The sequence below is a fragment of the Danio rerio genome, chromosome 14 (assembly GCF_049306965.1).
Source record: "Danio rerio strain Tuebingen ecotype United States chromosome 14, GRCz12tu, whole genome shotgun sequence".
In the NCBI taxonomy this organism is placed as follows: Eukaryota; Metazoa; Chordata; class Actinopteri; order Cypriniformes; family Danionidae; genus Danio; species Danio rerio.
The window spans coordinates 45,047,646-45,119,734 of NC_133189.1; positions in this window are offsets into that span (position 1 = coordinate 45,047,646).

Sequence of the window (72,089 nt, forward strand, 5' to 3'; positions counted from 1 at the left end):
AATACCAAATAGCGTCGTCCACAGATGTGAATTGAAAAGCAGGGGTGTCACGTCTTTTTAAAGCGGGCTTATTTAAATGCGCTCTAAATGAGACTTGCTCCATGGTGAAACATCTATGAAGCGACACGGGGAGGCCTGTCAGAGCCAGTCACGGCTCAGATGTTGCTACCGCTGGGCTTTTAGGGCTTTGCTTATTAATTCTGCCTCATATCACCACAGCCCCTGTTTTCGTCCGGCTAATCTTGACTTCATAACTGGTACATATGGCACGAGTACAGTTCATTACTGTTCGGCTCCGGCTCCTTGGCCAAGTGGTAATTTAATTCCGGTGAGGCGTCAGGTGAAGGGAGACTGCCTGAAGAAAGCTGCTCTCTCTCTCCTGTGAATGCACACAACGAGACACACAGGTGTGTGCTGCGGTTCAGATGAGAGGAAGCATGTGCTTCATCTCATCAGAATGTGAACGTGCTTCCTGGAAGCTGCCAGAGTTTGTTCTGTGCTGAGGAGGTGAGGTGAAAAATGTTTAAACAGAAATATAGCAGCTAAATCTAAAAATAGAGTTTAGGAACCATGAGGAGTGAGAACTATTGCACTTTAGGAGGATATGTATATGTACTGTATATGTATATGTATATGTATATGTATATGTATATGTATATGTATATGTATATGTACAGTATATGTATGCAGCATGTATAAATATTACATGTATAATTGAAGTGATAATTATTAGCCCCTCTTTAATTATTATTATTATTATTATTATTATTATTATTATTATTATTATTATTATTATTTCCCAAATGATGTTTAACAGAGCAAGGAAATTTTCACAGTATGTCTGCTAATATTTTTTTTTTGAGAAAGTATTATTTGTTTTATTATGGCTAGAAAAAAAGTTTTACATTTTTTAACATGATCTCTAGGCTTTTAAAAGCCATTAAAAAAAAAAAAAATATATATATATATATATATATATATATATATATATATATATATATATATATATATATATATATATATATATATATATATATATATATATATATATATGTTTTATTTCAGCTAGAATAAAAGCAGCTTTTAATTTTTTTTTAAACATTTTGAGATCAAAATTATTAGCCCCTTTAAACATTTTTTTTTACAATTAAACAATATCGTTATACAATAAATTGCCTTATTAGAAATGAGTTATTTGATTAGAAATGTGTTGAAAAAAATCTTCGCTCTGTTAAACAGTAATTGGGGGAAAAATAAAGGGTGCTAATAATTCAGACTTCGCCTGTGTATATATATCTATATAGATAGATGATAGATAGATAGATAGATAGATAGATAGATAGATAGATAGATAGATAGATAGATAGATAGATAGATAGATAGATAGATAGATAGATAGATAGATAGATAGATAGATAGATAGATAGATAGATAGATAGATAGATAAAGAAACTGTTATGGTTAAACTTTGCAACGACTCCACAAATCTCATGTATTCTCAATTATTGATTGACCATAATTCCAATTTAGCATTGCATATCCTGACTAATGCGGACACACACATTGTGATAATGATGCTGAAACAATATATTGTGCAGCCCTAGTATGAAGTAGTTTGTAAAATATTATTCAATGCAGTAGAATATGAACAATGTTGACCAGAGCTGTCGAGCTCCCAAACTGATAAAAAAATTAAAATAAATAAATAAAAAACTGTGACAAACAGACAGACAAAGCCATTATTCACGCACTCCCTTTGCGATAGCTCTCAAATCTCATTTGTGTGATTTGAATATGTGCATATTCAAATTTGGCACATCACATCAGTTACAAGACACATGAGAACCAATGGTGTTTTGTATCACTGACGTCAAACCTGACATTACAAAAGCTAATGTGTTGAATTCGCTTGAATGAGATTTGATAGCCATGTCAGTTCTGTCAGAGTGAATATAACTTGTGCTTGGTCATGTTTCTCACTTAGTGCTGTTGCATGGCTTAATTTGTGTGGCACAAGCTACTTTTAATGATGCTTTTTGGATATTTTTGGAGCTTGGCAGTTTTTGACAGCTATGCAGCTCAGCATAAACATTCTGATAATCTTTTTTTGTGTCATACAGAAGGAACTCATGCAAGTTTGGACCTTTAGGGTGAGTAGGTGAGAGCATAATCCTCAATTTCTGGTGAGCAATCCATTTATATACATGCAATTTTGCTAGATGGAGAGGGAGGGAGATGGAAAGAGAGATTTTGGTTTTGTTGACAAGTACTTGTCATGATATCTTGACACCCGTGGATGTCTCGCGGGAGAGTGACAGTTGTTGTGACTAGCATACCACAACCGTAACAGGTGTGACAACATAAATCTGTGACTCCATGCAAGAAATTTTTTTTCTCCTTGCAGTGTATCATGTCTGATTCTGTGCATCATATTTTTTTTTAAACAAAACAAAACAAAATAAAAGTCATGTTAATGGTATCTTTACTCCCAAAACTACTAGGTTTAGCTGGGAAGGTCATGTTTTGACATTCATCCTTTATTCACTAATGTATTGGATTATACAGGGCGACACTGTGGCTCAGTAATGTCACCTCACAGTCCCAGTTGGCATTTCTTTGTGGAGTTTGCATGTTCTTCCCATGTTTGCATGGGTTTCTTCTGGGTTCTCCGGTTTCCCCCACAGTCCTAAGACATGCGGTGCAGGTGAACTGGGTAAGCTAAATTGGCCATAGTGTATGAGTGTAAATGACTGTGTATGGATGTTTCCCAGTAGAAGAATGCAGCAGAAGGGCATCCGCTGTGTAAAGTTGGTGGATGATTCCACTGTGGTGACTACTGATGAATAAAGGGACTAAGCCAAAGGAAAATGAATGAATCATACTGTCGTACAGTAAAGTCAAAATGATTAGCCCTCCTGTGAAATCTTTATTCTTTTTAAAATATTTCATCACTGCTGTTTAATAGAAATGAAGAGTTTTTCAACACATTTTTCAACATGGGCATCACGGTGACGTAGTGGGTAGCACAATCGCCTCACAACAAGAAGGTCGCTGGTAAAAGCCCCGGCTGGTTCAGTTGCCATTTCTGTGTTGAGGTTGCATGTTCTCCCCGTGTCGCGTAGATTTTCTCCAGGTGCTTCGGTTTCCCTCACAAGTCCAAAGACATGTGGTATGTGATTTAGGTAAGCTAAATTGTCTGTAATGTATATGTTTGAATGAGAGTATAAGGATATTTCCCAGTGATGGGTTGCAGCTGGAAGGGCATCATCTGCATAAAACATATGCTGGATATGTTGGTGGTTCATTCTGCTGTGGCGACCTCTGATTAATAAAGGGACTAAGCCGAAAAAATTAATGAGTGAATTTTTACAACATAATTTAATAATCATACAAATAACTTTTTTTGTCTTTGCCCGTATGACAGCACATAATATTTAATTTGTCATTTAGCAAGATACTAGTATTTAGCTTAAATTGCAATTAAAAGGCATAACTAGGTTAATTACACTGTAAAAAAATATCCATGGAAAAAATATGGAACAGTTTAACTTATTTTGTGATTCATGTTTTTTTTTTCTTTTTCTTTTAATGCTTATAATTTATGCAAGGTAAAATGCTTTACCTTGATCTTTCTTCTGACAACTTTTAACCTTAAAAAGTTGGAAAAAGTGACTTGCATGAACATTTTTAATATAGTTTAAAGTGATTTATTGTCTGAGTCGATGTTGTATATTATGCTGCAAAAACCTTGTAATAAGCTGCCAGTACATTTTCTGCCAATTATTTTACAAATTCATTTAATTAATTATGTCTTTAACATTATATTATTTCAAACTACTAAAATGACATTAAAAGTGAATTTAGTAAATGTTAAATTTTTTTAAAAAGTTACATTTTCAACATCTCACAATGCAATTCACAACAGAAAACACAAAATATGGATACAGATATTGTTTTACAGTGTAGGTTAACTAGGCAAGTCATATAATATAATATAATATAATATAATATAATATAATATAATATAATATAATATAATATAATATATAACAAATAATACAGTTAAATTCAGAATTATCACCCCCCTTTGTTTTTGATTTTCTATTTTAAATATTTCCCAAATGATGTGTAACAGAGCAAGGACATTTTCACAGTATGTCTGATAGTATTTATTCTACTGGAGAAAGTCTTATATGTTTTATTTTGGTTAGAATAAAATCAGTTTTGAATTTTTTAAACAGCATTTTAAGGACAAAATTATTAGCCCCTTTAAGCTATATATATTTTGCCTATTTACCTAACCTGCCTAGTTAACCTAACTAACATAGTTAAGCCTTTAAATGTTACTTTAAGCTTTATAGAAGTGTCTTGAAAAATATCTAGTAAAATATTATTTACTGTCATCATGGCAAAGAATAAAAATAAAATCAGTTATAAGAAATGATTTATTAAAACTATTATGTTTAGAAATGTGTTGAAAAGGTCTTCTATCTGTTAAACAGAAATTGAGGAAAAAATAAACAAGGGGGCTAATAATTCGGGGGGGGGGGGGGGGGGGGCTTTTAATTCTGACTTCAACTGTATATATACTCTTTTAAGGTGCAAAAATCATACTTTAGCATGTTTGTTTTTACTGTTGGATCTCAATGATTGTCATAGTTTACAGTTTCTATCCAGTTTTTTTCATAGGATGATTTTTGTTGAATTTTATTGAATTCCTTATCCTATGTAGAATTCAAACACTATGGTAACCCGAGACTGTCAAGCTTCCAAACTGGGGAATGATTGGGAGGCCATGATGGTTAAGGGCTGAGAGGGAATTTGGCCAGGACACTGAGGTTACACCCCTACTCTTTACGAGAAGTGCCATGAGATTTCATTCTCTCATTCTTTATTTAATAAGTTATGTAATCAGCTTATCTTAGTATGATTACAAATCAGCTATTACTTTTAGGACATTTTGTCTGCATGCATGTCAACTTTCATTTCTGTGCACATTGTTTAATGCTCTGTCAAAAGATCACTGTTATAAATAATTTAGTTTCAGGCAGAGAGGTGCAGTCAAACTTCATAGTGAATGTCATGTATGCATTTTTTTATTCCCTGCCACCCTGCTGTAGAAAAAAAAGCTTTTTTTGTACAAGCATGTATTTCACAGTGAAAGCCCTTGTGCTCTCAGAGACCTGTTGATGAAGGGGTGGTTCTGATTCATAGCCGAACAGACATGCCTCCAACACATGATCGCTTTCTGCCTGGAACTTTATAATTATTTACAAAAGCAGCTGCCAGTCGCCCATGTGTGAAAGAGCATGAATGGGGAATAGAGGGGGATTTACTCTCTTGGATTAAAGCGTGCTTGCTGTCAACAGCATTCAAGCAGCAGGACGGAGCAACAAATACCATGCTGTGTGCACTGAATCTGAAACAAATATGGGCGCTTTTTTGTGGCTCATGAATATATTTTAAACCTAGACATCTATATCATGAGAAAGCTTTTATTGTCTGCTATTCTATCACCAAGCGCATGGTGTTCAGTCTCACAAAGGACGTGATGAAATCAGTTGATCTATTAACAAGGACGTTTTTGAAGTCACCAGTTAAATGGATAGTTTGCTCAAATATTTACTTACTATTTATTCACCCTCAAATGGTCCCAAACAGTGTTGGGGGTTAAAGTTAGGGATTCATTTTTATTTTTAATGTAATTTAAAGGTCCTGTGAAGTGCTTTGAAAAATGCATTTTTATTTAGGGCTGTATCGTTTTGTTTGATCCCCGCTCTGCCATTGACAGTGCTTGAGCTCCAGCGCATCAAAGGAGGTGGGGCATGTCCGATACTAGAGAGCACTTGATTGGTTATGATTTGATGTGATGTGAATAAAACTGCTGATCCATTTAGGCGGAAGTGACAAACTACAAGCTTTACATGTTTATATCTGTTTTATATCTTCTAAATGCAAATTTTTTCACTGTTTTGGAGCACACTAGCTTAAAAACAAGCAATACTGATACTAACATTTAAAAATCTTAAATTCATGGGACCTTTAATTACAGTCATTTCTTTTTCTTCTTCTTCATGTTGTGTTATGCGGGTGGCATCCAACTTTAAGTAAGGTGCATTACCGCCACAATTACAGTTACTTATATTGTAATTGATTTAGGTTCTGTGAATTCTTCAGTTCTGAATAAATCAATTCAGAGAAACATTAATCGTAGTAATTGTAGTTTTTGTTATACAAATATATTTGGAAGATTATGGGCTCTATCTGTGTTTTTTTTTTTTTTTTGGTTTTGTTTTTTTCGATCCAGGCCAAAGTCTAAAGCTCATGGTGCAAAAGCATTAAGGGTCGTGTCCCAATTCACTTTTGCTATTTTAAGCACAGAAAAATGTAGTTTGCGCTCCGGCGCATGGTCTAACAGGGTTGTGCTTATTCTCTAAATGAGTTATGGGTGTGTTTTGAGCATAATGTGCATTAAACCAATGTTATCTCAGATTCACTTTAAGAGTCAGTTGTGACGCGCAAGGCACATTTGCTATTTACATGGCAGACTTTATAAGTGGAAAAACGGAATGCTTCACTAACGAGAAAACAGTTAAACAGACCATCTGGAGTGAGGATAAAAAACGAGCCTCCTCCATTCGGCCTCTTTACTTTCTCTTTACTCTATTACTTTCGTGGAAATGATGTTGTACTCACTCCACTGAAGACATCCATTAGCTTACTAATTTATCTTGTTTGTTAAGTGCAAAGATTTGTTTCAAAACTATTTCAAACAAATAAATGAACAATATTAATGAAGAGTGGTCAAAAAGTTAAATTCAAGCACACATCTTATTCTTATGCCCCATATGGTGACATATACATCTCCAAAACCCAACAGGTGGACAAGTCTAAACTTGTTTTTATTAAAAATATATATAAATATGCATATAATAAATAATACTGCTAATAATAATAGCATTATACAAATGAAAATTGCCATGAAGAAACTGAAAAAAAGCCATCCGAGATGAAGCATGGAGGCAGTGGTTTTTATATTAATGTCAAAAATATTTTTTTTTGTAAAATTTTAATCCTTTTATTTTTTTTTTCATATGTTAAGATATTTGTGTATTGCTGTACATCCTGTGTGTATTAAGCAATGTGTAAGCTTTTATTTCAGTTCCCCAAAATAGCAATATGCCAATAATGCTAATGCTAATGCTTTGCTTCTTAGACTTTACAGACCTGAAACTTGCCTATAGCACTTATTCATTGTTACTCTTATAGTTGTGTAAATTGCTTCCCTGTCCTCATTTGTAAGTCGCTTTGGATAAAAGCGTCTACTAAATGACTAAATGTAAATGTCTGCTAAATAACTAAATGCAATAATGTACGTTAACATGCCTTCTTTTTAGGTAGGAACACCCAGCAGTCCAACAAAATGGCGCAAATGGATTTGCTATTTAAACAACGTGGCGCAAAACGTAATTCCACTCCGCCTATGATAGAGCCCTAATTCTATTTGTCAACTAAAGAACGTTAAATTTATCAAGACAACTGAACATGCCTTATAAACAATGAATTGTGTAAGAAATGCATGTTCACACATGGAATATATTAAACATAGCGTGATTACTTTAAAACATTTATTGTTTTGATAGATATGATGTTCAACTTTTCTTAACTATTGCAAGTTTTATCAAAGCTGAATGGCACATGATGACTCACATTTAAAGAACTAAACAATATGAATTTCTATTGTCTGTATATTGAGATTTACATGTAGTTTATCTACTCAAGTGAACTTCTTATTGAGTAATCTAGTTATTTTACAGAGTAAAGTAATTTAAATACAATTTTTATTAATTAATCCATTTTCTTTATTAATCAGAAGGTTGCCACAGTGGAATGAGCCGCCAATTTATTGAGCATATGTTTTACACAGTGGATGTCCTTTCAGCTGCAACCCAGTATTAAGAAACATACATACACACTCATTCACACACATAAATATACATTAGTTTATTCAATTCACCTATAGCGCATGTTTTTGGACTGTGGGGGGAACCCACATGAACACGGGGGAACATGCAAACTCCACACAGAAATGCCAACTGAGCCGGCCAGGACTCAAACCAGCGACCTTCTTGCTGTGAGGCAACAGTGCTAACACTTCTGCTGAACACAAAACATGATATTTTGAAAGAAGTTGAATCCTATTAACCATTGACTTCAATAATAGGAAAAACAGACACTGCGAAAGACATTTTTTAAAGTATCTCCTTTTGTGTTTACTGAAGAAAGAATTTAATAAAGTTTTTGAACCACATGAGGATGAGTAAATCATTTTCATTTCACTAATAATTTCATTTTGGGTGGAACTAAATACAAATCAAGTGCTCATTGATTTTGAATTGAACCACCAGGGGGCAGTAAACATGGAACACTTCCCCAGGGTAATCAACACAAGCAAAACCCCCCTCTACATGTTACCATACAAACCGAGCCAGTACTGTAATTAGCAATCACTGCCTCGGATTCCTACCAGCACAACTGCATTTTGCAAACTCAGGTCAGAGCAGATGGGAGGAAAACAACCAGTGAAAGATAAGCGAGACCTCATATTAAAATTCCATATACACTTATTCCTGCCCACACTCATCCGCATGCACACAAGCCGCCTTCCTAGAAATGTGAAACTTGTGAAAATTTTTCTGTCTGTCTCTCTCTCTTTCTGACATCAATATTTACTCTATTAAATAATGTTTAGAGCTCTGAGGAGCCGGTGATGGAGGGATGGCACTGACTGGTACGAGACTCCTGACAGATGCAGGTGATGTGAATTGAGCGCCTTCACTCCCACTGACACGGCTTCCTGTTTTGGAAAGCTGCGCCGTGGGACTTGTAGAGACTCCATTCAGACAGCAGGTGTTTAGCCAGAGAGATGGATCACTTTGATGACACCTCGGGATTGTGTTAAGCTTTGTTGTTGCTGTTCACATAAATTAGGCCAGCCGGTCCTCGCTCCCTGCATTCGCTAATGGATGCTGATTAGTGTGTAGACACAAACGCTCAGAGAAGGGGATTTGGCTTGTCAGATGCTGACTGGCCAATGACCTTCACCTCAGGGTCGAGTAGCAGGTGAGGGAGACCAAGGGATGCTTTATTTGCCTGAAATCTTATTTGATTTACTGCATTGGGGAACAGTGCTCTTGTTTGGAACAGAATAGCATGTGTACAGTGGTACAGTACACTACCTGACAAAAGTCTTGTCGCATATTCAAGCTTTAGGACTTGCAGACTTCTACTCGATCAATTGGTATCAGAAGTGACTTATATGATAGGCGAAAGCCTTTAGATTATGTTTACTTTACCAAAATAAAATATAATCATTCCTTGATTTTTAATTATTTGCAGAATTAACATTGTGTATGACTCCCATGAGCTTGGACAATGCATCCATACATCTCTGCATTGACTTATTAAAAAAGTCATTTGAAATGGTAAAGAAAGTCATCTGAAATGGCAAAGGATTCATTATGACACTTTGGATTCATCTTCAATGCCTCCTTCTTTATCTTACCCTAGACATGCTCAATAATGTTCATGTCTAGTGACTGGGCTGGCCAATCCTGAAGCACCTTGACCTTCTTTGCTTTCAGGAACTTTGATGTGGAGGCTGAAATATGAGGAGCGCTATCCTGCTAAAGAATTTGCCCTCTCCTGTGGTTTGTAATGTAATGGGCAGCACAAATGTCTTCATACCTCAGGCTGTTGATGTCGCCATCCACTCTGCAGATCTCTTGCACGTCCCTATATAGAATTTACCCTTTAATCATGATTTTTCCTTCACCAAACTTGACTGATTTCGGTGAGAATCTTGGGTCCATGCAGGTTCAGTTTATTTCACGTCACTGCATGATTCAGTTTCATCAAATGCTCTCTAGATTTTATGATGCACTGTCCCATTCAAGATGCTTCGCATATGCTTTTCAGTTGATGTGCTTAAGTTCAATCACTCTCATTGGCTGAGCTTTGATAAAAACTAAATGCAATTGGCTGTTTTAAAAAGGGGAGGGGCTACTGTAAGTTCCACCCCTCTTCATGTGTCAGAGTATGCAAAACCATTGAATACAAATGCATTTCAAAGCACTTGATGGGACCTTTAAACGGTCTTTAATGAAAAGTTATTGTAAAAATTTTTTTTCTCATTAATTCAAGGATTAATTTTCTCCTAAATAAACCCTTTTTGTGAAACGAAAATGTTCTTTGAAAAAAGTGCTTGAATTTTTTTTTGAGCTTAAAGATTTAGAGTTTGATAGGGGGTTTGAAAACAAAACTTGCTGCAGTAGAAGAAGCTGCGTCAATCTTTTTTTCATCTAATAAATGACTTGCACTTCAGAAGGCAATCCTGACTTGTAGTGAACACGCGATGGCGTTTAAAGGGATCAGATGCAGAGCACAGACGCTCTTGATTCTGTAGGTCATTAATAATATAATAACACTAATACTTAAACAGTAAGGCATTTTTGAATGACCAAAACAACAGTTTAGATGGTTTACAGTGTGCTCAGCCTGCTGGTTTGTCCATTCACACACGTTTTTATTATCACATGATCTCTGATAACAAAATCAAATGACCTTTTTTAATGCGCATACTAAATTTGTGCGGTTAAATTGTTTCCATCGTAGTTTATGCGCATCTTTTTTTATCAACAAAAAGTTTATCCTACTCAGTTATGCACATATGTTTTTTATGCACATTTTAAAAATTTTAATTTTAAAAACCGTTTTTTTAATACATATAAAATAGATGGATGGAAACTAGATGGATGGATAGCTAGTGATAATTATTATCGATTTAATCCTACTGTTCTTACAATAACAAACACATTATCAATACATATTATTTTTATCGGATTACAGTTCATAATATACAGTAAATCCTGCATAGGATTAGGCATCAACTGATTATCAAATTTTTTCAAGAATGCAGAGCTTATAATTAGTCTATAAAGATGCACTTTGGTGTGTGTATGTGTGTATGTGTGCTATGCCGTATCTACCTGTAGGTTCCATTTCTTCTTCAATAAGCTTGTGACCTTGCCCGCCATGAGAACTTTACCTTTCCACTCTGTAGAAGATTAAAGAACAGTGTGTGTGTGTGTGTGTGTGTGTGTGTGTGTGTTTGTGTGTGTGTGTGTGTGTTGGTGAGATATTTGGCAACAATTTGGGCTCCATCACTCCTTCATTGAACATGTGACCTTGCTCACCATGAGAATTTTACCTTTCTGCTCCATAGAAGTGTCAAGAATAATGTGTGTGTGTGTGTATGCATGTGTAAGAGAGAGAGAAAGAGAGAGAGTATGAGTATAAAGTGTGTGGGATACATGACCACAAATTCACCACATGGTGTTATTTTCAACATTTGTTGTTAGTGGGAAGTGTAAAATTAGCACATTACTCTCACCTTCTCACCTCATAACGATTAGACATACAGTAGCACTCCATAGAATGGCTCATTTACATTAAGACATTAAAGTGTGCTTTTATTTTAAGATCACATGGTTGCTTTTAACAGAAAATAACCCAACATGCAAATATTGTATAGGCCTTCTTCTTACATACTGTGAGCACATAACATTAGTCAGTGCACCTGGATTAATGCATATGCAACATATACAGTACATGACTAAGCATGTATATGCTGACAAAATAAATATACTTATCTATTTGATGGAAGAAAAAAAGTGGCTTTCTTGAAGTGTGAATTGTGGTGGAAGTAATGGTGTGAAACTAGACAGTAAGTGACTGATGGTGTCAGAAAATCTCTCCTGATTTAAAGCAGTGTTGAAATTGAACTACTTCACCTATTATCTCTCTTTGTATTCAAGGTGTGATAGATTTTAGTCTGTGTTGTCAAGGTTTTTACCGCTAACTTTCATAGCACTTGAACATCTGAACCTTTCATTGTAACATCTGACGTTCATCCAACTCAAAGGCATCTTCCAAACTCAGTGTTTTGCTACCTTGATGAGACTTTTTTATGGCAGTAAATCTCCTTCAGTCCTTTGTTTGCTCACTTTAATGTCCTGCATTTGCATAAAAGCTGAAGTTTTATTTTAGGTAGCCAATAGTAAACAGACCTGCTTTCACTGTACCTGATCTGAGTGAACCCCTTGTTGTGCCACAAGCAACATAAAGGCGTAATGACTGCATATGTAGTGTGTTCATCTCGTTTTACTTGACATGTCTCGGGCCAAAAATCCAGTGACTAGCATGAAGGGTCACAAACTAGTCAACTAACTGATTAGTTGACTTTACGCCCAATTCACACAACGCTACAGTGTCAGTGCTTGACAGAGGGTGTATCTGAAGTTGGGGCTAACGCGATCATGTAGCGGTATGTACCGGACCGAATCAGCATATGAATTTCATCACATTTGCTTAAACTAAGCATTCTAAAGCGTATTTTACAAGCAAGGATTCTGACACAGCAACGTGAAGCAAATGCTTTACAAAAGTTGCATGTAAAGGGGAAACACATCAAACTTAATGACACATTTGAGGTCTCATGGAATCAACTTAAAGGCAAAGAAATGCACTGTCTCTGAAAGCTTGCGACATCATCTGGCACTTTCAATTAGAACTTACATGGACACCAATGCTCCAATTTTAATATGATTGAGAAAATACTATGATTAGGAGTCTAGACAACCATGTAAATAGTGATTTTTGATAACCTTAAAGGACCACAGACAACTGCGTCACGAAATGTGTTTTTTTTTTTTCTTTCCATTCAACGTGCGATATCAAATTCCATTAAAAGAGCACTCTTCCACCAGTCCTTACTTAAAGCTTGCATCAAATACCTCAGTTTGTCATGGGGGCATGAATGAAATGTTTCTGAATGAATGTGAAACTGCACTCAGTCTAAAAATTAAAATAAAATTCCTGAAATTACATGAAACTCTGGAGGAAACATGAATAGCGTGGTGACGCTAATGAATCTATGTACTATAACATGTAAGACGGGATCATGAAAGGAACATTCCAAAAGCAACTCATGTAAACGCCTTGATAATATTACTGTCTTATTCAGATCGAGGCAAATCATTAGATTACTGATAACCATGTAAACAGTCACAAGCACTAACCCTAGAAAAAAGGAGTTCAGTATTTTGATGACAGCCTTCCCACAAGTTAGTAAGCTAATGTAATTTCATAGTGCAAATCTTAAATTCATGCTAGCCAACAAATGATCGAAGGTTATATATAATATTATTCAAATATATAAAATATAAATTGATTTTTACTTTACACTTTTAAAGATTTTGTCAAATAAAAGATTTTTCTAGAGTCATGCACCATAATTTTGTGAGTATTGGTTCAGGCACCGTTTTGGCACTGGTATTGTTTTAAAAGTATTGATTTGGCACCGGTATCGAAATAACCCCAAACGATACCCAACCCTATTGGTATTGTTGCAGTTTTTTTCCAACATGTTATAAGCTGTCAAACAGCACGTGTATTTATTTCCTGCAAATTGTGCCATGTTGCAAAACATTTGCATCTTGTGTTTTATTGATGACGTCACAAGCAACTAGTCGACTCGACTTTGATAACATAAAAGTCGACTTCTAAAAATCTAAAGTCTTTCAAACCCCTACTAGCATGTAATTCACACATGATGAAAAACGTCAAAGGAGGAATTTATTTTCTTCCGCTTGGCAGAGGATCCATTTCCTCCGGTTGCCATGCGAAGTGGAAGAAGCCAATACGGAGATTTCAGCCAGCCGGTTACACCGTACTCATTACCAGCAGAGCATAACTGTCTATGTTTATAAGGCTGCGGAAGGAACGGAGAGAGGGAGAGACAGGTGAGGGAGCTGGAGAGTTTTTTGAGACGGGACGGAGGCAGACCGCCTCTCCAGAGTGTTGCGGCACGGCTGATCTCTCCTCAGTATGTTTGCTCTTATTCGCTGCGACAGCTGTGGGCAGCACATTGCCTCTGCTCACCTGTGCTTTTCGCCAAGCCCACCAGACTGGGACATTCATCAAACCAAACAGCCCGCGTTTAATTGGTCCACATCCCCACCTGCTGTCACTCACCTTGGCGGCACACGGGCGAGGGATACAGACGTGACGGTGCGAGCACAAACCCTCTGCACCCACAAAGCAGGCAGCGGCAGGGTCATCTGAATTGCAGATGGGAAGCTGAAGCTCTGCTTTTCTCATGCTTTGGTTGGGAGGGGTGTGCGCGGGGATGGTAATGATGTGCCCTATCAGTTTACCTGCAGTCACCCTCGGCATCCCGGTATGCCCTGGGGCTGAAAGCATGAGAGCGAACTGAGCCTCCTTCGTCTTCAGCTAGCGAGACTTCTTTAGTATGCGACTCTTCTGCTACTTACAAAAAAGTTTTCTGGAACCAGCTTAATAACATCGCTGACTGAGTCCCTGGCATAATTCCCTCAGTCTTATTTGAACGCCGCATGCCACTTCAGATATGAATTCCATATGCCCCATAAGAGCAGAATGGCACCAAGAAGCACCTAATGAGCCTTTTATATTTTACTGTTAAACCTTCCATAAAACATCCGGTGTCTTTGAGACAATTCTGTGGTTTTAACTTGGATGGATTTGAAGCAAGACCGTCTGATTTTAAATAAATAAATTCTCAAGCTCCTTCGGTCAAGTGTACTGTAGATGAGGCCGGAGCTTTATCTTTGGCGGTCTGGAGAGCTGGTTTAAGTGTAGCACATTTACATTTTTTCTCTTTGTTCATCTGATTCTCTCTGTCAAGCTATGCAAATATAGTGGCCCAGGTCCATTACTGCTTGGCGTGATGGAGACTAGTTTGCTTTTTTAAATGAATGAGGGGGCAGATAGCAGCCATAGACTTTGCATTACTGATTTTTTTGACCTGATATGTAGTTAACCTTATGAAATGTGTGTTTTGAGGGAATACTGTTTGAAGCATCTATAAAACAATACATGAATGAACTTTAAAGGGCACCTATTTGACCTCTTTTTCAAGATTTAAGATAAGTCTTTTGTGTCTACGGAATGTGGCTGTAAAGTTTCAGCTCAAAACACCGACCCTACTCCTCCCCTTCTCCGATAGGGCAGCACGGTGGCCCAGTGAGTATTACTGTTGCTTCACAGCAAGAAAGGCGCCGGTTCGACCCTCTCCGGGCTGGTCGGTGTGTCTGTGCGGAGTTTGCATGTCCTCCCCGTGTTTTGCATGGGTTTTCTCCGGGTCTTCCGGTTTCCTCCCACCATTTAAAGACATGCACCTTAGGTAAATTGACTACTTCAAAATAGCATCCTAAGGCAGCTCTTAGTCAGATATATATCAGCAGTTCACAGTAGGGGAGTTCTCGAGAACCACCTGAGCTCAAACTCTCCTCTCGCCCTCCAAACAGGAAGGAGCCCCGGCCTCAAGGATATTCTGGGCTCAGGGCTCTCTCCCAGGACAGCATGCCAAACTCGCTTTATTATCAATCATTAGCTAGAAATGTCTGTTTGAGTGTGCCTCAATCTCCGCCCCGGCTGCATAGGATAAACAGCTCAGTGATAGGCATGAAGGAACTAGATCTCACGTAATGTTTGTGAGAAATACTACGGTAAGTACTTTCCCAATGATTATTTGATGTATTTGTTGTGGAGGTAATTCAAACCTTTTGATGAGTCACACACAATGTTGTTACAAAGCACGCATGTTTAATATTGCACTGTTTTTGCATGCCAAATGTGACAGGATACACGTTAATATCCACTGCTGTTTGGATATCCGTTATGTTAATGTTCAAAATAAACTTGATTTAACGTCCATATACCGGGAATGAAGCGTCTTCTTTTATAATTTTGCTTATATGTAGCTATGAAAAAGAATTACTGCCATTTACTATCTTTAACTTACTTTATTACAAACATTCACTGTTTTAAAAACCTCTTGAACTTGAAAAGCTCGTTCTTGATCCCGTTTGATGATGATCACAGAGAGCTGAACAGATCTTTTAATCCCGGTAGTTTTGTGCTCGTCCTGTCTTGTTGATATGATTATACGCATTACTACGGAGACATGTTAATTTGTGACTGTCAATCAATTTGGGTGGGCGGGGAAACCGCACTACTTTGCCACGTTGTGGTCGGCCTCAAAATGGAAGGGATTTGGATTCTATTTTACGTCAGGAAATTAAAAAAAAAGATACTTGTCTTTATATCAACTCAATATGACTGCGAACACACTATACCTACACACATTCCTGTCCAAACAGCTTCCAAAAGATGATTTTCATCACAGGTGCCCTTTAATAGTGGAAAGTTAGGTTTTTAGCTTTAAAATCATTTTGTGTGTTCACTTAGAAAAGAATATCTGCTGTGCAACCCAATCATACATCACTTTTTATGCCCAACCATGTAGAATCTGTCTGTATCTGCAGTTTTCATGGACGGAGAGAAACATGGAGTGGATAAAAATAGAAGTAGTCAAACTGCATTCTCTTTTCTCTATGTTTTGCTAAATAATTGTTAAAATTAGAAGCAGGTTGTGATTACACTGCAAAAAAACAAACAAAAAAAACTGTTATTTAACCACATATTTATACATTTGAATAGCATTATGGAAGCTTGATCTCTTCTTTGATGAAAATGTAACTCTACAACATCAAAAGTTGTCAGAGCAAGTTCCCGTACTGAATTTCTAAAGCATGAATAACCAGAAAAAAAAGAAACATGAATCACAAGCAATTGGCAACTGTTATTAGATATTTGTTTACAGTGCTTTTTTTTTTTTTACATAGAGCTTTTCATTACGCATATTATATCAAATCAGCTTCTCAGAATAAGCATGACTCATTAACTCTTGATCAATGTCTTTATGTCCTTCTCATATTTTTAAAAACAGAAATGTAGAGATGTATTTTAACGTAAGTGAACGTTAGCATCAGCAGTAGATCATGGGTTACATGACCATGGAGGAAGTTCTTTGAAAAAGCCACCTTAAGCTAAGTTCTTGAACTTAACAAAGTTCAGAGCAGCAATAAATGTAAAAATGATGGCCTATTGGATTTTACCCAGTAGTCTCCATGATGGGGCTTACGCCATAAACGTACTGAAGCAATCCTTAAGGGGAAGAGAATATAGCTTTGTAGAGGATGCTCCTCTAAGCACCACAGTGTCTTTTTTCGCATAATGGCTGATGTGTAAGTCCAGTAAGTTACCTTCTCTGTGTGAGACCCCCATTGACAGAGGTGTAGCTCCCTGCATTCGGGAAGCTCATTAAAGCGCTGCCCAATTAAAAAAGCTGTAATTGATCGCCTGTTTGCTAAATGCCTGCTCTGCTCTCACAGAGGTGTGCTGGGGGTCAATTTCAGATGCTCCGAAGCCATGAGATGGTTTGTGTCCCCACGGCCAGGCATTGGCCTTCCTCCACCTCCTTAAAAGACCCTTAATATCTCCTTTATAAAGAGATGAGCCAGTCCACTTAACAACTCCTGCCTTCCTCCTTCACATGATATCACAGACTAATTCAGTGAAGGACCTGCTGCATGGGTTGTGCTGAGGGAGCTTTAGCTGAATGCAAATAAATCTTTCATGGAACCTCTTGTGCCTTTTGATTAATAGCAGAGATACAGCAGATATTTGGGGCCTAGTGTTTGTCAAGTATAATGCAAATCTGGGCCTCTAGGTGACAGGAAATGTATTCCGTGATTTAACTCAGTCAGTAGAGCTTAAATGGTAGATCAAAGTCTGTATATGCATGCGTTGCCGGAGTTTTTAGATGTTGGTTTTTTTTAAATTTCTGTGATGTGACAGTAATTTTCCCCATATATTAGTATATTCAAATATACAATGAGAATTGTGGTTCACAAACAATGACTTGAATGCATCTCTTCTATAATGCATGTTGAAAACTGCTCCAAAATTGAAGCATTTTTTTTTTTTTACAAATATCATGAAAACCCTATGGAAACTTAGTTTGGTCACAAAATTAATAAATAAAAAAGGCGTTTATAAAATAAATACTATTTATTATAATTATAAGAAGAATTATAAGCTTAAACGGTCAGTTATAAAATTAAAAAGTCTGTAATTAAGGGCCACAAAACCCCCATGTCTCAGCACGGTGTTTCCACACCTCTAGTTTGAAAAAGGTCAGGAAGGTGGTTGAGTCCAGCTTTGTTTAGGTGGGAGTGGCAAGTGGCAAAAGAGTAAAGGGTTTGCATGAAAAAGGGGAGTTTCATTACATGCATGTACTGATTTTCACAGCGGCAACACAATTACAGATGCAGGGGAAATAGACAGTGACTACGTTTACATGACATCGGTATTCAAATAGTTTGCCTTAATCTGAATAAGAAAATAACATGATTAAGGTGTTTACAGTTTTCCTTTCCCGTTTCCCGTTTTCAATGTTATAGCGCATAATTCGATCAACGTCATTGCGTCACCACGCTATCCACGTCCCCCTGAGTTTTATGTAATTTCGGGTGTCTCACTTTCAATTTGTCAACTTCAACTGCTGTTTGGCACTTTTACTTTCATTTAGGAACATTTCATGCATGCCCCCCATGACAAACGAGATATTGGATGTGAGGAACTGCTGGAAGAGTGTTGTTTTACTGAAATTAGATACAGCATGCTGAATGTGAGAAAGAATACCTCCACATTTCTCAGTAGAAGTAGAGACAGTAGGTGCAGAGAATAGTGTCAAACAGCCATGTGTGTATAGACTATCCTGTCACAAAATGTGGCGAAAATCATACGCAGTAAAAATCTTACATGATGGTAATAGTTTGATTAAGGTGTTTACATGTTTACACTTAGAGAGCAGCATTTACAGCGGATCTTTCAGTCCATAATATTGTAGTGTATTCATTCATTCATTTTATTTTCGGCTTAGTCATTTTATTAATCTGGGATTGCCACAGCAGAATGAACCGCCAACTTATCCAAAATATGTTTTACGCAGCAGATGCCCATCCAGCTGCAACCCATCTCTGGGAAACATACACACTCAATAACGCAAAAACAACCATGTTCCACTTTTGAGTGAAATATATGTGTTCAAATAGTGTTTTTAGCAACATGGGACAAATACATAACTGTCAACATCTCAAAAAGTGTGTTTTGGTGTTTTTTGACCATTTAAATTGTATACTCACATTCATGTTATTCAAAGCATGTATGAAGTTCTTTTTTTTGCTTCATACAAAAAAGTCATTTGAAAAATGTTGCTCAAGTCACCTTTATTCTATAACACTTTTTAAAATGTAGATTGTGCCAAAGCAGCTTAACAAAGATTAAGCAAAAACAGCCATTACAATATTTCAGATTGTTGTGGAACAATCCAGCAAATTAGGGAGACAGGAGAGTAGTGGTGCCATAGGATGCCACAATGGGCCATAGGCACCCTGAATGGTCTGCACTGTCATTCCTACACCATCATTTAAAACTCAAGATGAAATCAAAATGCCCTCTTAGTTTTTTTTTTTTTTTGTATATGTGCTGTATACAGTAGTGCTGATTATAATTGATGAATCTGTGCACTTCTTTGTTTTGTTACTTTTCTTCACTTTCTGATCTGACTTTATCAATCAATCTTCGACATTTTTTATTTTTCATTTTTTTAGCTAATTTCAGAATCGTTTCTAGTGGATGTACATCACAATATTAAAAAAGTCAAAGGCTTCCAATTCATGGTGGCTTTAAAGTATGCATGGTTTGTGAATACTATACTGACGCTTCCATTGCCCTTGTGCATCGATAAACCTAGAACACCCAACATCCTGTCACTGGTTTGTGGCTTGTTTTTTTTGTCTGACCTCTGTTGATAAATTCTCACCACTGTTGACTGGGAACAGCCACAAGTCTTGTTGCTTCAGACATACTCTTACCCAGTCGCCTTGCCATAACAATATGACCCTTAAAGGGACAGTTCGCTCAAAAATGAAAATTGACTCACTATTTACCCATCCTCGAGTAGTTTCCAAATATTTAAAAGTTTCTAACTTCCATTGAACACAAATGTAGATATTTTGAGGAAAGCTGAGTACTTGTAATCATTGACTTCCATAGTAGGAAAAACAAATACTATGGAAGTCAGTGGTTACAGGTTTCCAGCTTTTTCAAAATGTCTTATTTTCTCTACAGCAGAAGAAAGAATTGCAAACAGGTTTGGGACAAGTCAACGGTGAATAAATAATGACACAATTTTCAGTTTTGAAAGTGGTGAAGTACTTCTTTAAAGCAATATTTCTGCCCATTTTACATGTATCCGCCATGTTGATTACAACACCCGCTTACAAACTGTCCTGCAGAGCATTTTACATCCAGTAGAAAGCGATATGAAGTAGCAGAATGACTGTAACCTATCTAGGTTACCAACAATATAGTATGTAATTGGCAATGTAAACGCTCAGACAATGCAAGAAAGGATGACAGAATCACAAATGATCTAAGTCTGTTAAAAGTATGGTAGAGGTAAAGTAATTATCTGGCAATATCTGTGAATAGCTTGGGTATATTTATATAAGACACAACAGGCCTATATGTAAACTCCAATGCCATGACAAGATGCAGATTTTTTTTTTCTTATTGTTGCTATTATTCTATTCACTTTAAATTCAGGTTCACAACACGAAACTGTCATGCACAAAGTGAGCATAATGACGATATTCTCAATATAAAGTGCAATTAGAGGACTAACCTCTCAACCTCAGTCATTTTGGGCCATATAAATGAACATATATGCTAACTATTGTCTAACTGCTTAAGAAAACAGATCAAACAGAGATCTATATGCCTTTAAAAAGATTATATTAATCCACTGACCGAGAAAAACTTAAGTTCTGCTGCTTTGGCTTATCATTGTCTTTACATTTCAATATATAAACCAAATCAACATTCTTGGGATGACCAATTTAACAGGAATATCTCTGGAGAGCAAAAGCACTGAAAGAGGAGGAAACACAAGCCACAAATTGTGGGTCTGCATTATCTGATGGAGTGAGAGCAGCAAGTTTTGCATGCTGGCAGTGTATATTTAAGAGCTCGCGAGCAGTTTTGTCCACGAACAGAGGAAACGTCGCATGAGCAAAAACATTGGCTTGCTCGTATTACATGAATGCGCTCGACTTACGTAATACTGCGCTTATGACATTTGTCAGTGAAATAACGGCATATGCACGTACGTCCAACTCACGAATGTACTTCTTCTGCTATTTTCATCTATTTGCTGCTTTTCCGCTGCTACCAACAAGGTTGAGCCACTAGCCTGGGACCTCGCCTGGGAGGCTGACATCATTCCGCGTTCAAAGTAAAAAGTTCCAATAGCCAGAGGGAGATTAACAACAACACACATGTGTTCACCAACCACAAACAGAAAATAGAACTTTTTATTTATTAAAGGGCCAGGCCACCCTCCACTTTCAGGTCAGGTCTACCTCAGAATTTTTTCAAAAGAAGCATGATAATGGAGGTGGAGCTCCGCGAGCAAAGGGCAGGAGTGGGTGTGGCCAGCAGAGCAGGGGAGAAGGAGGGGAGCGAACAACTGCTGTCAGTTAGCTCACAAAACAAGACACAAACTGTGAGGAGATGCATGATTTTATAGTTTACAAAGTTAAAATGCGAAGAAAAAAACAGTAATTTAATGCCCTGCTACATTTGTTATTCGTAAATTTATACACACAACCACTATTTATACAGTTGTAAAGATGTTTGTGTACATATAAAAACTAAATGAGGGGCCCTATTATACACCCGGCGCAGTGTGGTGCAAGGCGTGGCGCAGTAGTCTTTTGGTAGTTTCAGCTTGGTGCAAGAGTGGTTTTGAGGTGTTGCGCAAATTTTAATATTAAGGATATATATAGGATATAATAAGAATAGATATAGAATATAAATATAAAGGATTAAAATAATACAAAACATATTATTTTCTAGCCTACATAAATATGAAAAACCACTGCTTTTATGTCTTCTTCATCTCGGGAGGCTTTTTCAGTTCATTCATAACAATTTGCTTTTGTATAATGTTATTATCATTAGCAGTATTATTTAATATATCCATATTTATATTCGTTTTATTAAAAACAAGCTTTGATTTGCCCACCTGTCAGGTTTTAGACCATATGGGGCACAGCATGTGTTTTAGGATATAACTCAGGTTTTTGAGCACATTTTGTTATTATTATTCATTTATTTGTTTTCTGGAAATTAGAACTGAATTTAGAAATAGTTTTGAAACAAATATTTGTGCTTAACAAACAAAATTAATTATTTATAGGCTAATTGATGTCTGTGCGTAAAGGTTTCCCTATCCAAGAGCGAAAGTGAAAGTGATCTATTATCTCTCATTCTCATGCAGTAGATGCTCTGTTTAACAGTTTTCTGTTAAAAAAAACTGTAACTTTTAACTGTTTGCTTGTGAAATGCTAATTTTTTTCCACTTAGACTTACTTTCCGTCCTGTAAATAGCGAATGCGCTCTTGGCGCGACGCAGCTGACTCTTAAAGGGAATGGGAGATGAGACTCTAATTGGTTTATTCTCAAAACACACCTATAACTCATTAAAAAAATAAACTCAACCCTTTTAGAACATGTGCTGCGGCGCAAGGCAGATTTCCCGTCCCTAAATTAACAAAAACGCGTCCTGACACGCCCTGAAAGCGTTTGCGCCCTGCGTTTTGCGCTCTGCGCATGGACCGTCAAAATAGAGCCCGAGGACTTTGCCCTCAATCCCCGGGTCTGAATGCAGACTCAGTGCTGCAGGTCTCTTGCTCTGTCTATTTTAACCATTAGCCCTGCTGGTAATCTAGAGGATTTAGGCAAATACAGCAGCACGGCGATGTGTCTAAATGTAAACGAACTCCTGATAAAAGACAACGTCCGACATTCTCTAATTCTCATACTGCTCTCCTGACAAAAATGCTTGCTGCACACAAACAGCTTTGCTGTATCAGCCCTGACAGTATCGCAGGGAAAAACATGCAACAAACCCTGTGGATCATCGAAACAAACACATACGACCCTTCATGAATGACTAAATACTGTGTTCTGTGGGTCCGTGGACTCGGTTTCACCCAGTCATCCGGGTAGGATCTCACAGCTTGGCACTGGCAGGTCTGTATCTTGCCTTGGAAAGCATGCACAGTCATGAATAATTAAGCAGCCGGCTCTTCTCATAGAATAAGAAAACTCTGCTATGAATAATAATGAGAAACTGACGCGTCATCTTTGCACTTGCCGTTTTGATCCCGCCCCAAAAATCATTTTAAACCCGGAAGCTGAAATTATTACTGTAAATGTGCTAGTAAAGCCTTACACTACTGTGTTACAGGAAAAAAAGTAATACGTAATTGTAATACATTACTTTTCTAACACATTACTTCCAACACTGGATCTGACGATTTACTTCACTGTTAATCTTTACTGTTTACTAAGATATTAATATGCGGCCTTGTTAGCAGATGATCAACTCACACTGAGCCACAATGTTTTGGCTCATCATTGCATTCTGCAGAACATTTTGAGAACATTTTTCCAGCAAGTGCTGGATCAGCATCCGTGTTTTTAAATTTCTCCTTCCCTTTAAAGACGTGTTGTTTTGTCATCACACCATTATGTGTCATTGACTCTGACATTTTGGGCATCATAGTGATCATACACTTCTTGTGAAGGATGTACAGTAGTACCAATTATCACATGAGCTCAATTATCACACCGCCCTCAGAAGCTCAAAGTGCAGTAATTACCCCGCAGTCCAAGATGATGCATCTGCTCCTGAAATTAGATGCGTTCTCAAATAAGCAACTCAAACGTCTGCAGCCAAATGACTCTGTTTGATTGACTCTGAAGGAAAGATAATGGCAGGATGGAGCCAACTACTATCTGAGACAAAGCACTCAGAAAAAAAAAAACCAAGTCCAAAACTATTAACCATCTTAAAGGCTGGTGCTTTAAATAACCATTTCTGGGTGTGCATTTGGAGTATACATAACTTGTCTGGAGCCTCAGATATCTTTGCAGACTCCTTAACTGCCGTGTTATTGAAAGAGACAGAGCTTCATGGCTTCAGAAGTCCGTCAGCTACAAGACCCTAATCATCTCTCAATTAGATCTTTCTCTTAATATTACCACTGTCTCCTATGATGTGTACACAGCACAAGACAGTTCCGCTGACTCCATTATGAATAGAGACACCGCCTTATGTGGTCTCATTATTGGATAAGTAAGAGGATACAGGAGGCAGACAGAAGTTTTAAGGCTGGCCAGAATAGACGCCATCCCCATTAGCGGCAAGGCATTAACAACGTCAGCGACACAGACGAAGAGAGGAAAACGAGAGGGGATAGAAGGAGGAAGGGAAAGGGGGGATGGTTGTGTTTTGCGGGATCAGATCCAAGAACATCAACTGTAATTACTGTGATGCTGCCATCTTGCTTCAGATTGAACGTGTGAATGATGGTGGTGTGTAAGGCTAGTCTAGTAAACGTTTTGAAGTGTATGATTGTATGTCTTTGAAGAGGCTATAGTTTCTGTTGTTTTCTCTAAACGCTTGAAATAAGATAAAATGGGCACCTACGAAATTCACTTTGTTATTTTTTTTTAATTGGTTGGTTAAATAGTACATAACTAATGTTCTATCAAGCACAAACTTTGGAAACTATGGTCTTTTCTAAGAATGATGGAGACAGACACTCATTCACTCCTATAGGAAAAAAAACATTATGGATTTCAATAGCAAGTGGTTTCTAACATTCTATAAAGTATCTTCTTTTCTAAAATCAATAGCAACTATTTTCCAACTTTTTCTAAAGTATCTTCTTTAAATTTGAAAACAGGTAACCATTGTCTCCCATATTACAAAAATACTAAAGAACCAATAGCAACTGGTTTCCAAAGTTTTTCAAAGTGAAGTTTATTCATAAACTAATTTCGAGAGGATCACGTGCTTATGATTTATCACGGCCGGTCTCGCATTTGCTAATCACTATCTTCCAATCATATGAGCCCTAAGCTACTATAAATAGCCACAGTTTTCAGTTCACTTTATCTTCGTTTGGAAGAAACCCCCCTCCTCCCCTATTCTCCTCCTTTACCTCTGATTGGGCGGCACGGCAGCCCAGTGGTTAGCACTGTGAGCCACACAGCAAGAACACTGCCAGCCCTGGTTCCACAGGACCGGTGGGTGTTTCTGTAAGGAGTTTGTATGTTCTCCCCGTGTCCGTGTGGGTTTTCCCCAGGTTCTCCAGTTTCCTCCCACCATCCAAAGACATTCAACATACATAACAACCAAGCTTTGTCTAATCCCTTGTGTTCCCTTAGCTACCGCAGCAGGGGAGTTCTGAGATCCACCGAGCTCAGGCTCCCCTCTTGCTCTGCCAACGTGAGGAAGCCCTGGGCTCGAGGAGCCCTTGAGCTCGGGGCTCTCTCCCGGGACAGCATGCCAAACAAGCTTTTATAAATCATCAGCTAAGTGTGAACTCTTGAAATATCTTCTTTCCTAAGAAAGTTTGAAACAGGTAACCATTGACTCCAATTTTAGGAAAAATACTATGGAATCCAATAGCAACTAATTTCCGACATTCACTAAAATGTCGTATTTTCTCAGAATGCCACAACCATTCTTTGAAAAAATACTTTTAGAATCAATAGCAACTGGTTTCCAACATTCTTCAAAATATCTTATTTTCTAAGAATTTTAGAAACAGGCACTTATTGAGTCCCATAGCAAAAAACAATGATGGGATTAATAGCAACTGGTTTCTTCTTTCCTAAGAAAGATGGAAACCTGTAACTATTGATTTCCATATTAAAACAAAATTCTAAGGAACCAATAGCAACTGGTTTCCAGCATTCTTCAAAAATTCTTCTTTTCTAAGAACATTGGAGACAGACACCCATTGACTCCAATGTGAGGAAAAATACTATTGGATCCAATAGCAACTAATTTCCAACATTCACCAAAATATTATCTTTTCTCAGAACAACGGAAAACAGAAAGCCCTTCATTCACATAGTAGTAAAAATACTTTTATAATCAGTAGCAACTGGTTTCCAACATTCTTCAAAATATCTACTTTTCTAAGAATTTTCGAAACAGGCACGCATTGTGTGTGAATGAGTCCCATAGTAGAAAATGATATGATGGGATCAATAGCAACTGGTTTCTTCTTTCCTAAAAAAGTTGGAAACCTGTAATCATTGACTTCCATATTAGAAAAAAAAATTACAAAGGAATCAATAGCAATTAGTTTACAACGTTCTTCAAAATATCTTCTTTTCTAAAAACGTTGGAAACAGACACTCATTGACTCCTATTGCAGGAAAAAAAAAAAAAAAAACATTATGGAAATCAATAACAAGTGGTTTCCAACATTCTATAAAGTAACTTCTTTTATGAAATCATAGAATATAAATTTATGGTGCAGTGAAAAAAGAATTACTATTGTGCATGAGTTCCACGAGCTTGGATGACTGCATCCATACAACTCTGCAATGACTCAAATCACTTATTAATTAAGTCATCTGGAATGGCAAAGAAAGTATTCCTGCAGAACTCCCAGAGTTCATCTAGATTCTTTGGATTCATCTTCAATGCCTCCTTCTTCATCTTACCCCAGATATACGCCAGAATATTCATGTCTGGTGACTGGGCTGGCCATTTCTGGAGCGCCTTGTCCTTTGCTTTCAGGAACTTTGATGTGGAGGCTTAAGTATAAGAAGGAGTGCTATCCTGCTGAAGAATTTGTCCTCTCCTGTGGTTTGTAATGTAATGGGCAGCATGTCATGACACCTCAGGCTGTTGATGTTGAATGTTGACTCCAATATTGAATGTAACCCCGAACCATGATTTTTCCTTCACCAAACTTGACTGAGTTCTATGAAAATGTTAAGTCCCTGCGGGTTCCAGTACATCTTTTGCAGTATTTGTGATAATTGGGACACAGTTTACCAGATAATTCATTGGAAAAATTTGACTTCTGCCACTTTTCCAAATGATCACTAGAAGTGAAGTTATTATTTGTTGCCCTTGTCATTTAGTGTGTGTGTGTATATATATATATATATATATATATATATATATATATATATATATATATATATATATATATATATRTGAGAGAGAGAGAGAGAGAGAGAGAGAGAGAGTTATGCCTGCATTCTTGTGTATAACATCCAATTTTAACATCCAGCCAATTCCCAAATCACAGTTTCTCACTGAATATCTGATTATATTTTGAAATCGTTATAAAATGACTCATATCCACCAATTCACAAGGACTTTGACAGCAGGTTTTCATAACCTATCATGAAGTCGAACATGCAAAACACAGTTTAAATGGCCTCTCGTTGATATCATTCATTACATTGATAAAAGCACTCAGTAATTATCAATTTTGTTTAAGCTCATCACAGAGCCGAGCAAGACTCAGTGATGGAAGACAAGTCATTCTGATGTGTGTCACCAAGTCATTAAGCTGCCTTTGAGGGAAGCATGCGATCTGATTCATCACTGCAATAATGAGCCAGAGATGAACTCATCAATTTCATTTTCCCTAATATTACCCTCGTCTCCTTTGCTTTTCCGTCTTCTCTTCATAGTGTGTATTCTCTTGCTGTCTCTCTCTCTGTGGTGCATTACGTGTGAAGGGAGTGCTAAAGCAGACACATGTGCAGCCGGAGAGGAGCTGGGCTTTAGCATATTTTTAAGGGGGCTCAGACTAGAGAGTCTCTGCTCCAGTGCTTCGCTGTCTATCTGCCTTCTGCTCGCCTCGTCTTCCTTGTCAACTACACTCTTCATGACATTGACATGCCTCCTGTCACTGCTCTCTTACTTCCAGGAAGCTTATTGCCTGGCCTTTGTCATTCACCTGAAGAAGAAGAAAAAAAAAACAGTATATACACTGTACAAAAACATGTGGTTGCCAGAGTTTTACTGTTAAAAATATGGTCGAAATTGTAAAATAAATTTTGGTAAGACTTTACAATAAGATTGTATTAGTTAATGCTAGGCAATGTATTTACCATCACGAACAAACAATGATCAATACATTTAATACAGCATTTGTTCATGTTAGTTTACGTTAGTTATCGGATATACTGTTGTTAATTATTAGTTCTTGTCAACTCACAGTGCATTAACTAATGTTAACAAGTAGGAATGTGATGAGATCTCAGAGCGATTAAAACCCGATGAGATTTCTCTTAAAGAAGAAAAGTTGTCTCATGAGTTGTGATGTTATGATGGAACCTGAGGATAAATTTAGCACTGAAAATTGGAGGCAGGATTGGATCAGAATTGCACATTAAGTGCTTTGCACACACCTGACAGGCTGGCCTCGGAGTTGCACGCATACCTGCCAACACCCCGTTTTTCTCGGGTGTCTCCCATATTTCAGACCCATTTTCCGCCACCCTCCCATTTAGTATATTTTGTTAGAACTCCTGGAGACACATACACCCGTCATCTTCAGTATCATCATCTCCGTGCACATGTTTATACTGTCTGGAAAAAAACAGAAGCTGTTGCTGAATGAAAGTGAAACTGAAAAAGCTTTCTATTCAGCTTAGTCTCTTTATTAACCTGGAGTCGTCTTAGCATTATTTTGGATGTTAATGATGCATTAGGGAATGTTGAACTATAGTTAATGTTTAATTATTGCTAATGTTAAATTATTACTCATGTTAGTAAATATGTGAACTAATGAACCATTTTTTTGGTTGTAATTTTCTTTCACACCACTAGAGGGTGTATAATGTATTTATGCTCTCGTAGCAATGACCTGAGGAGTATAGAAGAAGGATCTTTTAATGGACTTGAGAATGGGTTTATGTTTATTTTGATGCTAATTTCATTTTATTTTTTACTTTTGACTAAATGGACAATACGTGGATTGGAGTGTCCAACTTTATTTTTTAAAGGTAAGGACATTTCATTTTATTATCAAATTGTTCAAAAAACAAAAGCACCTACAGAAACCTTATTGTAAGTGTGACCAAAATGTAAAACTTTTATTCCATATGTCATTCATTTCCAGAGTTATACAGCAATGTTTTAAAGTACCAACATCTACATATCACATCTTTATTCACAGACAAAAAAAAAATGCCCTCACAAGAAAGTCATGTAGTAAATCAATGCTCATCACAAACAGCTTTTCCCATGAGCAGAGAAGCATACTAATATACTGTAGAAAGTGCTCCGTGTCTTTTACACTGAACACCATCATGGTAACACATAAAATGTAAGTAATCTAATAAAGTTATTTATTAACATAAGAGGTAACATATAATTCTATTGTGCATTACTAATGAGGGAAAAAAAAAACATTAATATCAACTATATGCTTATAATGTGGTGGATTTCTAGGAGAATCAATTTATAATTTCATTTAAGGAAACTTAATATTATTAACTTGATTTTACTGTATTGTTTTTTTTTTACATTTTTTTACCATTGAAATCACTGACATTTTTTTGAAATGTACAGTACCTGCACATGCTGGTTATGATAAATGAAAGCAAGCATGTATACTGAAAGCTCTAATTTGAAGCTGCACTGTATTTAAAGGGGACACATTATGCCCCTTTTTGCAAGTCTCTTGTCTCTAAAGTGTGTTCATGAAGTTTCAACTCAAATGACCTCACAAATAATGTTTTAGAACTGACACTTTTGAGATTTGATACTAATTCTGCCATTTTAGTGACTGTTTAAATTTAAATGAGATTTTGCTCGCAGTGCTCTTTTCAGAAAAGGGTAAAGCTACAAAGCTGTCAGCATACTAGCAGATCCAAAAACAAGACTAACGTCCTATACTAATGAGGTAGACATCATCACTAATGGGCGGGGCTTTCCCCCTCTGATGAAACATACGAGAGAATGTCAGTCAACATGTTTCTGGAGACCTTTTTTAACAAGCGTGATTATAAAACATAAAATAAAAAATTTTTCCCATTGGAAGCTGGTTATTTTCATGAATTGTTACCTCACAGCTGTGTATAAAAGTGATTTTTGAATAATAGGTCCCCTTTAAAGTAATAGTTGGAAATGAGCAGTTTTTACATATATACTTATGTTTTTACATATATATATATATATATATATATATATATATATATATATATATATATATATATATATATATATTTTTTTTTTTTTTTATTCTAGGGATATTATGGGGAGAATAGAAATTATATGAGATGAACTTGTCACCCTCAGAAGAAGCACTCTGCGGTCTCTTTCCTGTCCTCACTGCTAGTTTCAGAGAATTTCTGAGATGTTTTTGTGCCATTTAGAGGATTCATATAAAAGTCTCCTCTTGAGCACAGCAAGAGCAGGTTTCTAAACCAAACAAAAACATCTATAGAAAATGAACAGAGATGTGACCTCTCAGAACATATAAGTTCAACAACAGTGTGACAGGGATTGATACACAATGTTTCCACTGAGGCTTTTCTTCTCAGACCAGGTCCCATTTAGATTATTTATTAAATTTTATCAAGTTTTCTTTGGCATCTAACTAAATGGACAATCAATATAAAAAAAGCATGATGTATTGACAACTGTTTCCCAAAACAGTAGCTGCTTTGTCCCAGATTCATCATTTTAACCACATGAGTTCTAACGTAAAACGTCCATAATGACCCTGTAAACGGGATGAAGTATCAACTTTAGAAAAAGTAGGATACTATTTAATAATGTTTTTTTTTTTTTAAAGAAGTCTACGTTTACAATTTGACACATTCAAACCACTGCAGAAATGTTCTACTAACAGGCCCATGTCATATAGGCCTACAGTACAGAAACAATTCTTAATAAATAATCTACTATAGGTTAAAGCCATTAAGGTATGCTATTTATTTTGTTTTCACAAGCTTTGTAGATGTAACGTAAATTCCGTTTTTAAATAATAGGTCACCTATTGCTTTCATCATGAGCCACGGCTGCGTTCAAAATGGCATATATGTTTTCTAAGTGCACTTCGCAGGGAGCTCAAATTGTCAATATGAAGATTGCTAAAACTGAACTGTAAAAATACTTTGAAAGCAAATAAGAGAGATGACTTTATTGCTTTTTTCCCCCCAAACTTGTAAGAACATTCTAAATGAATAGTACATAGGGAGGATAACTGGGAATAGAACACAGACAGGAGCTATACTTCAACAGCTCTAAGGTTTAGTTTCAATCGTACAAGTTTGTGATGCAGTTTGCAAATGTTCGTTGAAACATTGAATTTGGAAAACGCCAAATCAATGAACTATATTTGCCCTTAGTTGGCTAACGATGGTTTTCAGAAACACAACCCTGATCAATTTAGACCAATATATAATGAATCATATATTCAATAGTGATTAAAAAAATAACAATGACAATTAATAGTATCATAAACAGTAGTGCTAATGCTATATGCTAGCTTCATTTGGTTTACTTTCATTTAGTCATCAAACAAAACGATGTGCTTGCATTTAATATATTATTTTTATTTATTTATTTATTTATTTATTCATTCATTCATTCACACATCTGGGGTCACCACAACAGAATGAACCACCAACTTATCCAGCATATCATACGCAGCGGATCCCTTTCCAGCTGCAACCCAGCTCTAGGAAACACCCCATACAATCTCACATTCACACACATACACAACGGCCAATTTACCTTATTCTATTCACCTATACCACATGTATTTGGAGTGTGGGGGAAACCGGAGCACCTAGATGAAACCCACAACAACACGGAGAGAACATGTAAACTCCACACAGAAATGCCGACTAACCCAGCCAGGGCTTAAACCAGCGATCTTCTTGCTGTAAGGCAACAATGCTAACCACTTAGCCACCATGCTATGAAAACCAATAAAAATATTCTTTCATAATTGAAATGATGATGATGATTATTATTATTATTATTATTATTATTATTATTATTATTATTGCTTGTTTTGTGTTTGTTTTTTGGGCTTAGTTGTCAAACAAAAAAAATTGTACATAATAATATATTTAATAATAATAAAATAATATTTTAATATTTTAAAATAATACTAACTATTATTATTATTATTATTATTATTATTATTACTATTATTTTTTTTATTATAATTATTGCTTGTTTTTAGTTTGGTTTATTGGGTTTAGTCGTCAAACAAAAAATATTTTACATAACAATTTATTTAAAAATAATGAAATAATATTTTCTTTTTTATATTTTAAAATAATAATAACTATTATTATTAATATTATTTTAAATATACATTTTAGAAAATGTTAATCAAAAACGTAATAATAAGTATTAAATCTTTTTTTTTTTTTTTAAGTTATATAAAGTTTCGTTTTCTTACAGGGTTTTACATTTAAAAAAAAAAAAAAAACAGTAGAAAACAAGATTTCTTTTGTTATGTCGGGTCAATGACTGTCCAGATTTGGAACCCAAAGATTACTTTCTGAAGCAATTGAACGCGTTTCCCCCCTGGCACTTTATGATAACCCATATTGACCATAACTGCAGATTAATGATTCATGAATAGAGGATGTAATGGAGTAGCTGCTTCTCTAGTTGTAATTGAGTGGAGCCATTCTGGCGAGCCGGGGCAGTTAATGTGGCCCACTGATCAAAGCTGAGCTCGTCTCTGATTGGCATGCCACGCATCAGACGAAGTGATGGCGAGGCACGACATCAAGGTGCTGCCCGGGTGCTATTAGCATATCTTTGAAAGCAAGAATGAGAGAGCTGTCCCGGTTCAGGAGCGTCTCTCCAGCTTGTCGTGCCTCCCGAATCCCTCTCCATCCCCTAGCAGGTTACAAACTCCCACAGATTTGCTCTTTTGATAACAATGCTGATTATAAGAAAAGAAAAGGTACGCAAAAGCCAACGCTGCCTGCTTTTAGTCCTTTACACACACACTGCTTCCCACACTGAACTCAGGGAGCGTGTCTTTAATTAACAGACCCGCTTTAGATCATCCCTGTCATCCTGTCTAAAGTGGAGAAAGGTTCAAGAGCGCAGTGGAGTACGGCTTAATTAAACCACAGTGTACAGAAAGTCAGGCTATCGCGTGGCCTCAGTGCGACGAGGAGACATGGTAAAAGTCACATCAATTCTGCATGGAGACGCAGCAGGTCAAGGCAGACAGGGAATCTCAGAATTTTAGTATCTCACATGTAGCAACACCTCTGAGAGACACCGGCGCATTATTCAACCTGATGCCAGCCGATGCAATCCAGACTGAGACTGAGGCGTCTCTTGTCTGTCTGCGTTTTTTATGGCTTCTTACTAGTGCACTTGCATATATTATGCAGATGGATTTTTTTTTTTTTGTGCCATTGTGTTCTACTAAATATAAACATTATAGCAGGGGTGCCCAAACTATTTCTTCTGAAGGGCCAAAAACTAAACATGTTGAGGGTTGTGGGCTGGAGGTACAGTCTTATGCAAAAGTTTAACCACCCATCTGTGGCTGCATATATATGTGCTCTTCCTTTATGAGAGAAGATCACAGCGAAATCGCATTCTGTTTCTAGAGAAAGCTAGATAATGTCCTGTTTTTAAGACAGTAGTATGTAGTATAGCAGTATTGAGATGTTTGAAATTAAACTGGAACTGAAAAATTGGTTATATAAAGTTTGGGCACCTTCTCTTTTGTGTGGATTTCTAAACCTTTAGTCACTTAATGCTGATTGAATATGTCAGAAAACTGATTTGAGCGACTCAGTGAACCTTAACAATCCTAACACAGGTGCAAGCAATTATGAAAAGGATATTTAAGATGGCTGATTGCTAGTTGTGCTTCTCCTTTTTGTGAACCTGAAAGTAGCAACATTGGAACCTCAAAAGAATTTCCTAAAGAGCTAAAAACTAAAATAATTCACCAACATGAATTAGGAGAAGGATACTAAAAGCTATCACAAAGGTTTAAAGCAGGGGTGGGCAAACTAGGTCCTGGAGGGCCGGTGTCCTGCACAGTTTAACTCTGATCAAACACACCTGCTAATAGATTTCTGGTAACCTTGAAGACACTGATTGGCTTGTTCGGGTGTGTTTGATTAGAGATAGAGCTAAACTATGCAGGACACTGGCCCTCCAGGACCGAGTTTTCCCACCCCTGGTTTAAAGTCTCTATCTCAACAGTCAGAAATACAGTAAGAAAATGAAAAGCCTCAGTTCTTGTGCAAGAAAGATGTGATAGACCAGGGGTGGGCAAACAAAGTCCTGGAGGGCCGGTGTCCTGCACAGTTTAGCTCCAACCCTAATCAAACACACTTGCTTATAGATTTCTTGTGATCTTAAAGACACTGATTAGCATGTTTAGGTGTGTTTGACTAGTGTTGGAACATAACTCTGCAGGGACACCAGCCCTCGAGGATCAAGTTTGCCCATCCCTGTGCTAGACCAATAAAAAATATTTGAAAGGCAAAGGCTCAAAACCTCAGGCCACCTCCAAAGCGTTTCAGGAACATCTTTCTGCTGATAATGTCATTGTTCATTGTTTCAAAGTCCAGCGCACTTTTCACAAAGATCAGCTCAATGGAAGGTGCCAACAAAAAGATTTGTTTGAGGTGTGCAAAGGCTCATCTAGACAAGGTCAAATCATTTTGGAAAAAATATACTGTGGACAGATGCCACAACAGCATTCCAGGGGGAAAAAACAAACAAACTCCCTAATGTAAAATATGGTGGAGGGTCCATCATGCTGTGTGGATGTGTGGCAAGCACAGGTACTGGAAACCTTGTCAGAGTTAAAGGTCGCATGGATTCCACCCAGTATCAGCAGATTCTGAAGAACAATGTTCAGGAATCAGTCAAGAGGCTGAAGTTATGACAGGGTTGGATGTTTCAGGAGGACAATGACCCAAAGCACAGTTCCAGATTTATCAGGGAATTCATGCTCAGACACAATACAATGTTCTAGAATGGCCATCCCAGTCCCCAGAACTAAACATCGTTGAAAGATTGATTTAAATGGCCCGTTCATGCTCGGCATCCATCAAACCTGACTAAACTGGAGAAATTTTGCTAGGAAGAATGGCCCGAAATGCCTTCAGCAAGAATTTTGAGACTTATCCTTGATTATAAGAATCGTCTACAGGCTGTTATTTTAGCAAAAGGTGGCTGTACAAAAAGATTGATGCCATTATTCTGTTGGGGTGCCCAGATTTTTGCACCTGGCTGTTTTTGACTTAAATTGCATGTCATCTCTTGATTAAATTATGTCAGAACTGAGGCAAAGTTCTATATGGTATAAAAAATATCCAAATAAAATTGCTCATTTAAAAGGCCAGCAGCCTATGGTTTGCAATTATAAAAAGTTTCAGTGGTTGACAACTTTTGCATAAGACTGCAAATATACCAAACTGTAAAGTTGTCAATGTAATTTCCTTATTTATTAATATAATTAATTTTTATATAATTTAATTAATACTATAATTGATCACATTTAAAATACTTTAATTGTACTAATAATTACACATTTTTGCACATTTGATAATGAACATCCTACAATAAAAACACTTTGCCTTGATTTTCTTGCTGATGTCTTCTGCAATGTCAGCTGTCTCATTCATTTATTCATTCATTTTCTTTTCGGCTTAGTCCCTTTATTAATCACCACAGGAATGAACCGCCATCTTATCCCGCATATGTTTTACGCAGCGGATGTGCTTCCAGCCGCAACCCATCACTGGGAGAACATGCAAACAATGGCATCTGACCCAGCTGAGGCTCGAACCAGCGACCTTCTTGCTGTGAGGTGATTATGCAACCAACTGTGCCACCGTGATGCCCCAATCCGCTATCTGTATTTATTTATTTTTAAATCTGATCCATTCACAACATTTAATTGAAACATTTCATTTCAGTTTGCTTTTTTGTAGCTCAACAGGTTAAAGACTAAATTAGAAATGACAATCTCTGTTAAAGGCATTCCCCATCATTCTCCCTCTCTTCTCAGATGGGATGGAGGGCCAAATCAAAGGTTATCTTGGGCCAACTTTGGCCTGCAGGCCCAAGTTTGTGCCTCTCTGCATCATAGAATATATTCTTCATCTGGTTCAGTTTATCCTGCAATCTGACCGACATTGCTGAGAAATGTATATAAAGAATAAGAGATAGCAAGAGAGACTCTTTTCATCTCTCCTGGAGCATGTGACTATGCGGTGGGTGCGTTCTCCAGCCCTGCACATTGTGCCGTACATGCTGGGAAAGAGGTAATGTTGACAATTCCCCCCTCTTGCCTTGTCAGCCAACAATCCCGTGTCACACTTCACCAGCACCACCATTCTCTGACACTGCTGTCAAGAAATGACATTTAATTTTCACACCTCCACTTCTTACATTGCCTTTCTTCATGCATTTCTTTGCCTCTATTTTTTTTGAGAACAGCAGCAACCTAAGGCCCAACCCTGGGCTGTCATGCAGATATCGATACTTCTGACAGTCTGGAAAGTCTTTACCCGTTTTAGTCCTCCCACTCTCACCCTTTAATCTCTGTTACTTTCACGATGGCTAAGCGAACGGAGATCACCGGAGAAGCGCTAAGGTCACAAGTAGCTCCGAGCTCTCGCATTGTGGTCAGTGGCATCGATTGCCATGTGTTGTAACTGCTTCGGCCACGCAAATGAAGACTTAACATGCATGCTGGAGGGCTAATAGCATTAAACAGAGTGGAGTTCTAGTTTGCAAAAGATGAACATCTTGAGACGCTGCTTCTGAAGGGGCGCCACTGCTTTTTTAGTTTATTTATTTATTTTGGAGGCTGATCTTATTTAATATGCCCACTTTCTCCCTCACTCCATTACACGCAGTTCTCCAGTTTCCGCTGGTTTTATCCACAGCTGTGCAGATCAATAATTTTATGTTTATTGGCTAAATTGAAAGTTGCCATTAGACATTTTTCCAACTACACGATCACGTGGCTGGTGGTCCGCTCTGGCTCTTGGACTTCCGGGGGTTTCTTGCCAGACGAAGAATCTCTCTGACTTCCTAAATTAGACACCGATGGGGCTGTCATCGCAGCCAACGAGCGTCCCAATTTCATTATCAAGAGGCCCAGAATTTGAGATTATAAGTGATTATGTTCAGCCGTTCTCGTTTGGAAAATCTCTTTAATCCTAGTCTCCATGGCTGCCTCTGACAGGGCACAGACACGGCCGGATGGTCAGCGGCCATCAAAAGGCAAAAAAAAAAAGAGAGAGCATACGGAAGCAGGAGGAGCCCTGGCCATGGATTGCAGGGAAAGTGGCCAGTTGGCCGTCCAAACAAGAGGTGCGGCGTCTGATCAGGCAGAGGGAGCCGCTGCTTGGCCAGAGATCACAGTGGTCAGTGGGGACGTGGCTGGATCCACTTTGTGCTCTGGGAACTGGAGGACGGAGCACATCAAGCTGCTGTTGACCTTAGCAGCGTCGGTGCCGTCTGTCAAAGCGGCACACTCAGCAGCCACTTCTGCAACAGTCCTAAAGACTTCCTACTTGGATGTTATGGACGTTCTTCAGATTGTCTGCTATGATTTATAGATCTCAAGAAAATGTAACCATTTTACGTTCTGTAGTATGTTCAGTGCTCATTCGGTAAATAATTATTAACAATCTTGACTTGTTCTTGAAGGAGACTAGAACCCAAGGCTCAGCTTGAGTTTAATCCCCCTACAAGGGTACTTCTACAGAGACTGAGAGAGGAAGAGGAGGAGATAGGGAGATATAGGGATGCTGGAGAACGCTTTTATTAACTGGGACAAGGTTGACATGGTACTGTTGTGTTTGAGTCTACTGTTTACCCCTTAAACAGGCATCATTACAGTCTGGTTGACCTTTCGTTAATTGATTATCCTTAAAAGGATCATTATCAATAAAAATAAATGTCATTAAGCATTTATTAATTAATGGTTAATTTGTTCACAATTAAGTATTAATAAAAACAAATGCACTAGTAATTAATGGTTAACTAAACTTTTGGTAACACTTTATTTTAATGGTCCAAAAAAATGCATTAAGCATCAATTAATAGATCATTTATTCATAGTTAAGCATCAGTTAATAACAGAAGTTTAACAACAATTGTTCAGCAACAATTTGTGTGTCTGTGCTGTTTTTATAGTCCTTGTAATCAGTCTTTGTGTAGCATCAGCTGTGTGAGTCTAATGATCAGCCAGAATCAGGAACCATTTGTGTTTGTGTGATGCATGACTGGATCTTGTAGTTCATGAAATGGCGGGTTTATAGTTCTTTAGCGATTTGCAGCCGCTGGATTGTTGGTGATCATAACAGATAGATTGTTAATGAAATGTTTTAGAACATTAAAAGTTTTTATACTGGGTGATTTACAAATAAAATTCTAACGCAAAGGATCAGGAATTTACCACGTGAAAAAAGATGATGCAAAAATGTATTAACAGCATTAATAACTTTACCTGTTAAATATAATATACACAATACTCTGGGAAAAAAAAACAGTAAAGTTGCTGTTTCATAAAATGAAGCAGCTTTACCATAATGCAAAAATTATTTGTAGTCAAATATATTAGTTTTTTATTTATTTATTTTTTTATCAAAAGAAAAAAAAAAAAACTGAAATCTGTTTTGGAGAAAATTAAGTGTTAAATGTAAGACATTTATTAATTACAAAAAATATATAAGCAGAATACAGAATTAAGTTTTAAAGAACAGTATGACAGCTGTTGTTTTTTAACAGCTATATAGTTTTTGTGTCTACTTGGTTTTTCTACTTGAGTAAAGCATGTGTGTACAAATATTAAACTAATGTGGTTACTTGCCCCAACCTAACTTTTATAGAACAGCTCCATTACTATTAACATCTGATCACACTACTGTATGACTGCCACAACAGAGCCATTAAAGATATTACAGCAAAAACAATTCATAAAAAAACATTACCTTTAATTTTCTGAACATCATTGAGTGACATCAAGCCCCAGGTTCTCCTATACAGCAGCTATACAAAGTTTAATGTTAAATTATGTATTATACAGCTGTTAGTTTCAGGTCCTTGAGGATTCAAGCGACAAGCAAGTCTCCTTGTTGCAGCGATGTCTAGCATTGCTAATCATGGGTGTTCTTTGAAGAAAACGATCAGTAAACTCCCAAGCTAATGCATGCGTTCATGTGCAGTTATTATCTTAGCTTGATTCAGAAAGCTCTGTAATTGTAATGAGTTCATTAATATACAATTAAGATCTTTTGGGGCAGTTCGGTGCTTAATAACACACATATCGGTGACTCTGCTCATAAATAGAAGCTTGTTTCACCTGGAATAAAGTAATCTAATCAGCTGGATTCATTCTTTAAGGAATAGCGGGATCCTTTTGTGTGTTTTGGTAGTTAATGGAGGACACGTGGTGGAGATTCTATTTAAAATGTGAAACTGACAAGCACATATTGATCACCCACAGACTTTGTGCTCATTAAATGCTGCCTGATAGGTCAAATTCACTTGGAAACCCCTCTCTGGCAAATGAGTGGCTTTCATTCACTCTGTGACTCTTTTATACTGCAGTCTTTTAGCCGTAGGACAGAAATAACGAGGGTCTCTCTGATCAAAATCAATTTAGGATTTATTCCTTCCTCCGCTGTTTTCTCTTATAGAGGTGTTCAAGGTGAAGGCTCATTCTGATCTTTTACACGACTGAGAGGCTGGAATAACGATGAGTGCAGATTATGAACACCTGCAGTCTGTTTCATTTGTGTGTATGTGTTTAAAGCCGTTGTTGAAGTGCTCTCTTTATCTCACAGTCAGCAACTGTTGCTATTGGCAACTCTTTAGTCAAACTTTCTTTTGGTCAATAACGCATTCAAAAGGCACTTTACATTAAATTAAGAGCCACAAAGATGTGTTTGTGTATATCAATAGACACCTTCTGTGAAACTTTGGTCATTTGAAACTTAATCATTGTCATAACCATACCTGCCAACACAGTTTTTCCCAGGAATCTCCCGTATTGCAGACCAATCTCACACAACCCTCCCGTTTTGTTATAACTTCCATAAAACTCACGTAATTTCACCCCCCTCCCCCTTTTTGGTACAGTCTGTAACACCCCTGGGTCGCTAACTTTGTTATAGTATACAGCAGCCGCCCAAAACCCAGTGCAAAATTGAATTACTAACAACACAGTATAGTTACTTTCCTATCCCGGTTCTCAACAGTGTTATTTAGAGACCTCACCCCGAACACCCTTCCCCCTCGCCCTGGTCTCCCAGATTTTCTGAGACAAATGTTGGCAGGTATGGTCATAACGTTTTTGAAGAACAATAATATCATCCAGTCACATGTCCATATAGCTATATTTGCTGTCATAAAAAGCAAGACCTTTTTTTATGTCAGTAGTCAGTAATGGAAAGCATGGGGATTCATTTGGACACTAAAACAAGTTATGAGGGGGTGACACTGTGACTCATTGGTTGGCACTGTCACCTCAGAGCAAGAAGGTTACTGGTTCTAGTTCTGGTGGGCTCAGTTGCCATTTCTGTAAGGAGTTTGCACATGCTCGTTTCCCCCACACTCCAAAGACATACGCTATAGATAATTGTATAAACTAAATTGGCCATAGCGTGTATGAATAGGGATGTTTGGATGTTTCCAAGTACTGGGTTGCAGCTGGAAAGGCATCCGCTGTGTAAAAAAAATGCTGGATAAGTTGGCGGTTCTTTCCGCTGCGGTAACCCCTGATGAATAAAGGAACCAAGCAGAAGGAAAATGAATGAATGAACAAGTTATAGCATAGTAAAAACGTGATTTTTTTCCTTTCGTTAATCTCCCTCTCTTTCTTGCGCGCTCTCTCTCTCTCTCTCTCTCTCTCTCTCTCTCTCTCTCCCTGTTCTTCCACTTCCCCACCATACAGTGGCTCTAATTGGCTACTGCTGCCCAGCTGTTTGCCGTGTCCCCCCTAACGTCACCACACGGTTTCCAATCCAGCTGCTGCCACTGTGGCATTAAAAGTGGTGACAGGATGCTACTCACTTGTTGTGTGTCAGTAAATTTGCAAAATGTGTTCAGGGTGTGTACAATTTGGCATATATCCATTGTTATTTGATATATGCACATCTGAGGTTGGAGAGTGGGTCAGGTAAGAATGTCGCGCTACATACATTGTGCTCATGTACGTAGTCTTTAAATATCACTTTTGTTCTTTTTGTGCTTTTACACCTGTGAATCGATTCATTTGTTCTGAAACAGTGATTGCTCTTTGCAATGTTGCTCTTTGATCTTGACATGGTTCGATTTCACGCTGCAAACAAGTCACGTGCGAGTAAACTCTCCTTAAATTGGTCAGAGTTTCAGGGTCTATTTTTTTTGCAGAGTGCTGCTCAGCTGTCATGCGTCTTTATTTTAATTTATGACGATGAGCAATGAAGACATCATAAGCGAAAAGCTGCTCTTTCATTCGAATGGTGACACCCACAGACAACGTCACCATGTATAAATCGGAGATAAGACTTTCTCAAGCAGTTGGCTTATGCATTATAGGCTTTACGTTATAGAGAGAAATAACAGATAAACTTAGACTGCAGTTCGGTCAGTTTGTCCTTAGCAACATGCAACACATACACAATACCTAACAAAAGACTTATCGTCAACACTCCTTCTCATACATCAGGCTCCACATCAAAGTTCCTGAAAGCAACGAAGGTCAAGGTGCTCTAGGATTGGCCAGCCCAGTCACCAGATATGAATATTATTGAGCATGTCTGGGTTAAGATGAAGGAGGAGGCATTGAAGATGAATCCAAAGAATCTTGATAAACTCTGTAAGTCCTGCAAGAATGCTTTCTTTGCCATTCCAGATGACTTTTTTAATCAATAAATAAGTTATTTGAGTCATTGCAGAGATGTATGGATGCAGTCCTCTAAGCTCATGGAAGTCATACACAATACTTTTTCCACTGCAGCATGACTTTATATTCTATACTGTACATTATTTCTGTTAAGTGACAAGACTTTTTTCTAAGCAAAGTCAGACTTTACTGTCCTAATTAAATAGTTAATCATCAAATCATGTTCATATTTTACTTTGGTAAAATAAGCGTAATCTAGAGGCCTTTGCATTTCATATAGCCGCTTCTGAGACCAAATTATCAACTAGAAGTCATTATTTGTTATTAGTTATTATTTGTTGTTTCTAAAACTTGGATAGGCGACAAGACTTTTGTCAGGTAGTGTACATCTGTTACACCATGTGTTTTAGGGACCCTTTAAAATCAGCATATGTTATAATATCGAAAAATGTGTTAGTATAATGTGATTCCTAAATTCACTTGTTTTCTTTTATTTGAACATCAGCTGGTTAATTGCTTATATGTTATATATATAAAACATATTATCTTATAATATATTGATTATAAATATCAATAATTTGTTGCAAGTAAAAATAATTGGCTGTATTAGAATATATCAATGCAACCTTATATACAGTACATGTACAATGCCTATGAAGAGTACTCAGTGATAATAGTCTCAAGGTTTTTACCACAATTCAGAAGATAGAGTGCACATGAATATTGTCAGAATACAGATTTATATATATATATATATATATATATATATATATATATATATATATATATATATATATATATATATATATATATATATATATATATTTGAATTGTGCTTTAGCATTTCTTGTCATATATTGTTCAGGTTTTATTTATTCTTCAATCATGTGCAAAAATGTCTCCCAATGATGGCCCTTTCCTTTCTCTTTCACCGAAGAACGTTTCATTAAACATAAAAATTTCATAATAGGCTTTCAGGACCAAAACGAATGCCCTTGGTGGCTTGCAATCACCATGGTGCAGAGTGTATTTTGAATTAATTTTAATAAATTAATTCCATGAATTCCAATTGCTTGCTGACTAAAGACATTAATGAATCCAGCGAGCAAGACCTGGTTTCGCGCAGTCCCTCCGCAGCTTTTGACTGCACGCGTGTTTTGATCTTTCAAGTCCTGTGTGTTCTCCAGCCTCGTTCAGAGATAATGAGAGCTTAATGATCTCTTGCATTTTAAGAAACTGATTAGACACCCTGAATCCCGCCCTAATTGCTCAGGACATGTCCGAGATTTGCGCTTGATCTTTCACAGTGTGCATCGTTCTGTTCTTATACAAAAGCACTGCATTAACAGTGACCGCGCTGAGTGAGGTCTGAGAGGGATATCCACACAGCACACCCTCATGATTCATTCATTAAGGAGTTAACTGTTTCCAGTGTGTCAACAGCTTGTCTTTGAAGTGATAATCTTAACATTGAGAGAGCCCTTGAATTTTTGCTTTTAATTACATTGGTTAATGGGAAATGATCTTTATAATTCAATGAGGAGGAGTCGCTTGAGCCTCCTGTTAGAGAAGCCGCGTCTAATAAATTCTTCAGGGAGCCGACGTGTGGGGAAAGAGAGCCGAATCTGGAAGTGTTTTCCTTCTGGTGTGAATGTAAAAGTAGGCTGCTTTATTTATACCTTGCTATATTAATTTACACAACTGAATAGGGAAAAGGTCACTGTGCATATGATGATCGAGATTATATTATATAATTGATTATATTATATTAATAATTATTTATATTATTATACATTATATTTTTCTATATATATATACATATATATAGAGTGAGAGAGAGGGAGAGAGAGAGAGAGAGAGAGAGAGAGAGTAATTTCAAACTACAGCTGATCAAGTCATTATTAAACGGGTAAATGACTTTCCAAGTCGATCTCTCTCTCTCTCTTCTTTGTGTTAGTGCTGTATTTACACCATGTTAATATCGTGATTTCCCAATTGCAACAGAGAAATGCTGAGAAATCTTTGTGGACTGAAGACATTTTATGATGAATAATCTTAAAATGTGAATAAAATCACTTGTTTTGTCATCACTTTAGACATTACACTAGAGAATCATTTAAATAAAACTCAAAATTGACATTTGTGAATGAGCAATGATCATCATCACACGATTGATAACTTTTTTTTTCAAATAAATAAAATAATAAAAAATATATATATATATATATATATATATATATATATATATATATATATATATATATATATATATATATATATATTATTATTATTATTATTACTATTATTAACAGTTAATTTGTTTGTATTAATATATTTTTTGCAACTATAATTACCACAAATTACCAGTACTTTATGGTTCAAAAACCGTATATTACTTAGTATAAATTACTATAGCATTTAATGTTGGAAAACTATAATAAAAAAGTTATTAGAAAATTAAGCAATTAAATACTTTTGCTGGAGTAAAATACCAATATAGTGTTATACATTTATTATATGTAAAAAATATTTTTATTAGATATAAAGATGTCTTATACCCTATATATATTAACTTGCTATTATTTCCTTCATTATAATGAACCCATTATATAATTTAAACCTGTCCAATTTAGACAGATACATTTTAGTTTATATATGGCTTAAAAATATTAAAGTAAAGCCAGCAAATGAGCATCTGCTACATTGACTCGCAGATATGATGACTGATACTGTTCAATCTATTACATTAAATGACGATCGACTTTTCTCATTGCCCTGTCTCAAATGACCATATTTGTGAAATACTATACACTATTGTCTATTGTGTACACTATTTATTAATATTAATTCATTCATTTTCTTTTTGGCTGAGTCCCTATATTAATCAGGGGTCGCCACAGTGGAATGAACCGCCAACTTATCCAGCATATGTTTTAGGCAGTGCTACCCTTCCAGCTGCAACCTATCATTGGGAAATATTTATTAATAATATATGAAGAGTTCAGATGCAAAAACCTCTAAATGCCATCTGGAATATTCTTCAAAAACAAACATTTTTTTAAGCTTACAATGTTTATGCTAAGTTATTCAGCCTGATCTCACGAGGAAACGTAAGTATTTTACGTTTTGTCAGTTTAGTGGCTAATTTATACGAGTTCGTACGAGTTGAGTCATATGAAAGTGGATGATTTTAAAAAGGAGGTATGGCACCCAACCCTGTCCCTAAACCCAACTGTCATTGGGTAATAAGCAAATCGTACCAAATTGTATGAATTAGATCGTACAAATTGACTACTTAATCAAAAAGTTACGAATTGCCCGTGAGATTGCGTTGAGTGATTTCACATTACAGGCAATGAAAATACTCTATTTGTTAACATAAAAGGGAAATTACTGAACCTACTAACAAAACCCTGTGAAAATGATAATTTTAAAAGAAAAGTTTAGATGACATTTAGATGTTTTTGCATCTGAACTCCTCATATACAAAAAACATTGAGGACAAGGTCCAAGACATTGATAACATTAACATCCATCGTAACCATATATGGTTCGCCCCTGCCTAGATCGTGTGTGGTGGATTGTGTGTGCTGAAACGTCTGTGGGTTTGCAGCGGGATATTATTGCCTGTTGTGGCTGCATTGAAAAGTACAGACAAGGTTTTTTTAGTAAGCCAACAAATGCACTGCTGCATATATCAAACGGTCCTGAATGAAAATCTAGGACAATTTCTGAATGAGTAATAGCAAGCTTTTCAGCATATTTTCCAGCGGATCAGGGAATACACCCAAACTCCTTGATTCAGACGCACGGATTCTCAGTGTTTTTCAAATGAAAATACTTGAGAAATGTGAGACAGGTAATTGACTCTCAAAGATGGCGGCTAAAAATCTATCATCACCTTTCAGTAGACAGAATTCTCAGCTCCTGCCTGTATAATAACAGGGTCGGTTTTAATATTACCTGTCACATTAGCTTCTTCCGTATTCTATACACAGATATAATAATGCCTTTTTTTGCGCGCAGAGACGGCAGCCATGGGACCACCGTACTTAGTTAATATGATCTGAGACTTCCAAATGGTCTCAGCTATTTAATCCTATTCTTGGCTTAGCTTGTAAAGACCTTCCAATCCAGTGCTTTGTGAGAATCAGACATATGCCAGCAGATTAATATGTTCATATGTCTCTCAGCGGGGTGGGGTGGGGTGCGATCAAATATTACAGTGACTTTTTGATGTGTAAAGCACGAATGTGTTACTGCAGCAGAGGAAATTACCCCTTAGATGCCACAGACGAGGACAGATATGGCTTAAATGTTAATATACAGAGCACAAACTTGTTTACAAGCAAGCACTGTCGCACTGCACTTAGATTAAATTTAGATTAAACCTAGATTAAATTGTGTACGTGAGCGTGTGTTTGTGTGTCTTTGATACTCTCATGACGTTTGCTGTGCAGATAAGCACTGTTCCTCATAACTAGGACCCTTCCTCCCCTGTGCCCTTCGCCATCCCTGCTCCAAACAAACATATTATTTGATGTGACCCCAGCCGGTTCAAACAAACACACTGTAATCTCCACTAATGAAAGTGCTAATTCCAGCTGTAGAAAAAGGCTTCAAAGGATGCTTTGTGGCTGTCTATATGTCTTCACGGAATACTGCCTTGTTTGAAGCTAGTTCATTAACACCTTTATTATAATTAACAGCGTGCGCAAGGTGGCTGTGCAGACTGGTTAATTTGGTCAGTGTTTTGGGTCTGTAATCTCAGATCAAATTACTCATGTTTCACTGCTGTGCTCAAACCTTCATTAGTAACTATTCATTCTATACTCTATATATATATATATATATATATATATATATATATATATATATATATATATATATATATTTATATATATATAGTTGAAGTCAGAATTATTAGCCCCCCCGAACTATTAGCCCCCTTTCTATTTTTTCCCCAATTTTTAGATTTTTTAAACACATTTCTAAACATAATATTTTTAATAAAATTACTCATTTCTAATAACTAATAAATAATATCTTTGACATGATTACAGTAAAATATTTTACTAGATATTTTTTCAAGACACTTCTATACAGCTTAAAGTGACATTTAAAGGCTTAACTGGGTTAATTAGGTTAAGGTAATTAGGCAAGTTTATGTATAACGATGGTTTGTTCTGTAGACTATCGGAAAAAAAAAATAGTTCAAAGGAGCTAATAATTGTGTCCCTAAAATGGTTTTTAAAAAAATTAAAACTGCTTTTATTCTAGCCTAAATAAAACAAATAAGACTTTCTCCAGAAGAAAAAATATTATCAGACATACCGTGAAAATGTCCTTGCTCTGTTAAACATCATTTCTTCATACACATGCCCCTTACAGGAATGAAAAATAATTCTTATTGTTGTACTGTGTCACAATAATTATGCTATATTAATGTGAGTATCTGCAGCTGTGACTAAACTTTATCTTGTTTAGCCACAGTCACACTGCACTTTTCACCACATAGACGTCCATTCATATGCATGCGGCATACTGAAAACTCAAGCTAGTGTAATAAGTTTCACATGTCATTGTATTCGAAAGTTCAAGCTTGGTGAACTCTGACCTGCAAAATCGCATCACATGATTGCGCGAGACCTATAGAAGATCAAAATGTGACCTCTCTGTACAGAAATGTTCAATATGGAGCTATCACTTGCTTGCTCAACATCTAGTCATATTGTTCTAACCCACCCTTTTCTTAGCACCACAACAGAATTTGGCAAACACAATCTCAAGTGTGATGGCAGCTTTTAGTTTCTCTTTAGTTTCTGATTATTGATTAGTATCACCGGCATCTTGTTTAGTTTTTTATTTGATTTTGTGTATTTTCCCCTGTTAGGATTCTTTTTTTTTTGTTTTTTTTTTTTTCAGTTTTTCTTTTAATAAAATGTGATTTGTGTTTTCTGTTGCCACATCATGACACACATAAAAAAAACAATAATTTAGAACTGTCTACTATTTTAAACAGATTTAATCAAATTAAAAATTGCAATGTAAAAAAATGGTTTAGTTTATTATTGTTATTTTTTTGTCTGTGCTGTATATGATAAGGTAATTTAAAGTTACTAGATTTGTACTGCATAGTTCCATATTTATTTACATATATTTGCATATAAATATTTTTTTACAGTACATTAGTCAACATTGGAAGTAGATCAAAACCTTTCGTTAAAGTTGGCCTAGAACTATTGAACGATACCCATTTTTGTCTTAGGACAATTATGAAAAACCTTTTTGATCCACTGTATGAGCCACTGTATGAGGGGAAAAAAGTAATTATATATAGATAGATAGATAGATAGATAGATAGATAGATAGATAGATAGATAGATAGATAGATAGATAGATAGATAGATAGATAGATAGATAGATAGATAGATAGATAGATAGATAGATAGATAGATAGATAGATAGATGTATTTGATTATGGATAAATGTCTGTAATAAAACAAGATATTTGCCATGAGAATGTTGCATAGTGCATACAGCACAAATTTCTTCCTAATATATGCACCTTTTAAACCACCTTCAACATTTCAATTTGATGCTCCTTGGTGAGCTTAAAGTTTTAATTAATCCCTTCAAATAATATTGTTTTTAATGAGCAGCGCTATTACCGTTACTTTATATTAATTTTATTAGTTGTAGGCCATTGTAATAAATTCCCAAACATTCATTTTTGATGTTCTTAAATCCGTTAGGGATCCAAAAGAAAACTTTTGATTGAAGAGCTTTAATATCCCATATCCAGAGCTCAGGGTGTGAGTCGACACCCTGCCACTGGCATGCAAAATAAATACTCTTTTAGAAAGAAAACTCTCAAATTTAGCATGGAGCATATTCTCCAAATTGAGTGAAAATACTCTCAGTCAGCAATCAGGCAGTTTTAAAAGCGTTCGCCATCCCAGAGGAGGCCTGCTTGTGTAATTAAACTATATTTTTAGGCGGATGCCAGACACACTGGTGTTGCTGCTCAGCGTTAGGGTGATCGGAGCAGCTGTTTGCTGGAGCCTGGGGATCTGATGTCGAGTTGAATGCATTCTCCTGTCAGAAGGTTCTCACCTCCCAAGGTGTCTATAAAAACATTATGCCTAGCGACACGTCTGCGCTATCACTCTTCCGTAGAGCACGGTGGCAGTCCTCCACCATATCGCACCCAGCTGTGGGACTGCAGTTGTGTTTGTGCACCTGGAATCTACAGAAGATGAGACGGGACATATTAAATTAAGAAATAAAACCGGCAGGCTGCTAAATGTTTCATGTCAGACCAGACAAGATTCAGACAGTCGATAATGTAGCTGTTTTCACCTGTTCAGACATGCAAAAAGCAAAACGGGCTATCTAAATAGTTGACTGGTACTTCATTTTGTCATCAGTGGTCTATTTATAGCATCTTGATTCATTATGCTGCAGCCAAAAGTAATTTGAGTTGTTTTTATGCAACATAATACCTGTCATTTTTGTTGCCCGTCATGACGTTCTCTTTAGAAGAAAATAAGCTATTTCATTCTGCTTGATTTGACTATTCTGTCCTGTTGTGTTTTATCCTTTTGTGTCCTTTCCCACTTTACCGAAAGCTGTTTTTTTTCATTGTGAGGTTCTGTATTGGAAATGGCAGCCGTCTGAATGGAGTGGCAGGAAAAAAAAAGCCTGTAGGCTCATATCAGCAGTGCTCACCGTTGCTGTGTAGCAGGGGATTGGTGTGTGTTTGTGGTCTGGCAGATCTTCCATAAGACAGAGCTTGATCAGACTGTGTAGCTTTCACCTGTCATCACAGAAAACCTCCTCCACCCGTGTTTGAATCCGGCCTGTGTTTCAGCACCAGCCACCCGTGTTTACAAATCAAACCTGCCCTGACAGGACCTCATAAATATTGCTCTAAAACATTAGCGATTAGTCCATCTCGTTCAGAGCAAAAAGCCCGATCCATCATATAAATCAGTGCAGTTTCTGATTTATGATTGCAGTTATATCTAGGTTGACCTGGTTTTTAGTGCGTGTGTTACACGTCTCATATGAGAAGTTGTTAGATTTTATAACTCGCTATTAATTCTGATGTTGGAGGAATATTGGGAAATGGTTAGGAGGCAAAGAAAATCATTTGTCGGTGGGTTTAAATGAAATGATGTTGTTAGCCTCTACAATATACAGTGATGTTTTTATATATTTGTTCTGCATTTCCATTCTCCATTTATAGTGTTCAACAAGCTGCCTGCAAGATTTTCTTTTATTCATTCATTCATTCATTTTCTTGTCGGCTTAGTCCCTTTAATAATCCGAGGTCTCCACAGCGGACTGAACCGCCAACTTATCCAGCTAGTTTTTTATGCAGCTGATGCCCTTCCAGTCGCAACCCATCTCTGGGAAACATTCATTCATTTATTCATTTTCTTGTTGGCTTAATCCCTTTATTAATCCAGGGTCGCCACAGCAGAATGAACCGCCAACTTATCCAGCAGGTTTTTACGCAGTGGATGCCCTTCCAGCCGCAACCCATCTCTGGGAAACATCCACACACACACATACACACACACGCATACACTACGGAAGTAGTGTCGAACCAGCGACCCAGCGACCTTCTTGCTGTAAGGCAACAGCACTACCTACTGCGCCACTGCTTCGCCCCCTCTGCGAAACATCCACACAAAACTTCACACACACACTCATACACTACGGACACCTGTACCGCAAGTCTTTGGACTGTGGGGGAAACCGGAGCAACTGGAGGAAACCCACGCAAACGCAGGGAGAACATGCAAACTCCACACAGAAACGCCAACTGAGCCGAGGTTCGAACCAGCAACTCAACAACTTTCTTGCTGTGAGGCGACAGCACTACCTACTGCGCCACTGCTTCGCCGATTTTCTTTTATATAATGCAAAATAAACTATTGTTGGGAGAACAGAGATGATGAAGATGATGATCATATTATTGATATTGTCAATGCTGAAACTATTCAGTGATACCAAATATTGAACGGTTATGTGTATGTGAATCTGTCTATCCAGGGCTCAAAATTAACCTTTTTTCTTGAGAGCTTAAAAAAAGTTTAGGCGCACTAGACAAAATGTAGTCGCACCCACCAAAAATGATGAGCACCGTTACTTCACGTTTTATGTTAACATATTCTATTATATATGAACACTCTAATCACAACTAACAAATAAACAAAAATCTGCATGCGCTCACCGGCCAGATGCATGCATGCACTGCTTGATGTGAATGAGATGAACTGATTTAACAATATGTTGTTCTATGGGGTGGTGTGTCTGATATTGGACAGATGATATTGACATATGACTTATTATTTGCATATGTCATCTTAATAGCAGTAACGGTCTTTTCATGAGCTGCAATATTAGTTTCATCTCAGTGAATGCATGCTCTTTGGCGATGGAGAACGCGAGGTATATCAGTCGCACGACTGACAGCATTGTGACAATTAAATGAAGGATTAAATAACATTAGAAAATCTTGTGCTTGAAATGTGTAGGTTCAATGGCAAATGCTGTTCCCTGAAAACTCTGTCCCACATCTGGCTTTACAGTGAATGCTTTAGTCATTTTCATAGCAGACTTTGAACACTAGAAGTCTTTTATCCCCTCTTCGAAAAGTGTAAATGCTTTATTGACATTAATTACACGATCACTAATCAGACGTGTCATTATTTGTAACTTTTGGTGGGTTTTAAAACTACATCCACCAGTGTTGTGTTCATTCTCTCGTATCGGAACTGATAGCTGATATTAACTAATCCATTCACATTCTGTTCTAGCGCAGTGGGCTAATAAGAAGAGCTTGAAGGCGGGAAAAGCATTGCGGGCTTTGTTTACAGCAGCAAGTTGAGATGTCAACTATTTTAAACCATTCCTGAAGCGCTGCGTTTGGTGTTTTTAGGTGCAAAGACGCTAAATGCATGAATGCCTCCTCATTTCGGGCATGTGGTGAACATTTTGCTGTGAAAACTGGTCGCACAACAACAATTATATGCATTCACACAAATGCTCAGAAATATATTATGTGGTTGCATAGATAAAATTTTGTGTGCATATGCGACCAAAACAGTCGCAATTTCGAGACCCGCTATCTATATGAACATATAAAAATACAACAGTTTGACCCTGCCTTCCTAGTGCTAGGTTGTGGCTGGAAGGGCATCCGCCACATAAAATATAACTGTTTTTTGAATTGCCGATTAATTCCACTGTGGAGACCCATGGTAAATGAAGGACTAAGTAGAAATATAGTAAGTGAGTTTGTCTATGTTCCTGAATTTGATTGGCTGAGAGATCTTCGTTTTACCAGTATTGCCAAAGTAAAAAAAAATCCGCCTTCTGCATTCATCACATACTAGCCAGTACAAATACTACTGCATTTGTGTTATTGATTGATTAGATTGGTTTAATAGTCAAGATTATGCATGCTTGGATTTCAAATATTAGGTTTATTTATAAGGATAGCATCTATCCTAAAATGTGTTTTAAAGACCAGGATGACAGCAGCAGTTCAATGCTTATAAACACACCAAGAACTGCCTTACCTTAGATACTTTTCTGGAATCTACAGCTGACTCCTATGTACATTTCATTAGTGGTCTAATATAATTTGTATATTGATTAGTGATAGTGATTTCAGTGCAAGATAATCTGTTATAAAGATGTAGTCTTTAGTCATTTCTAATTATCACACAGCTCTCTGAATTTCTGTTTGGTTACTCTCGAGATTCCAAGGTGTGTTGTTCCCAGATAACAACTGCTGAAACTAATAACCGAGTCTTATCCGAGGATACTTTGAGTCGGCTTGATTGTCAGTGGCTGTCACATCCAAATGTATATGCTTGTTTGTCTTTCCACTGTTCTTGTCTGTTTTGCACCATCATGTGACTAAATGATATTTAGGTTAGTGTATACTCCATTCAGACCTTTTTTTTTTTTTTTTACTTAGCTTTGCTTTTAATAAAAAAATGCTATCAGAACAATGTTTTGTATCTAATGTTTACATTTTGTGGCAAGAAGCCATATAATAAGCTGGATAAAGTACATCCAGGCAGTTGTTTTCACAGAATAAAGCTTTTGAAGATTGTACAACAGCCCTCTACTTCATTATTGATATGGTTTTCAACATCTGGCTGAGGAACCACCAATGAAAACTAGTCTTTAAGCTAATTTATGTATTCAATTCAATTCAATTCACCTTTATTTGTATAGCGCTTTTACAATGTAGATTGTGTCAAAGCAGCTTCACATAAAAGATCATAGTAAACTGAAACAGTGTAGTTCAGTTTTCAGATTTTAAGTTCAGTTCAGTTTAGCTCAGTTCTGTGTGGTTTAATAGTCACTACTGAGAGTCCAAACACTGAAGAGCAAATTGATCGATGCGCAGCTCTACAGATCCCGAACCATCCAAGCCAGCGGCGACAGCGACGAAGAAAAAACTTCACCAATTGGCGAAAGTGAAGAATGTATGATTACATTCTTGGTGAATCTCGTATGATGCAGTATTTCCCAACCCTGTTCCTGAAGACACACCAACTGTACACATTTTCAACCTATTCCTAATTAAACACACCTGAATCAACTCCTCAGAATGTAAGAAAAGTCTCAAACCTAGCACTAAGAGACAGTCTTTAGTCAATAGCAAAGAGTTTAATTGTGAAAGTGAGTGAAATAAAGGTTTAAGTATTACTTTCTGTTCCAATACAATAAACAATTAACTTCAGTGAAGAAACTCAACGTTCTTTTGTTACCAGTTCTAATGGGACATTTTCAAGAAAGCAGCAGAGGCTTTTGCTCAGCTGCCAAAAAGTAAATTTGATATATGGCTCCAGGGCAGAAAATAGTTCCTGTGAGATATGGCTCTATATCAACATGCATGTGATTACTGAAAGCAAGTCACTTACCTCCAGCCGTGTTGGTATAGAGCCATATTGCATGGATAGGACTGTGATTTTTATTTGAAATGTGTGAAAATTCATTCCTTTTTCTATTATATTTTAATAATGAGCGCCTAGTGTGGAAGCGATGGAAAATAATAGCCTGAAAATTCCTATTCCCTATAGCTGATTTAAATGTAGTGCTTTTAATAACCTAAATGTGTAATGAGATGAATTTGTTGGAAACTCGCTGTAGTCTTGGTGTTGATTTGTGTGTGGTGACAAGCCTGTGAAGAATGGCACTTTAATGAGCCGCGCTGCCCACTCAAACAACAACATCTTATCCACTCTAATGGAGGTCTTGGGGTTAATTTCACACCTGTTGGAGAGAGAGAAAAAATCTGCTGTAGAAGGTTATAGCTATAATGTAATTAAAACATATCTGCAGATATCTCGCAGAAAAATAAATATATATCCTGGGCATGCAATGATTATAACAGAATAATGGTAGCCAGTGCATTTGCAACTGTTTTGATATCATTTGAATTGTTGTACCTCTATGCATGTTTATGAGTGCAGTTTTCATTAAGATATCTATAATTATTACACAGCTCTCTTGAATGCTTGATTCTGATTGGTCAGTTGGGCCATTCTAAGGTATGTTATTCCCAGATAACAACTGCTGAAACAAGTCAGGCTTACCCAGGGATATTTTGAATCATCATGACTGTCAGTGAATATGTTCACATCTACACTCACCGACCACTGCATTAGATACACCTGTCTAACTGCTGGTTAACGCAAATTTTGAATCAGCCAATCACATGGCAGCAACTCAATGCATTGAGGCATGTAGACATAGTCAAGACCATCTACTGCAGTTCAAACTGGGCATCAGAATAAGGAAGAAAGGTGATTTAAGTGACTTTGAATATGGCATGGTGGTTGATGCCAGATGGGCTTTCAGAAACTGCTGATCTACTGGGATTCTCCCACACAACTATCTCTAGGGTTTACAGAGAATGGTCCGAAAAAGAAAAAATCTCCAGCTCAAGCTGATAGAAAGGCAACAGTAACTCAAATAAACCACTCCTTACAACAGAGGGATGCAAAATAGCATCTCTGAATGCACAGCACGTCTAAACTTTAAGCAGATGGGCTACAGCTGCAGAAGACCACACTAGGTGCCACTTCTGTCAGCTAAGAATAGGAAACCAAGACTACAATTCACATAAGCTCACCAAAATTGCACAATAAAAGATTGGAAAAACATTACCTGGTCTGATGAGTCTCGATTTCTGCTGCAACATTCGGATGGTAGGGTCAGAATTTGGCGTCTACAACTTGAAAGCATGGATCCATCTCTGCCTTCTGCCTTCTACAGTTCAGGCTGGTGGTGGTGGTGGTGTAATAGTGTGGGGGATATTTTCTTGGCACACTTTGGGCCCACTAGTACCAATTGATCATTGTGTCAACGCCACAACCTCTCTGACCATGTCCATCCCTTTATGACCACAGTGTACCCATTGTCTGATGGTTACTTTCAGCAGGAAAACCCGCCATGTCATAAAGCACAAATCATCTCAGACTGGTTTCTTGAACATGACAATGAGTTCACTGTACTCAAATGGCCTCCACAGTCACCAGAGCTCAATCCAAAAGAGCACCTTTGGTATGTGGTGGAACGGGAGATTCGTATCATGGATGTGCAGCCAACAAATCTGCAGCAACTTCGGGATGCTATTATGTCAACATGGACCAAAATCTCTAGGGAATATTTTCAGTTCCTTGTTGAACCTGTGCCTCAAAGGATTAAGGCAGTTCTAAAGACAAACAGGGGTCCAACCCAGTACTAGTAAGGTGTGCCTAACAAAGTGGCTGGTGAGTATATATGCATATCTGTCTTGTTGCTGTTTTTGTGTCTTTCAGCTTTGCATTTAATGAACTATTTTGGCTCGGAACAATGTTTTGTGACTAATGTTTACATTTTGGGACATATAGCCATGCAATAAGCTGAATAAATCCAGGCAGTTGTTTTCACAGAATCTTCAGGGTTATATAACAGCCTTCCGCTTTATGTTGAGCTGCTGATAAGCCTGTTAGGCTTCATTTTATGATTCACAACCGACTAGATGTACTTTATCCCTTACTTAATATATTCATGACTATATTAAGTGCAATGAGAGACATGTAGCAAAGAGAAATTGGACTTCACAGTGTTGCATCAAATTTCTATGTGTTCTGTAATACTCCAAATAATTAAAAACTGCTTCATCTGACCTTTTCTGTTAAATTCTTTTCAAGCAGAATTACTGTCAGAGGATCTGTAATTACTGCGCATGTTTTTTTTATCCAGGAGAAGTTCATTTCCAAGCAGACTGATGAACGCGTGACCCACTTTCTTTCCTTGCATCTCTAGACCTAAAATGAGTTAAACACCTTGTGCCACAGGGTTGAGTGCTTTCAAAGTGCAAGATTGGTGAAGAAAGGTGAGACATGGGAAGTGGTTTTCGGAAACGCTAGCTTTGAGGTGGAGGTTAAATGGGATCGTTCTCACCGTGAATCATTTTGATGACCCGCAGCAGCTGAGTCTGCAGCTTGTCATCACCGTTGTAAAAGGTATTATGTAGCGAGAGCTAGCGTTCATCAGTGGTGCAAACGCTGAATGCTGCTTTCACAATCTTTGTGGTTGTCAGCGAGCGCAGAGATGTGGAGTGTGTGCTATCAGATACAGTTAGATGAAACTGCGAGCTAAAATACATTCCAGCGTATTGTTGTTGTTCCTCAGGAAATGGGCTGAAAAAGAGAGACAAGGGGTGACAGCCTTGGTACTAGAGACAGTGGGATCCCATAAAGCACTGCTGTAGTGTTTATATGTTGCTTGTTCATTGTATATGCAGTCGGTGCAACATTTGCATGATATTAATAACAACGCTCTTCTAGTTGACATGTGTAACACTTTAGTTCCAATTTCCACCATCAATTTGTAGTTTATTACCTGCCTATTAATAAAATACTGGCTGTGTATTAGAACAGTGTTTCTCAGCCATGTTCTTGGAGGACCTCTACCATGGCTTGTTTTGGGTGTCTCCTTTGTCTGTCACACCAATTACAGGTATTTTACTCTCTGCTAATGGGCTGATGATCTGAATCCAGTGTGTTTGGTTAGGAGACATGTGCTGCTTGCCAATTTGCATGCTATCCATTCTAAATAGTATTCGAAAATAGAATTAGGATGTCCCAAAGCTTAGTAGAATGTTGAAAAGAGTATACCAAAGGTTCCTGGATGGTTTACCATTTCCCAAAAAAATTCAAAGTGTTGCACCATCCATACTCTAACCGCTAATATTTGCCACAATACATTGCACGTTAGACGTACATTTGTTTAGAACTACAAGCTCAGGTAAAAAGTGTAAACAAACTACAAACATGGTGGGCGTGCAAGACCAACCGTCAAGAAGAGCGGCTTTGGTAAAGTTGTTTGAATGACTCTTAATTAATATCTAGCCAACTGGAACCTGTTTTCCATGTTATATTTCATCTACAACAACAATGTAAACATATATTAAGATATGTTTGGACATTAACTTCTGAATGCATAATTACCCAAAGACCTGAGGAGATTTCTTTGCATGAAAGACTGCAGCTCTGGAGAATATGCAGAGCTGGTGGTCCTTCAGGAACATAGTTGAGAAACTGTATTTGAACATATACTGTAAGTTATGATCTTATTCTAAATCATTGTTCCTATCCAATACAATGTAAAAATTATATAATCAATTAGTCCTGACAGCATATGTTTTTAGGTCATTGTAACTTCTTAAACTAAGTTAATCATGTTCTAACTTAGTTTTATAAGTTGTGCAAGCTGTTTTATGTTTAACATAAAATTTGTTAAATGGACTCATGGGGCTAATTTGATTCAGCTTAAAAATTTAGGGCAACCAGAATTTCTTTTTTTGTATAACTATAATAAGCAACTGACTAGTAGTTCATTAAGCTAAAAGTCTAAGTTGATAGCAAGTTGTTAATAACAAGAATTGTATCTTAAAATAAAATGTGACTAACATTTGTATGCATACTTCACATTTAATTTATACTAGTTTCACTATTATTTACTGGATATTTTATTGTTTTCTGATATCACTATATATGATATTCATTCATTCATTTATTTTCTTTTTGGCTTAGTCCCTTCATTAATCTGGGGTCACCACAGCGGAATGAACCACCAACTTATCCAGCATATGTTTACACAGCGGATGCCCTTCAAGCTGCAACCCATCACTTAAAAACATCTATACACATTCATTCACACACATACGCTACGGACAATTTAGCTAACCCAATTCACCTATAGCGCATGTCTTTGGACTTGGGGGAAACCAGAGCACCCGGAGGAAACCCACACGAACACGGGGAGAACTTGCAGACTCCAAACAGAAATGTCAACTGACCCAGGTGAGGCTCGAACCAGCGATCTTCTTGCTGTGAGGTGATCATGCTAGTCTCTGCGCCACCTTGACACCATTTTATATGATATATGGTATCACAATAGTGATGTACGCTGCAAAATAGTTTAGTTTTTTTAACAGAAATACTAACAAAATTAGCTTGTTTTGCTTTAGTGTACTTTCAAGCACAGTAAAGAATGATCTGACAAAAAATCATGACAGCATTTTTTTTATGTTACTTAACTTATTTTAATAAGTTAATCAGGTTTCGACAATTTTTTTTTCTAGTTATTATTTTTAAAAGTTTGACTAATGTAAGTTGACTGAGAGTCTAATTTAACTGAACAATTTAAGGCAATACATTTTTTTTTAACAGTAAGAGTAAATAAATGTTTAAGACAAATTCAGTTGCCATTTTCATTCTGAAAACATGCCGCTATGTACATTTCTAGAGAGCCAAATACATCCAAGGAGGTACGTTATTTTTTTCCGTTTTTGTTTTCGTGATTCCACCAGAGGCCACTATGTATGCTTTTTGAGATCTCAAATTTCACTTATGAGTGCCATTCGCACCTGCTGTTCTCAGACCGCTGTCGACCAACTGACTTGACTGACTGACTGACTGACTGACCGACTGACCCACCCTCCTCCTACCCTAAACCCAACTGATAGTGTTTTCAAAAGCACTGCTTGACCCGCCCCCTACTTCCCTAAACCCAACCGACTGTTTTAAAAAGCAATCCAAAAAAGAAAATCCTTCGTTGATTTTTACCACGTTTTCAGATTTTACCATATTCTCACCCGGTTAATAACTTGTGTATTTTATTTTTTTGGATTTTGTTTTTGTCTTTACAGCTAATTGGAACCATTTTTTTGCTGGACTCGAACCCCATCGTCGTTGTCAACTGCTACAGGACCAACTGGTATAAGCAGGAAAGGGGTCCATAAGGAAATAAGCTGGTAAGCAACAAAAGGAACGTTGTCATACCACCCCATAACATTCATTTTAAAGATGAAATGCAGCCATACGTACTTCTAGCTACATAATACTGATCTCTAGAAATGTATGTAGGGCTACATTTTCAGAATGAGCCTATGTTGTCAATTGCATAAGGATGATGAAGTTCAGTAAGAAACACTTTACAATAAGGCCTCATTAGTAAATTACATTGAACATAGTTAGCTTTAACTAAAATCAAGAATGAGATTAAGAAAGACGTTATGTTAATGTTAGTTTAAAAAATACAACTGAATTGTTAATGAAATAGTCACCCCATTTACTAGACATTAATTAAAAATGTATCTTCATGTACAAATGCTCTGTTTTCATCATCAGTAAACTTATGTTAACAAATTCAATTCAATTCAGCTTTATTTGTATAGCGATTTTACTATGTAGATTGTGTCAAAGCAGCTTCACATAAATGGACATACTAACTGGATCAGGGCAGTTCAGTTTTTAGCCTATAAGGGTAGTAGTTTAAGCCATATGGAACCTAAATACGTGTTTGTGTGTGTTTGTATAATATAGTAGACCTATAACCTTTTCAGTCATTACCAGGCATGTTGTTGGCCCTGAATACTCTTAACACACAATGCAAAAATGTTAAATAAAAAAATAAAATGACAGTATTTTAATGTGCCCATAATATCAATATCATGTATGCTTATTATCACAATTTATTTTCTAATTGAATATCGACACATGTCTAAGTATGGGTGATAAAAGGCCCTTCTTTGGCTTTAAACGGCATCTTTGATGTCATTAAACCAAGCTCTTATTTTAAATCTTAAGCTCCTTCTGTATTGACTTTTGGAGCTGTGCTGACAGTAGGGGGAGGGGATTGTTTTCTATTGAGACGTGCGTTCCATGAAGATTTCACCGTTATAATAAACAGCTCATTTTGCTTTCCTTTTACGCAGACAGCCCATGTGTCTCTTTCCCCCAGCTGATGCTTCAATAGCAGGTGCTCTACTGCCATCAACAGCTGCAACACGGACTGTAAAATCACACTGAAATGTAGTGAAACTCAAATGTGGCCTAAGGCTGCTCGGCATGCATTTGAGTATATCCTGATTGAGTTCAAACAGGATTGAAGTCAAAAGAGGACGAGTCTCTGAGAAATGTCTGTAACCCGCACATTTCTCATTTCACACATGAGGCCTCGATATGAATGTAAGACGCGGGTCGCTTCTGTCAGAATATATGACAATCAAAAAACAATCGAAGAAGCACTGTCTGAAAAACAATGCAGTGTTGCTTTACTGGAATTACGCATGTTTTGAATACAAACCTCAGCAGATGTTTATGGCATTTGATGATCTGTAGCAGTTGGGGTTTGCAGTGATGGCAGCTATATTTAGATTAAAGCAGATGTCAGATCTTTTGCAAATATGAGTAATTATTGTTATGCAATTAACTGGTGTTTTATGTAACAGTCTTATCTTAGTGACTAACTAACAGTGTTTGGTTTACTGACCCTGTTTGTACCCTGATTGTGTCTTTATAACAGGCACTAAGCTAGTTATGTCATTATTTTTGTGCCTCTCTAAATCATATAAACAAGACATTAACAACCAAACACAAGTGTTGATTTCTTTTCATAAAATGCTTTGTGTACAAATCTACTAAAACACCCCAGAAAGAGCTTTTGAGCCTCCAGCATGTGACATAAAAGACAATGTTTTTTTTTTTTTTTTTTTTTTTTTTTTTACTTTAGTCCATGATCCTTTCACTGAAAGAATTTAATGGTCTTAGACCACTTGCAGGCAAACTCTTATTTTTCATCACATAGCACATTGTAAAGGAATTTAATTCAAATAAAATTGAATAAAATAATTAAAAAAAAATTATTATTCTTTTGGTTAGGTGTAGATAGTGCTTTATTGTCACATAAAGTGATACCCATTTGACAAATATTCTTATTTAAACTGAATATTTTTGGCTGTATTTTAATGTAACCTTTATTCTGATCCTGAATATGCAGTTGAAGTGAAAATTATTAGCCCTCCTGTTATTCAATTAAATATTTTATTCCAGTGATTTTAAAGTTGAATTTTCAGCTTCATTACTCCAATCTTCAGTCACATGATCCTTCAGACATCACTCTAATATTTATTATTATTATTATTATTATTATTATTATTATTATTATTTATATTAGTATTATTATTACTATTATTATTAGTAGTAGTAGTAGTAGTAATAGTGGGAATAATAATAAAAGCAATACTGACTGGAGTTATAAGTTCAATTACTACAATTTTCAATAACTACATATAATAAGTAATAAATAATTAATAATAAAAAAGTATTTACCAATTTAGCTTTTTACATTTAATAAATGGCACCTTGATGAACAGAATATTTTATTAAAATGAATAAATTAAGGCGACAGTGGCACAGCAGGTAGTGCTGTCGTCTCCCAGCAAGAAGGTCGCTGGTTCGAGCCTCGGCTGGGTCAGTTTACGTTTCTGTGTGGTGTTTGAATCTTCACCCTGCATTAGCGTGGGTTTCCTCTGGATGTTCTGGTTTCTTTCACAGTCCAAAGTACACACACGCGGTACAGGTGAATTGGGTAGACTAAAATGTTTGGTTTGTGGTCTATGTTTGTGAATCGGTGTGTATGATAAATTAAAATAAATTATTTTAAATTAAATTAATAGAAATAAATAAATAAATAAATGGCTCTAAACTTTTCGGTAGTGTGTATGTTCTGTATGTACTGTTATGTACAGTTATGTGTGTGTGTGTGTGTGTGTGTGTGTGTGTATATATATATATATATATATATATAGTTGAAGTCTGAATTATTAAATCCCTCTAATTTAAAGATTTTTTCAACACATTTCTACACATAATAGTTTTAATAACTTATTTCTAATAACTGATTTATTATATAACATTTTACTATAATATTATAATATATTCTAATATTATAATAATATCATACTAGATATTTTTCAAGAAACTTCTATACAGCTTAAATTGACATTTAAAGGTTTAAAAAACTTTTTTTTTTAAGTTTAAAGGGGCTAATAATTTTGAACCTAAAATGGTTCTTAAAAAAAAGTTTTTCACTGTTGCCGAAATAAAACAAGAGTTTTAGAGAAAAAAAAAAAAAGAGTTTTTTTTCTCCAGAAGATAAAATGTTATCAGACATACAGTGAAAAATTCCTTGCTCTGTTTAACATCATTTGGGAGATTTTTAAAAAAGAAAAAAAAATGGGGGCTATTATGAATATATAGATTGTCTAAAAAACAAACCACTGTTACACAATGGCTTGCCTAGTTAGCCTAGTTAAGCCTTTACATTGCACTTTAAGCTAAATACTAGTATCTTGAAAACTAGTAAAATAGTATTGACGAAGAAATCACAGTTTTATTAGAAATTTATTTATTCTTTTATTTTCTTATATGCTTAGTCTCTTTATAAATTAGGGGTCGCCACTGCGGAATGAACCGCCAACTAATCCAGCATATGTAGTGGATGCCCTTCCAATTCAATGGGAAACATCTGTGTTGCCTTTAATAGAAATTAGAAATTAAAACTGTTATGTTTAGAAATTTGTTCAAGGGCACCGCTAGGGGGTGGGAGTTAGAACGATTGTAAGGGCCCACACACTTTTGTGCCCCTCAGAGTTACTATTGGGGGGCCCAACTCCACATCCCAACACCCCCCTTCTCTTCCCCGCCTGACAACACCAAATCACCACAGGAAGGGTAACACTTCTGACTATAACTGTATATGAATATGTATGTGAGTATATGACGTTTACTTATTACTCAGGATTCAGCTAGTAAAAAATGACAGAAATAAAGTTTTCTTAGTCATTTTTAAGCCATTATTTATGTCTTTTCAAATACACACATTTGGCTTCAGATGTGTTCAAATGCATTGTTTTAGCATTGCCAACTAGATGAAAATCTTTGGGAAAGCGTCATTCACACGTTGATACAGAGTTGGCCTGTTAATCTGCTTGAAGTGATTTGGTATCAGCAGGTTGCATTTACTGACTGGGGTGCCACACATGTTGCGTCTATTTAAACACCGCGTGAGCTCCATCTGGAGCTACGCCTCTGACTGAAAACACTCTCAATTTACAAGCATTTTGTGTGTTACCCTTATAGAGGTCCCTTTGGATTGATTTCACACTGATCCATTGTGAATGCGTGTGGCGTGTGTGTCGAGTGAGGAGATTAACAATATCAACCTCAGTCACTGTTCTAATGTCATTCTGTTTCCTATACAAGCGTTATCACTCAGCCGTGATGGAGGGGAGATATTTCACAAAGCAAATGTTAATGCACGGTGGCACTGGGACGCAGTTCTCAAGGCTTTGTAATTATCTCACGCGATCCGTACAGTCGTTGCGCAAACACCCTCACGGATGCGCAAACAAACACACAAGAGTGAATGTTGCGCTCGGTTGCGTCGTATCCGAGAGTATGTAGCTATTTCACTGACATGTCTATGAGCTACCTGTAAGGGCAGAGAACAGGGGTAATGGAGGTTTGCTTGGGCACTGTCACTTCATGCTCCCTGACCCCAGGGAATGGCAGTGGGAAAGTAATGGCCACGGCTGCCAGATGTAGCAGTCACATTTAATCAAGTCTGGTGCTGTCACTCCCGCTGCATTGATCCCTGTGAACTCCCTAGGCAGTCGGCAATCGCGCTAGTTTTTGGCAAACAACAACTTTTAGCTTGCCTTTCAAACAACTCTTGGTGTGGCATCGTGGTGTCGTTAATCACATGCTATTCCACTGAAACCACCAGTCATGATAAACAAGACCAGGCGAGGGGAGTCTCTGTCCTGTTTGTTTATTAGTTCTGAAAATCTGACTTTTCCCTACAGTTAGGTCCCTAGTGCATCTACAAACACAGAAAATCTGGAAAAAAGGACAAACCAGAAACTTTGTTTTGGTAAGGCTTTTTTCTGCAGGCATGTGAAAAAATAGGGATCTTATTATAAGCTACTGCCTTCTTAATATGCACATTTCCATTAGCCTCTAATCATTAGATTCATAATGATGCATTACAAAATGATTCAATAACAATTCAGGAATGTTTAGAAATCAAAATTTTGCAACTACGACATTTTCTAGAATCATCCCTTAAGGATGGCAGAATACGACTTGATCTTTCTGACATGAAAAAACAATTGTGTTCTTCATTTCCCCTCAAAGGGAAGATATCAAAGCATGAGCAAAATGTAAAATTCTTTTACAGTACTTATTTAATGCCAGTTCGTCTAAATAAAGTATTTTAATATTTTAATAACTCTAATGTTTCTTAATATTGTTTTAAGTGCAAATCTAATGTTGGTACTGTGATGCATGTATTCATGATTAAGACATACTGGAAAGAAATCCACAAATTAGTTCAGAAGATTATAGGCAAACCTTTTGCCCTATCTCTATTTATCTTTTGAATTTTAAAACTGCTTTAAACCTTAGTCATAGACTAGAATCTGGAATCTGTGCCACACTTTTGTCCATTTCTTGCAAGAAAATATATTCTTTTGTTGTGGTCCTCTCCTAACATTCCTTCGGTCAATATGTGGATAAATCAGATTGCCATTTTCTTACCTTTATCTAATGATTTCTGGTATGTCTGGAATCCTCTATGGGAGTTTTTGGCGAATGTATTTTGAAAGACTATTTTTTATTTTATTGTATTTTAATTTATTTATTTTTTGTTAATTTTACCCTTTACAAAAGACTTGAATTACTAGATGATGGACAAATGTATAATAGATGGCTATATTATTGTATATGATGACATGAGACACATATACCACTGTTCTCTCATTGTAAATCTTTAACTAAATGTTTAACAAAAATGTTCAGAAATCACTTTTTTGCATAACTAATTGACAGGAAGTTCCTGCATACTACATGGACACCTTAAGGAACAGACAAGGGAGAACAGCATGAAACCCGTTCATGTCAATGGCAATAGCTCAATAGTCTGCTCTATGGATACTCTACATACAATTTACATGTCTATGCATGAACCACACATATTAATCGAAAAATCCACTCAAATAATGTGCCACTGCTTGCAATAGCGCTACTTTGCTGTTATGGCAACGCTGATAAAATGGCGCCTCTCGACTTCTTTGCTTAACACTAATGTTCTCACATACCTGACAATGACTTCACAAGTAATTTGGGTTCTTCTGTGAAGGAACATGATTGTGTGACATTGTCAGTGAAAAAGGCCCAGCTTGTTTTTGTTAAAGAAAATCGTCACCTTAGAATTATAAGGTTGTTTCTGCGTTCCTAATGATTTTGAGATATTGAGCTTCAAAGATTTTGCAAAGCTACCTACCTTGTCAAATTACGTTGATTGTTGGTTAATTTTAGGTTGTGTTGGAAAGTGACCAAAATCCTACGTCTGAAAGATGTCATAGTGGTAACGTCCACACAACGCCAAGGTGTAACATGATTAGACATGAGATATGTATATATATATATTCAACAAAACAAATAACATATACTGTAACAAATCAAATATCAGTTATTTACTTTTTAAATCAGTATAATTTAAGTTATTAAAAAAATTCTTGGAAAATTGCTTTGTATCATTTTATAAAACAATGAACAATATTTGGTAAAAGGGCTTTTCAATTAATCAAAATTTAATTGCAATCGTGAATTGAAATGTTGCGATTAGCTAATCGCAAAAGGCTGCGATATGAAATATACAGTATATATGTATTATTTAATTTCCCTACCCAGAGCGTGACTGCCATCTGTGTGATAGTCTTACTAGCCAATTAAGTGAGCACACTTTCATTCTGCCCAATCAGAATTGCACAATCGAACTATGCGGAATGGCGACAATAAAAAACAAACAAACAGTAAAGTGCTGACAAGTGGGATAATAGTGTTTGCCACTTCAGAAGCAATAATAGACTAATATCAAAGAAAAACAGGACATCGTCAATATGGGAATATTTTGGTTTCAAAGACACAGATACCGAACAAAAACAGGTCATTTATAAGAGCTGTCATAAAATTGTTGCCAACAACCAGCACCTATGGCAATGTGGTGGCGTAGTGAGTAGCGATGTCACCTTACAGCAAGAAGGTCGTTGATTCGAGCCTCGGCTGGGTCACTTGGAATTTCTGTGTGGAGTTTGTATATTCTCCTCATGTTCGTGTGGGTTTCCTCCGGGTGCTCAGGTTTCCCCCACATGTCCAAAGATATGCGGTATAGGGGAATTGGGTGGGGTAAATTGTCTGTCTGTAATGTATGTATGTGAATGAGTGTGGTGTTTCCCATTGATGGGTTGCAGCTGGAAGGGCATCTGCTGTGTAAAAAATATGCTGGATAAGTTGACAGTTCATTCCGCTGTGGTGACCCCAGATTAATAAAAAGACTAAGCCGAAAAAAAAAAAAATGAATGAGTGAATGAATGAACCAGCAAAACCACAGGTGATATGAGAAGTGTCTTGCTAAAAAGTCAACTGAAAGTATTGCCAGTGGCACTTAACCTAGTGGTAAGCAACAACAAAGTACAATTTCAGAGTTGTTTCAGCCATGTTAGTTTTCTGAGTGTTCTGTATTTTTATAAGTATTATTTTTTGTTTCTATAATAAGCTACACTATCTCCCTAATTTTAGTTCAACTTGTTTATAGAAAGGTGAGGTTGTTTTATTTGCTTTGGAGCAAAATTTGTGTTTCATTTGTGAATATTTAAAAATGAATTTGAATAAGGGTTTAAGTAAGTTAATTTCTAACACTACATTTTTAACTAACATTCACTACATTTCAGCAGTAAGAAGCTACAATACAGATTATTGAGCTGAAGCTTAACTACAAAATTAAACTGCAAATCAAATCAAAATCACATTATCTGTCATAAAAATCGCAATTAAATATTTTCCACAAATTGCACAGCTCTATTTGCAAAGTATTTTCGGTTTTGTTTTGCAGCCAAGTGCATTTAGAATATTCAGTTTCGACTTCACATTTTCATTTCAGAGTAACTCTAAATAAAAGTTAACGGAAATAAATTTATTTGTTTACTTGAATTAAGGATTGCTGACAAAAATACATTATTTAAAGAAAACCCTAGCCATAGAATGAGATAAAAATATCCTTAGTAAGGAAAAAATATGCAGTGAAAAATGCAAAAATCACTATAATCATGAAAATTATTAATATTGTAATAACCACTGAATATTCAAATCGTAGCAGCCTAAATCTCCTTTAATTTCCCCCCACTAAAGCTTGACTTTGGTCATTTCTGAAATTCTGGCTGCTTGTGTAGGGTTTGCTTGTCTATTCCTGCTGTCTCAGAATATCATGTAAAGGCTCCACCCTCTTCTGGAAATCAGTAGCTCATTTGCATTTAAAAGTGGTGCATAATAAGTCCATTTAAGTAAGTCAGAGTTGTGCTTTATACTTACACAACCCACAATCATCGCTTCTGATTTAGTTTGGTGATACAGTCCATAGATTTGCTTAATTTTTATCATGGACCACTTGATCGGTAAATCCAGGATATTTAAAGAGACCGAAAGCAGCTCTAATACCGTAGATCATTCCAGAGCTCTAACTCTCTGGTCATTAGAGAGCATCACAAAGCCTGACTATTACTGGGTCATAACTCAGCGAGATGGCGAATCCTGGGGAGAGAGAGAGAGAGATATATGTGAAGCTGTTTTAGCTTTTTGCTCTGGATTTCAGCCTGTCGTGAATTACATTTCTGCTGATGATAATTGGAATTCACAATCTCATGAATTGTTTTTACACCTGTGAGAATGAAATATGAACAGTTGAGGATTCCCTCTGAACTTCTAAAGGAGGGGGGCAGTGGGTGTTCGGATCAGTGGTAAGACCTCTGAACCATGAGCCAGTGGAAAGGTCCAGCTTCATATCTCACCCTGGGCAAATCCTCTGACCACTAATGTTGTGCCCCTGAGCAAAGCGCTTAAATCCCAGCCGCTCTGTGGTTGCTGTGGTGTTGCTTGGCTCTGTGCTCAGACTAATCTCAATGTCTGCATATGTCTGATAAAGAATAGACTAAATTAATTAAGGGTGATGTTTGTCTAGTGTTTTTTTTTTTCCATGGCAAAGTACTGAATAAAATACAAAAGAAGTGTGTGTGTGTGTGTGTGTGTGTGTGTGTGTGTGTGTGTGTGTGTGTGTGTGTACATTGTATCCCTTATGTTGTGGGGACCAAATATCCCCACAAGTATAGCAATACCATAACATTTTGACCATGTTGTTTCCAGTATTTAAAAAAAAAAATGTAAAAATGCATGTACCTTGTGAGGGTTTGGTTAAGGAATGTGGCGTGTGTAGGGAAACAGATGATAAACTCTGTCTGTAAGTCCCCATATAGTAGATAGCTGTAAGTGTGTTTTGTGTGTGTGTGTGTGTGTGTGTGTACAGTATATACCCTTTCAATGTGATCATGCCCATGAACATTTCCTGCTTATTATCGAACTTTCATAATTGTAACAAAATGCAATTCAAGCATAGCTTAATGTTAAATCTGCTCTCATAACATTATTTGTCATTATCTAGCTCTTTTTGGATTCTCAGAGGCTATTGAAATGAAAAATGTCAAACAGGAACGTTAGGACCATTGCTTTTGCTTTCATCCCTCTAAATGGTCTACATTAAAAAAAGATTGTAATGTTATGTAAAGCAATTTTTGCATATTTTTTAGAAAAATAAATTTTTATATTATATTTTCCAAAATATTTTTTGTTATTTTTTCTGCCCTTAAATACCCATACCTACCGCCACAAGAATCATGATTATTTGATGAATACAAAATTCAATGTTTTTCCAAATTTATTTGACATTGTAAATATTTGAATTTAATAAATGGGATAGCCCTTTGAGATGAACTTTTCCCAAAAATGCATTCTAAGGGTTATATTTTAACAATCTAAGTTTAAAGTGCATAGTGCAAAAGCGTTAAAGGGCATGTCTGAATCCACTTTTGCTATTTTAAAGATGGAAAAAAAAAAAAAAAAAAACACTCTGCGCATGGTCTAACTGTCACATCCCCGGCTAGTTCCTGCTGCTCCACCTACCACTCTCTCTCACCATCACGTTCCCTCAGCACCAATCATCGTTCCCCATCTTCTGCCACCTCTCATCAAGCCCGGACACATTCACCTGAGTTCTAATCAGACACACCTGCACCCCTCATCTGCACTCCCTATATAACCCACCAATTCCAGTCAGTCAGTGGCTGGAATTGATGTCTAATGGTTCACCTTACCTTTTCCCTGACTCGCCTTCTTCCATGGATGTTTCATCCCTTTCCTCTGAACGGTTAACCTGTGGATGATCCTCTCAAACCTGTGAATGAACAAAGCTATCATTAAGGGAAGTGACTCTACATTCTATGTCTGCTTTACAACGTACACAACTATTCATCAGCTCCATTGCAAAGACTCTCACTTACCCACTTGTCCTGTTTATTAATGCACTTCTTGTTTGATTAAACTGATGAAAAGAGATAACCCTCGTTGTCCTCATTGTGTGCCCGTGACACTAACAGGGTTGTGCTTATTTACTTAATGAGTTATGGGTGTGTTTTGAGCAACACAATCTCACGGCAATTCGTAACTTTTTCATTTAGTGGCTAATTCGTATGTATTCATACGATCTAATTCGTACAATTTGGTACGATTTGCTTATCCCCCAATGACGGTTGGGGTTAGGGGTGGGGTCAGGTGCCACGCCTCCTTTTTAAAATCGTACCATTTCGTACGACTGAACTTGTACGAATTAGCCACTAAACTGGCAAAACGGAAAATACTTACGTTTTCTCGTGAGATCAGGCTGGTTTTGAGCATAACGTGCATTAAATTAGAGTCTCATCTTCCATTCCCTTTAAGAGTCAGTTGCGTCACACCTTGGCGCATTTGTTATTTACATGGCAGAGTTTGTTAGTGGAAGAGCTGAAAACAGTAAACAGATCATCTGTGTTAGTATAAAGAATGAGCCGCCTCTATTTGGTCCCTTTACTTTCTCCTTACTTTCATTTTACACTTTACTTTTGTGGATAAGGAAACAGTGTTGTACGCACTCCACTGAAGACATGCATTAGCCTACACATTTAATACATATTTTTTTAAGTGCACACATTGTTTCAAAGCTTTCTAAATTCAGTTCTAATTTCCAGCAAACAATCAAATGTACAATAATAACAAAATAAAAAATAAAAAAATAAAAAAATCTGAGTTATATCTAAACGCGTATCCTATTCTTATGCTCTATACCAGGGGTGGCCAAGCCTGTTCCTGGAGAGCCACCTTCCTGCAGATTTCAGTTGCAACCCATATCAAACACACTTGCCTGTAATTATCACGTGGTGTTCAGGTCCTAATTAATTGGTTCAGGTGTGTTTGATATGGGTAGCAACTGAAATCTGCAGGAAGGTGGCTCTCCAGGAACAGGCTTGGCCACTCCTGCTCTATACGGTGATGTATACATCTCCAAAACCCAACAGGTGGGTCTAAACTCTAAACTTGTTTTATTAAAACAAATATAAATATGAATATAATAAATAATACTGCTAATAATAATGATAATAACATAATACGAATGCAAATTGTCATAAATAAACTGAAAAAGACCCCAAGATGAGACATGGAGGCAGTCGGGTGTATGATAGGGCCCAATTTTTTTTTTTTTTCTGGGGGTAAAATGAAGAAACAGAATTATTTGCATATTAAAATAATCTCTGAAGGAACTGAAACTGAAGAAATAATGATGCTGAACACTCATAACACTAAATTACATGAAATGGAAAATGGTATTTTTATATTATAATAGTACAATATTTCTCATGATTTGAATGTTAATTCCACACGTGTGCAAATTTAAATCAATAAAGGAATAAAGAATAAAGCAAACTTGCACTACAATAAGAATACATGCTGGACTGGTGAAAGACACCTGCTATGGTAAAAGTGATTTTTGGCATAAATATGTTTGTGCATCTTGCTGTTTTCCTTCTTTCTTGAGCCTTGCATTATGCTTTCAGCTTCTAAGCATCTTCAAGTGCATGTCAACTGTTGCGAGGATAGCGCTGAGATGCCAGCAATTTTCTATTCACAAATACTTGCATAGTGTTTGTAATGTATACAGATGTGACATTCTATCGGCAGGATGAGTTGAAAGAGAAATAAATGTGTTTTGTGAAATTGCAATGTGAGCCTACAAGAGACGTGTGATGAGCTGCGGTGAACATTGGAGGTTTTCTTCTGCTTTGCTTCCATCTGTCTTTACTGTGCTGTCTGGGTCATTTCTGATATGCAGTATCTTTTAGAAAAACAGTGAATAATAAATAATGCTGGTGCTGCAATTTTAGATAGAGTATTTCGATAAAACAAGACTTTTAGAATTACAATATGTGTGAAATCAAAACGTACAATGTTTATTTTGCTTGCACATGTTGTTCAGTTGAAAGAAAGTTTGTTTTGGTAATCTACAATCAAAGTCTGACCATTTGCTTCTGTGTTTGGAGTGACGGTGCCTCTCTGTTGACATCAGTTTGATCGCTTAAGCCAAAGTATTCTAAACCTTGCCCTTTATACCAGTAGTTTGCTATAAGGGAATGATGTGCATGAGGAAAGCTCTGCCTCCTACTCAATGTTCAGTTTAAATTGGAAGTACATCATCTTGGAAAAAAAAGTATTAGCATATGTATTAGCATATATATTTCAGTTCATATGGACTTTAAGCGCAGTTTATAGCTCACCTTTGATGAAAGTCATTTTTTGAAAGCTGTTTGGACTGAACTGTGTGCAGGTACAGTGTGTTGACACTCTTATTGGGGTGATATATACACAATGAGTCAATGTTTTTTTTTTTTTTTTTTTTTTTAAATAAGTTATCTAAAAGATTAACACACCAGGAAAAGAATTAAGCAATGCAAGAGTGTGGTGCAAACCG